Source organism: Ovis canadensis, chromosome 10, assembly GCF_042477335.2.
Source record: "Ovis canadensis isolate MfBH-ARS-UI-01 breed Bighorn chromosome 10, ARS-UI_OviCan_v2, whole genome shotgun sequence".
Taxonomy (NCBI): domain Eukaryota; kingdom Metazoa; phylum Chordata; class Mammalia; order Artiodactyla; family Bovidae; genus Ovis; species Ovis canadensis.
This window is the reverse complement of record NC_091254.1, coordinates 95,661,594-95,732,793: the sequence shown is the minus strand read 5'-3', so window position 1 is coordinate 95,732,793 and position 71,200 is coordinate 95,661,594. Positions and strand designations below refer to the sequence as shown.

Sequence of the window (71,200 nt, the reverse complement as noted above, 5' to 3'; positions counted from 1 at the left end):
GGGAATTCTACATGGAATATATTGAAAATCTTGTTAAAATGATAGATATAATGTATAAAGAATAATATGGAGATAAAAAGAGTCACGTCTCTTAAAGACTTTAATGTATTAATTGTGGAGACAAGGACAGTTACAAGGAAAGTCAACTAATAACATGGAACTGCTTGGTAAGGAGTATGAGTTATGTGAGACAACTGACATAATTGCCCTGAGAACCTTCTTGGAAGAGAGACCCCTGATCTGGACCCTGATGGACAATTAGAATGAGGACGAGAGTGTGAGGAAATGAAATGTAGTGCAAAGGCCTGGAGGGAAATAGAACTGGAGAAACAGCAGGAGTTGGGGGATCTCTTGGAATAACAGGAAGAGCAGTAGCAGTTGTAGTAGTAAAGCCACTTTGTGTGTAGCAAGCTGTGTGATAAGTAATGGGAGAGTAGCTGTAATAGATTCCTGAAAATAAAACCCCTCCTTAGGAAGGAAGGAAAGAAATGGCCCTCTCTTTGCTTTTTCTCTGATGCTGTATGCCACACTGGAAGACCTTTTCCTCCTGTCAGTGCCCAGTGCTGGCAGGGATGTGGTCACAGGGACCCTTTGTGCAGAGTGGTGTCCTGGGAGTGGAAATGGGCATGACCATTTTCAGTTCAGTTGCTCAGTCCTTTCCGACTCTTTATGACCCCATGGACTGGATCCCACCAGGCTCCTCTGTCCATGGGCTTCTCCAGGCAAGAACACTGGAGTAGGTTGCCATTCCCTTCTCCAGGGATCTTCCCGACCTAGGGATAGAACCTATGTAATACAGAGAAAGTAGCTAAATAAAAAACTTACATACATACTATGATTTTCCTAATTTGAAATGTACATTTGCACATTAAATAGAAAAATATGCCAAAGTACTGAGAATAGATATCTCTGATTGGTAGGCTTGTAAGTGATTTTATACTTTTCTCCAGTTTCTAGAGGTTATACATGTCACCATTGTGATCACTTAGGAGTAACTAGTAAAGAAAGTAAACTCACGCCACACTTAGACTAACTTTTAAGTAGGTCCTCCTGACGAAACTACAGAGATAGATCCCAGTAATGTCTGTAATAAGGAACACATGAGCTAAGCACTGGACTCTCATGTGATAGTCATGTTAAGTGGTCTAGACCAAGAGTAATTTTTGCTTATTTCAGTTCCAAGTTATCAAGATACTTGATTTTATCTGTTCATAAGGAGACAAGAAAATATTTTATATTTTTAAATTTAATTTATTTATTTTAATTGGAGGCTAATTACTTTACAGTATTGTATTGGTTTTGCCATACATCAACGTGAATCTGTCACGGGTGTACACGTGTTCCACATCCTGACCCCCCCCTCCCCGTATTAGCTGACATACACACTTGATTTATAAAGTCAAATGAAGTTTAATCAAAATGTGAATTGTGTTGGCTTGGCTTTTTGGCACATTGGATCAAGTTCTTGGGTTAGTATTGGCAGTGCACAAGTAGCATCAACTATTTGCAAGGCTGTTAGCATGATGAGATGGAGAATTTTAATTTCCTTCAGTGTTAATACTTAAAAACGGTGCGAAGACAGTTTTTTAGTGATGTGTCTGGGAAGAGCCAGATACTGTCCTGAAATGTATATGAATCTTACTTACTCAGTGTTGGCATGGAATAAAGTGTTCTAGGTGGTTATGTCAGTAGGAAAAATGACCCTCAGACAGTTCCCTGAAATTGTAGATATATAGTATATTTCCTTTCTTTAATGTTGAATAGTTTTCCCCTTTTTTGCTTATCGAATAGGGAGATTTCCCATATTCGTTGTGCTACATGACAGTTGGTATCTCACCAGTTTGAGAGATTTAAAAAAAAGTACCATTGTTTACTATATATGGAATGTATCCATATTCTTAGTTTAAAGTAAGCTAGATCTTACTTTGCAGTTAGGAGAGACTGTAAAAAAGAGTTTTCAGAAAGATGCAAGAAAGCACTTTTTTTTAAGTATGTATATATATGTTGTTGAAGTATAGTTGACTTTCAGTGTTTCAAATACACAGCAAGGTACTTCAGTTACACACATATATTATTTTTGAAATTATTTTCCATTGCAGGTTATTGTAAGATATTGACTATAGTTCCCTATGTTATACAGTAAATCTTTGTTGCTTGTTGCATATCTACTTTTTAATTAGAAATCTAGCTTTCTATTCATACTAAGACAAGTGGAATAACAGTGTCATAATATTTTAGGCAAAAAGTCAAAAAAGTTTTATAAAATATATATTATGCATACTATGTATGTATACAAAAGCTTTTTGACTATACTTGATAAAGGCTTGAAAAAGAACACAGAAGAAGAGACGGAGAAATTGGAGAACAAGCTAAATAAGAGTGCTAAATATGAAATAGAAAAAATGAAACAAACTAGATGAAAGTAAAAGATCATCACATAGTCCAGTTGTTTAAACATGGCTGATCATTAGAGACATATCTGGAGCTCTGGAGAAAAAGGCAATACCTGAGCATTTGTATTTTTCAAAAAAAATTTCAAGATAATTCTGTTATGCATGTGGATTTTAAAAGGTGTTTACAGGTTTTTCTATTAGATCCTAGTTTTGATGATACAAAGTTCTATTATTTTCCTGTTGACCAATCATGATAACAGTGATATTGAGTAATAGTTACATAATGACAATAGTAAAAATGCTTTCTCAATTTTCACAATTAATAGCCAGACAACCCCACCCCCAAATAATTACAAGCCATAATGGGAACATGCTTAACTTAACAGTATAAAATAATTACATACAATTTGGGGGTGTCAGGCCGAGTGACGTGGTGAGTGGAAGTGCATGCATGCACATGTCTTCATCCCCGCGGCGGGGGGGGGCCCCCCCCCGTGTCAGTCAGTGTCCTTTGGTTGGTGCTTTTAATCTGTTTACATTTAAGGTAATTATTGATATATGTGATCCTATTACCATTTTCTTAATTGTTTTGGGTATATTTTCTGTGGGTTTTCTCTTGTATTTCTTTCCTGGAGAAGTTCCTTTAGCATTTGTTGTAAATCTGGTTCGGTGGTGCTGAATTCTCTTTAACTTTTTTTTGCTTGTCTGGAAAGCTTTCAATTTCTGCATCAAATCTGAATGAGAGTCTTGCAGGGTTGAGTATTTTTGGTTGTAGGTTCTTCCCTTTCATCACTTTAAATATATCATGCCATTCCGTCTGGTTATAGAGTTTCTGTTTAGAAATCAGCTGATAGCCTGATGGGAGTTCCCTTGTATGTTTTTTGTTGTTTTTCCCTTGTTGCTTATAATATTTTATCTCTGTCTTTAATTTTTGTCAGTTTGATCACTATGTGTCTCAGTGTGAGACACCTCCTTGAGTTTATCTTTCCTGGGACTCTTTGTGCTTCCTGGACTTGGTTGACTATTTCCTTTCCCATGTTCAGGAAGTTTTTAGCTATTATCTCTTCAAATATTTTCTCAAGTCCTTTCTTTTCTGTCTCTTTCTGGGATGCAAATATTGGTGCATTTAATTGTCCTCAGGTTGTGCAGAGGTCTTGTAGTCTGTCTTCATTTGTTTTCATTCTTTTTTCTATATTCTGTTCGGCAGCAGGGATTTCCACCATTCTGTCCTCCCTTTATCTGTTCTTCAGCCTCAGTTATTCTGCTGTTAATTCTTTCTAGTGTATTATTTATCTCTGTTCTTTAGTTCTTGTAGGTCTTTGGTAAACATTTCTTGCATCTTCTCAGTCTTTGCCTCTGCTTTTTCTGAGATCCTGGATTATCTTCACTATCATCATTCTGAATTCTTTTTCTGAAAGGTTGCCTGTCACCACTTCATTAGTTGTTTTTCTGGGATTTTATCTTGTCCTTTCATCTGGGACATAACTTTCTGCTCTGTCATCATGATTAACTTTCTGTAATAACGGTTTTTGTTTAGCTGCTGTGAGACTGCTTCTTTTGGCTGCTGCTTGCTGCCTTCTGAAGGAAGAAGCTAAGGGGCTTGTGTAAGCTTCCTGATGGGAGGAACGGGTGGTGGGAAAAAATGGGTCTTGCTCTGGTGGGCAGGGCCTTGCTGAGGAAAGCTTTAATCTGATTATCTGCTGCTGGTGTGGGGGTTGTGGTCTTGTCTCACTCCATCCCTGGTGGTAGTTTAGTCTAAGGTTACTCAACCCTGGGGGCTCCAAGGCTCTATGGTAGGGTTAGTGGCAAACTCTCAGGGGGTTTACGCTACAGGGGACCCTCCAGTGCCTCTGTCCCTGCAGTGAGCCCCTGGTGACCCACGCCTCCACAGGAGGCCCTCCAACACTAGCAGGTAGTTTTGGTTCAGTCTCCTGTGGGGTCACTGCTCTTCTCTAGGTCTTCGTGTGTGCAAAATTTTGTTTGTGCTCTCTAAGACTGGAGTGTCTGTTTCCCTCAGTCTCCTGGGAGGCCTATGATCAGATCCTGTTGGCTCTCAAAGCCAGATTCCCTGGGGGTCCCCAGTCCCTTTGTTGGATCCCAGGCTGGGAAGCCTGACGTGGTGGTCAGAACCTTCACAACAGTGGGAGATCTTTTTTGGTATCATTGTTCTCCAGTCTGTGGATCACCCACCTGGCAAGTATGGTGTTTGATTTTATCATGATTGTGCCCCTCCTACCATCTCACTGTGGCGTCTTTGGATGTGGGGTGTCTTTTCTTGGTGGGTTCCAGTGGCGGTTCTGCAGCTAGTTAAACGTTCCATCGCTGTCACAGGAGATGAGTGCATGTCCTTCTACTCTGCCATCTTGAACCAAAAGCACTTTTTAATGTTAGTATAGTAGACTGAAAAATAACCTCCAGCCCCCTAAAAAAAGATACCATGTTCTAATCCCCAAAACTTGGGAATGTTACCTTATATGACAGATAAAGAGTTTTACAGATACAAGTTCAGGTCTTGGGGTAGAAATTCTATCCTGGATTATTACTATGCCCTGAATGCCTTCAGGCATTCACCAACTCATCACCAACTCTGTGGATGTGAGTTTGAGTAAACTCTTGAGAGTTGGTGATAGACAGGGAGGCCTGGCGTGCTGCAGTCCATGGTGTCACAGAGTCAGACACAACTGAGCAACTGAACTGAACTGAACGCCTTCACATGTATCCTTTCAAGAGGAAACTGGAAGAGGTGTTACCACAGAACACATAGGACATGGCAGGAAGAGTGAGGCTGAAAGATACTAGCCTTGAAGACAGGAGTCATGTGGTCAGAATGCAAGAAGTCCTCCTCGCAGCCCCCAGGAGTAGGAAGAAGCTCATAGTGGGCTCCCCTAGACCTTCCTGAGGGAGCCAGCCCTCAGATGAACTTTGTGTTGTTTTGAGCCTACCTACTTTGTGCTAACTTGTTACCTAACCACGTGGGCCTATTTTTGGAATTGGACAGTGGATAGAGGCTGGAAGAATTTAGAGGCACATGACAAAGTGCCTGGACTGCTTTTGAGAGACTGTAGGTAGGAATATGGACTTTCTAAAGTGCCTCTGGCCACTTCTGGTTAGGGGTGGGAAGAAAACAAGTAACATATTAATGGAAACTGGAGGCAGGGAATTCCTTATTATATAGTGGGAGAAACCTAGCTGGATTGTATCCTACAGCAAGAGGTACAGCTTACATCGTGATGACCTTCAATTCTAAGTGAAGTGTAGCCTTGTTTCTTCTCATAATTTATGAAAAATGCAAGAAGAGAGAAATTGAGCAAAGAACCAGGAAGTAAAATAGATGAGAACTTGATGTTTGTGCTAGAAAGAAGGCCATGGGTATGACTGGACATCTCCTTGCTAATGCTGAAAAGATTAGGCGTGTGACTCACAGGTTACCTCAGCCATTTTAGCAGAAGCCAGGAGTAGATGAGGTTATCCCAGAAGGACCTGTGGAAGAGCCTGTTGGCTCATGGCCAGATGTGCCTGGGAGATCAGCAGAAACACTGCCAACAGGGGCTGAGAGAGAAGACACCGTGGCAGAGGCTTTCAGACTCCATAACAGATGAGACGGCGGTATGGAGTCAGAACAGAGACGGGAAGATCCTGGAGGAAGGAATGTGGCCCTAGAATGTCAGCACCTTGATTCTGCTGCAGTGATAACTGCCTGCTGGATACACTTCTGTTGTTTTAAGCTATCCAGTTTGTGGTAATATGTTACAGTGGCTACTGGAAACTAACAGTTGGAAAGAGAACAGAACATTTGTAATAGAGCTGAGTGTATGTCAGTTGACTAGTAATGACATGTTTATACAATTTAAGAGATGGGAAAACATGGTATGCATCAAATTTATAGGTCAATTTAAATATCTTAATTTGGGATGGAATGGTGGGCAAGTTAGGGTTTTCAGGCATTAAGAGGCTTGTTGCCAGATGATAAGGTAGAAAACTGATTTAATTATGTTGATGTATTCTGGGCAACAATTTTTTAAAAACTGTGAACATTAAATGTATTGACATCGTGCAGTGTGGTGTGAAGGACAGAGGCTATAGAAACAAGAAAGCCACTGAGGTCAGTGAAAAGGTGGGCACTTGATAAGGTGGAAATAGAAATAGTAAAGAGAGGATAGCTGAACTTGGTGAGTGAGGAGGGTGTGCAGAGGGAGGAAGAAGAGGAAAGGGAAGAGAAGGAAGTCTGCTGTAGGAACCAGGACGGCCCGGTGTGGTCATGCCAAGAGCCAGCGGTCACCAGGCATTGGAGGAAAACTTCACAAAAGGAATGCTTACTGAACAAGATAAAAGAACCGAGTAAAAGAGGATTTAGGGCACAGAATTAAAAGAAGTGCATCTAGAAGAGTACAGTTTCTTTTCTGTGAAATTTTAAGGCATGAATGGTAGAATCCTGAAAGTGTCAGCTCTCTCTTGGCAGTAACGTCGAGCAGTCTCTCCAGAGATCTGGAAGACAGTGGTTTCTGTACCCAGTGTTTCATACCATGCTCAATTACCAGGCAGTTCTTGGAGCAGTTGTTTGTACTTAGGTAAAATGAGGAGAGAGGAGATGTTATCTAAAGTATGTTTGATAAAAAGGTAGCAAAAGGGAATTAAACTGAGGAGAAAGGGGACTAGAGGGAGGGTGGTTACGATTTCTCTTTAGATGAGTAGCTAATGATACAGTGATGGTATATATCCTCAGAAGGTGTCTGTCAGAATAACTAAATTGCCATGGGCTCCTGGGGGGAAAGAGGGTATTACTTTTTTCAAACCAACCCCCCTCCTTTTTTTTGGCCTTGTACATGAATAACATAAAATAGTTTGTTAAGGGTCAAAACTACATCAGATTTTCTTTTTAATATTTTTTACTCATTTTTTATCTAAAATGGGACTTGTATTATACTTGTTAGTAGAGGGAAGGGTGTGTTAAAATTGCAAAATGGCAGAGTGAAACATACGCTTTGGAACATACGCATTTTAAAATGTAGAAATTTCACATTTCCAAGTTAGGGGCATGATTCCTAATTGTAATTTTTTAATTTTTTCCCAGCATTCCTGTTATCAGTCCTGATACATATTTCATAAAAATTCATATGTATTCCAAGTAGAGTGATGGTTTTCAGTATCACTATTTGCTAAAGAAACTGCTGCTAAGAACCTTGATCCAAAATTGTAGACAGTGTAAGGAGAATGCTTAGAAAAGAGTTAATTTTTAATAAGGTAATAGAACCTCTGGGTAAAGAGGGAAAGGGAGACAAAAGATCCTGGGAGAGGGGCTAGGTAGACCCTTCTATTATGGCAGTATACACTGCTTTTGTGTACTTCACCTCAGCAATTCTTTTGAATGGGGTGAGAGTTGAAAACCTTTTTGAGACCATGTGGGTGCCGTGGCCGTGAAAGCTGGCCCGCATCATCGGTGTTGACCTTTCTCTTAGACCTCCATGGTGTAAGAGAACTTGGTGCTGTCCATTGGTATAAACACGCCTGTGCATGCCCACCCCTCATTTGGAAGAATGGTTTCTTGCGTGCACGTTGGAAACGAAGAGGGGAGAGGAGTAATGCATACTTGCCTGCAAACGGGGTCATGAGAGACAGAGCAGGTCAGTTAGCTGAGAGGGCTGCAAGGCCTTAGCGAAACACCTTTCCAGGCAGCTGTGGAGCCCCACCACACACGCTGACGCACAGGCAGGTTTCTGTCTCTTGAAAGCCACTGAGTTAAAATGAGAAAAGATTGGTTTTTCTCAGCTAGCCTTTTTTAATATAAAATTTACTTTACTGTCAAGGTTTATCAATTTACCAACATACTCATTAACTTGCAGTTGAAAAGGACTTTGTAATTTTATCAGTTCAACATAGTTTTCTTATTTTAGAGCTAAAATAATGGTTTTTCTTCTTTGGTCACTCTACTTAGGCCTCATTTTTCTGTTTGGCTGAAAGGGTATTTTCTAGCATTTTAAGTGTTGTACTTCACAGTGTGCTCTCATAATTATCTTATTTCATCTTGTAATTACCCTACGATATACTACTCTAGTCATTTCATAGTTATTATCATTGCTGTTAGAGTCATTCTTTATATATAAGGGTCAAAAATAATTAAGATTTCCCCAAGATTATTGAAGTACTGAATCTTAAAAACCAACTTTCATGAATGTCAAATTCTTCTGTGTTTTATAAAATCTTGGAATGTTTTACAAATAGGGAGCCTTCCCGAATATACTAAAATTGTTAAAAAACTTATTTCAGGCCACATTTTGGAATACATGTTCTTTACACAAAGACACTTATTTCTGCACCATTTTATTTGAAAATGTCTGTTTTGTTACTCTTATTTTTTTCTTACAGTTTTGTTGAGAGATAATTGACATACAGCACTGTATAGGTTAGTGTATAGCCTAAACATTTGACTTATGAAATGATTACCATGATAAGTTTAGTGAAAATGCATCTTTTTTTTTGTCCCAAAATATGCTCAGTTTAAAGCTGTAGTAGAACAAACTACGAGTGTGTGTGCACAGAGGCAGGAAAGGTGTGCTTCAGGTTTCGAGAATTGTTCCATTGTCGGGTGCCGGCAGCGGGCCCTGAGCTTCGCTGGCACTGGGCATAGCACTTCAGTGGTTAGCGTCATCCCAGCTTAATTATGCTCCCTGCTGCATAGACACTGTCATCTCCCGAATTTGTAGACTTAATGAAAATTAACCTTTTCTTTTTCTTCACTCAGATCTGAAGTTAATTTCAGTATGGTTGGAATAGTTTCTTCTGTCTGTGAAGGAAGTTGCTTTTTAAATCTTGTTTAATTTTTTTGATTAGGTAATATCACATAATTCTGGATTTAACAGTTACACAGTATTTTCCTTTACAGGGTTTTTCCAGTCTTTTACAAACCATGTTACAATAAATTTGTTCAATTTTGCATGTATGCAAGTATATTTATAGACTAAAACTAGTAGAAAATGAAATTGCTGGATATAAAAGTGCTATGAAAATGTAGTTTGGGGTAGATAGTGCCAAAGTGCTTTTCATAAATTTCTCAAGTGGGTTGTTGAGGTGTGTGATATAAAACCCTTCAATTCCCAGGGTTCTTTCTAATATGCTTTCCTTAAGGCTGAGTTAGAACTTTAGGGATGTCTGTATTGGTGAAAGTTTCCGAAGCACAGGCACGCACCCTGAGAGTCTTTACTACACCTTGACTCAGCTGCATGTGCCATGCCCTGACCATCTAGAAAGCAGTTTCAGGAGCATAATGGAGATGAAAGCAATGAATTTTTGACTTTGGAAATAGAAAGGCATTCAGATGATGCAGTGAATATTTTACGATCAAGGTCAAATAGGGAGAAAAGGCCAACTCAGTGATAACTGAGATTCAGAAGTCAAGGGTTGGCACAGGCAGCCTAAACCTTGGCACTGTTCAACTTTGGAATGAGTTGTTTGTTGCGGGGGCTGTCCTAGGCCTTGTTGGGTGTTTAGCAGTCTGTTCTCTCCCCATGAGATGCCAGCAGCCACACCCCAGTCATGATGACTCAAGTCACCACCACACACTGCTTGATGTCCCCTGGGGGGGAGAGGGGTGGAATTGGACCTAGTTGAGAGTTTAAGGAAGTGGATGTGGTATCTTTGGAGAGAAGAGCGACTTGAGGAGGAAGGAGCTGGTGAGAATGGCCTGAATTTTCTTAGTGCAGAGAGGAAATCTTCTGTAGAGAACACAGGAAGTTGGTTGCTTGAGACTGAAGGAGTTGAAGGCATTGCAGGAATTAATTTTATTGGTGTCTCTTGAAATTAGCCAGGGAAGCCCATCACCGCCTCAGTGGACATGAGTTTGAGCAAGCTTGGGAAGTTGTTGAAGGACAGGAAGCCTTGCATGCTGCAGTCCATGGGGCTGCAAAGAGTCAGACATGACTGAGTGACTGAACTGATTGAAATTAGCGTTTTAATAGTCAGCCAAGTCAGAAAGGTTTCGTTATTTTTCTCTCCAGAAAAAAGTTTATTATTTTTTGGTTGTCACATGACAGTATAATGTAGCACCATTGAGGATTTTTGTGTGCCTTTCTGATTACAAATTTAGTTTAACAAGTTGGTAGATAGAATACTCTTTAGAATTCATGCCTCCATTCATAATTGACAGTTTGTTAGTCTGGTTGCTAAAATGATAGATAAAAATAGGTAATAGGACAAAATGTATACTGAGCTCAAGGCATGATTATAGAAACTTCTTTTCATCTTCAGAATGTTCATGTGCTTTCCTAACAATTTGTTCATATATTTTTCATAAAAAACGATATTGGAAAATGTTAGAATAATTTACAAGGAGTTGTTTTCGACTTCCTCAATATTTTTCCCTAATACCTTCTATGTCATCTTAGGCAAGATTTTTTTAAACATAAACTTTTGTATACCCTTTTGATTAATTTGTCAGAAGTTACAAATAAAAAAATTTGTTACTAATTTTTTATTTTTAACTTACAGGCTGAAGAACAGTTGAGAATTGTTGAAGAACAAAGAAAGATTCATGAGGAAAGGATGAAACTAGAACAAGAGCGACAGCGTCAACAAAAAGAAGAACAAAAAATTATCCTGGGCAAGGGGAAGTCCAGGCCAAAACTGTCCTTCTCGTTAAAAACCCAAGATTAGACTGCAAACTCTGAACTTTTTACGAAGAAATATGGAAAAACTTTGTATGGTAGCTTCATGTTGAAGTGGTTTTTTTTGTTTTGTTTTATTTTTGTTTTTTTTTTTAATTTGGAAAATCTGGAAAGTTAGCTTGTTTTAATAGGGGCTATGCTCTACAGTTCCTTTTTTTCCCCCAGCCCACCCACCCCTCAACCCCCTTACCCCCCAACCCCCTCTTAACCTCCATTAAGTCAGATCCTTATCAGATCATTGTTACCTTCTTTAAAAAGCGATCTATTTTTCACCTGTTGGACTCTGTTAGTGGTCTGAGGAAGAACAGATCACTTTGTAAACTATGGATGGTCTGATAAGGTTTTTACTGACCCACTGACTTTAGAGTTACACTCTGTTTACTACATCATAATGCTGGTTTTGCTGACTTTTTGTTTTTTTATATATTTATAAAAAAAGAAAAAGTTGGTGGTTGCACTGGAAGCCCCAGGGTGTCACTGGGCCTTTGTGGTGTATTGTTAGCCAGTGTCTCGCGATACCGTTGCTCTTGGTGTTCCTGACACAGGTAAGGAAGCAGTTGGTCACCTCTGGCACAGGATACATACACAGTTCAGTATTGTCTCTGTTCACCTGGTTTCTATTTCATTGACAGAATCAAACCAGCATTCCCCACTGTGTAAATAAATGATTTTGCTGAATAAAGTAAAGTCTTAAATTCATATGTTGAAGCAATTTTTTTTAAAGTTCTGTTAAGTCTTAAAGAGGGTGGTTTACTTTTTGATGTCAACAATCTAGAAATCCTAGGACTATGCTATATATTTCTTCTAGCTTATACCTTTAACATAGGATTTATATGTACTTTAAATATACTTGAGAATTAGTATTTAATGGCTATTTTTACAAATACCTAATTTATGCCGACACAAATTATGGCAGCAGTATTACCTTTAAGAAAGATTAAGCACCCAGAAAAAGATTTAAATTCTCAATCCTACACCTCTATTTTAGGATAATAAGTATTATCACCACAAATTATACTTAATAAAGACTAGAAAAATGCCTCTAAAAGTTTACAGTATCTTAAATTATTTTCACAGTGGGCCATCAGAAAGAACTTAGCTCTGTTCTTTTACAAAAGGCTAAGGTGGTCAGATCACCCTCAGTGGAGGGTACATGCACATTTATTTTGGGGAAAACACATTTCAGCTTAAAAGTTTTCCTTTTGTTTTTGCATGTGGTATCTTATAAATGACTTCTATATACTAGAATCTGCCTCGTTTATCTTTACATATGTTTAAGTCAACTGGCATTAAAACATTTATTCAGGAAAAGGAGATGGATATAAAAAAGCTGCCTGAGATGCATAGATACGTCATCAAAGTAGAGAAACCTTCCAGTATTTCTGAGACAGTTTGACCAGTCTTTTAAAAGTGAAGACATAAGTTAATGAGATGACTAAATGCTAGATTATTTTGTGTGTGCATGCTTTAGTTTGAGCTCTTCCTGAGTCTAATTGTGATAAGGAACAATAAACTAGGTTTAAATATCTTTAAAGACAGAATTTTAAATAGGCATGAACCGTAGTGAGAACTGACTTTTAGTGAACATGGTACCTTCTACTCTAGTAAAACATTCACTTTATTTACCTAAAGAATTTAGGTTGCTTATGAATCCCTTTTTTAATCTCTAAATTAGGTTAGCTCTAATTATTTTATGATTCTTAACACTTTTTTTTAATGTAACTTTTTTTTGGGGGGGGGGTGCAGATCCATTGTTCCTAAGTTGTGTATTCAAGTTTTTGGAAATGTTTATTTAAAAATTGTTTTGCTATACAAGTGTTCTAAACATTGTATCTAAGAGAGTAGCCTGGACTTCAGAATATATGAAATCAGCTTATGCGTGCCTTTTTTAATTTTTAAAAAATTTCTTCCTGCCTCATATGGTGTGAAATCGCAGTGAGTTGCTTAGTAACGTATTGCAGTATCCCTTTGCTATTGGAGACTCCCGTCCAATAATGAAATTGTTCCTGCTCCAGGCTGCAGGAAAGAGGATGGAATTGTTAATAAAGTACACCCAGTCTTCTCTATGCAACAGCAATATGTAGTCATTTGTTTTCTTCATTTCTGCTGCTTTTGTATACATACTATAAAAGTTCAAATTCTTTCCCAAACTATTAGCAGTTCAGATGTTCTTTAATTTATTAAGTATGCTTTTCTTCACAATTTGCTTTTTAAAGTTATATGTTCTTATTGCATTACAGAATTAACTGATGACTTTGTTTATTTTTATTACAGTATTTAAAATATGTAGTTATTGCCATTTATATTGTGGAGTTTGCAGAATGAAATCAGTTGTATAAACTAAACCTTTAAATTAGCTATGTGTGAGGACTCTTCAATGCTTACAAAGAGGGGAAGGGGTTTGTAGTTAAAGATACACTGCTTCAGTTTCTCTTGTGAAGACAGCAAATTAGGCTCTCCCTATCCTCAGTTAATTTCTGAGTCAGTTTTACTAGTAATGTGCGTAGCTTTTCTGTGTAGCCACCAGTACTTTAAGAATTTGCAAATAATTTAGTTTACCAAAAAAAAAAAAAAATTGCAAAAGATAATTAGTACTACTTTTAAAATTTTCTGTCTGAGGTAAAATAAGCATAGAATCCTGGCCGGTTGAGGTGTATATATTGTTTCCAAGGCTTTGTTTTATATCAGAGTTCTCAACTAAAGTTTCTCTGAAGATGTTAATAAAGCCAGAGCTTCTGTCATCGGTTGTCCCTGCTTTCTGCTCCCTTATACCCAGAGCCATCCATCTGTTTTGTCTGTTGGCCTGAGAAATTCTACAACAGAGTATCAGTTTTTGAGACTCCATCCAGGAGGCTTGTGAACACTCAGGTAGCAAAGTATGACTTGTGAAAGGACCAGAACCAGTGAAGATAACAGGCTCTGGGAGGAGTGTGAAGGCCAAGCAGTAGGCCCACTCTGATTGGTTGAATTGCCACTTGTGGAGGCGTTGATTCTTCACCATCACCTTTGTCGTTCATAAATGTTCTTGTTTGCCCTTGTGTTTTGAGTGTTGCTATTTTCTTTTTAACAGTCTGTGGTCCAGTGGAGCGGTAATCTGTTTTATACTGTATGTTTCATGCTGTATGTTTTTTATCAGGTAGCCATAATTGGTTTTCAGATGGTTAAATCACATTGCCTGATCCATTTACTGTGTATAATTACTAGAATAATTACTAGAATGAGTGACTTGCAGCTAGGAAGCAATGGAAAGGGGGATACAGACAACCCAATAGGACTTAAAAGTTGGTGTGTGTGTGATTGAACTTCATGGGACGTTGTTTTACAAGATTGTCCCTTTCCTGAGCCTCCGGTGGTTGACCAGGGGATGCTGGAAAAGTTTCACTTTTTATTTATCTTTCCATGTCTGAAGCCAGTAAGTTTCAGAATAAAAGTAAAATCAGTGTTCAGTTAGTTTTCACTACCACTCAAGCAAAGGTTTGTGTGTGTGTGTGTGTGTTCAGCAGCGTCAATAACCTTGTAAGATTGCTGTTAACTGCTGATCACTAAGCCTGGTTTATTAGGGTTAGAATAAAGTGGGTTCTTTGTATACATATGGGTAATGATTGTTGCCTTCCTCATTTTCCAGTCTTTCACAATGGATTAAATTAATGACAGCATGAACAATTAAAGGAATATATAATCAAAGGAATATATAATTCCAGTTGGTTCTAGGTACTGTGAAATCTCTTCCTGCAGAGTGGGATAAAGGAGCAAAAATGGTTTGATGGAGACTGCTGGTCAGTAATACCCCTTACATGTTGAGAGCAGAATTTATTATATTACACAGGATGTCTGCATCTTATCAGTGCACAAAGTGGGAATCTCAGCATGTTCAGTCACTAAGTCGTGTCCAACTCTTCCCAGCCCCACGAACCATAACCTACCAGTCACGTCCTCCACTATCTCCCGGAGTTTGCTCAAATTCATGCCATTGAGTTGGTGATGCCATCTAACCATCTCATCCTCTACTGCCCCCTCTTGCCTTCAGTGTCTCAGCATCAGAGTCTACCAGCGAAGTCAGCTCTTTGGATCAGGTGGCCAAAGTATTGAAGCTTCAGCATCAGTCCTTCCAATGAATATTCAGGATTGATTTCCTTTAGGGTTGACTGGTTTGATCTAAAGTGGAGTCTTGGGCCAGGTTCCACAGGTGGTTGGAGCCATACCTGCATTCTTTCCACATATAGTGCTTTTGCATTAATATAAAAGCAGTGATAATTTGAGCTAGAGATTTATTAGATTACTACGTGTTTGCCCAGTTGTGTCCAACTCTTGGTGACCTCATGGACTGTAGCCCGCCAGGCTTGTCCATGGAATTTCCCAGGCAAGAATACTGGAGTGGGCTGCCATTTCCTTCTCCAGGGGATTTTCCTGACCCAGGGATCAAACTCATTTCTCTTGCATATCCTGCTTTGGCAGGTGGATTCTTTACCACTGGGAAGTCACCTTGGAAGCCATCTGTAGTAGAAAGGAATAGAATTGGTTCCTTAAATATGTTAGGGTCTGTAAGGTATGAGTTGTCATGAAACTTCCCAAAGGGAAAAATTACTCTCTTGACCGAGAACCCTATGTAATGACTAATAATTTTTTCCTACCAAATTAATAAGTAGACACTAACTTAGCATGCTGCAGTGTGTAATAATATGAATTTTATAAGCTGATGCGGCAGTAATGTGTGGCGAAAGTGATCTAAGAGTTTCGTTTTGAAAGGTCTTAACCTGGGAATAGACCAAGCAAAGTGTCACTCGGGGGAAGAGCTCTTACAACTTGAGTAACTTGTATGACATGAACTGCACGTAGTGCAGTAGGGGCTTCCAGCTGTGTTAGAAAATTCATGGCTTTTGACAACATTTCATCAACAAGAATCAAACAGCAATTTTTCTGTAATGTTAAACTTAGACATTTCTTTAGTTTTTTGAAAGTTAAAGATGTCTTTCAAAGTAAGTCTTGGATTACTGGTACAAGGAATATGTAAGAAAAGTAAGTTCCAAAGACCAAAGCTTGGACAAAATTCATTGCCCTCTTATTTTTAAAACTACAACTACTGAACTTTTATATTGACCACTTCATTCTATGTTTATTCCAATTTATATCCATCAACTTTTATACTTCGTTACGTCTCTGAAATCCCTCAAAGTTTGATTAGATTTTTAAAAATTTCTTTCTTAACACTGGAAGTAGTTGAAGTAATTTTTGCTGAAATAAAATCTCATTTTTAGATGTAGGGCTAAATATGTGCTAGTAGAATTACAGGTTTTCAAAAATAACCAAGTTTCTCTCACGACTGTAAAATGAAGTCCAAATACAAAGAGCTGTTAAACTGACCCATACAGGCAGATGGGACTGGTGGTTTTTCCTTGTAGATATATATACAATAGATAAAGTGACTTGGGGTAATGCTTTTAATTATTGTAATTAAAGAGCAGTGGTGTTGCTACTGCTGGTACTTTTCACATAGTTTCTACAGTTACCTGTACTGAAAGTAAGTTAATACATATTCACACGAAAGTTACGTAATAGGAATCTTTGTGTAATTTTTTTTGGTCAAGAACACACTTTATTTTTTTAATTTAAAAGGATGCCATTTAGGCATTGAAACGTATAATATCATGTAAGAAAAGAATCGCCAGTCTAGGTTTGATGCAGGATACAGGATACTTGGGGCTGGTGCACTGGGATGACCCAGAGAGATGGTATGGGGAGGGACGTGGGACGGGGGTTCAGGACTGGGAACTCATGTATACCTGTAGTGGATTCATGATGTATGGCAAAACCAATACAGTATTGTAAAATTAAAAAATGAAGAATATTTATTAAAATGTTAAAAGGAAGCCATTTAAACATGTACATTTACATTTTCCCCAAGGTAAAATGCTCTGGATGTGAGAATATCTGATTGACTAAAAATGGAAGCCAGGGTTATTTTCAGACAGTGCAAATTTCCTTTATTTCCTCTGGTTTACTTGGAGAGAGGATGTAGGTGCTAAGAGGTCACAACTTAAATTTCACAACCTAAGTTTGCTAAATGTGAAACAGCTACTGAGACACTCGATTTTAGTACTTTTAAAGGGTTATAAACTAGCTTTATATTGTTTCAAATGAATCCCTTAAATGTTTGTAAGCTTATTAAAAAAAAATGCTTTTGTGAAATATACTGCCTATTCGCTCCCAGTTTTTCAGTCCTCTGGGAGTCAGGATGACTTCCGATTGGTTTACTGTCTTTGAAACTTTAAAATACTTTTCGCAAGTTGGAGTCTTCATTGAAAACTAGCAAATGCAGAAAATACAGTTGTTTTTTTCTTGTAAAGAGTTGTTTGGAATAATATGAATGTATTGGGTACCTCGCCTGCCTTGGTATTTTCAGCCTTCACAAAAGTTTTAACATTCCCAGTTGAAATGTACATTCTTAATGTCCAAAAACCGAATACTGAATGCACCATAAAACCCTTCCAAAGTTATTACAAAGAAGAGGGAAAGGGCTCAAACTATCTAAACGAGATATATATATATATATTTTTACCACATAAGTAATTCTGTTTTAAATTTAGTGGATAAATCGTCTTTAAAATTTACAATTCGTAGCAATAGTAGTGACCGGTTATTTGCGTTTAAAACATTAAGGGAAACCTGGTGTAGAAAGGAATTTTTTTAAGCATGCTGTAGGTAGGTATACAACATAAATTTTTCAAACCGAATTGTTGGCAATCGTGCACAGTGCCTAGTCCCCGCCGCGCTCCCGCCGCTGTTCCTCACTCCGCCGATCTCGCCCGCGGCCCCTCTGTGCGGCGGGGCGCGCGCGCGGAGTACCGGCCCCTCGAGGATCCCGCTCTGGCCGCGGAGCGCACAGAGCGGCCGCTAGTGGGCACTGTGGGTCCGCGGAAGCGGCGGCGCCGCGCGTCCCGGCTGCTCCGGGGGCCCGCGCTCCGCCGGGACTCGGAGAGAATTCCCGCCGCCCCTCCGCTTCTCTGTCCCCGTCACCCTCGAAATTCGCGGTCACCTTGGGGAGGAGTGAGCGTGTCCCGATCAAGGAGACGGTCCGGCGGCGCGCGCGGGGAGAAGCGCTGCTTTCGTGGGGCCAGCGCCTTGGGGCTCGGCCACCCCGCCGGGTCCCCGGCAGACGCGCTCTGCCTTTCCCGGCCCCCGCGCACTGGGATCGGGCGCCCCGGCCAGCGTTTGGCGCAGAAATCAGGTGTGCGAAGCGTCACCGACAAGCCCTGGAGAGGGGGTGGCTAGGGGGTGTGCGAGGGGCCGTGAGCCCCTCTACGCAGATCTGGGGGGTGGGGAGAGGTCCTCCGCCTCATAAGGAGGAAGAAACCCACCACTCGGGAAACCCACCACTTTCCACTCCGCAGGGAAAAGGGGCGCCCTTGCCGTGGTGTCTCTGCCGAACTTTAGGGCGCTTGCTGGGCCCTGAGATCGCGGCTGCTGGGCGCCTCCGGGCGCAGCTGTGCGCTGCTGGGCGCGGGGACAGGTGGCCCGCGCTGCCCCCGCTCCCTCTCGCCCTCGGGGCCGAGAGTCTCTAGGCCGCCGCTCCGGGGGCGCCAGGGGCTCGCGCGCGGGTCGGTCCCCCTTGGCCCCGGCTCCCCGGCGCTGCTGCGCTCGCGCCGCCCGCCCGGGGGCGGGGGCGGGGCTCACCTGTCAAGTGGCACCGCCCACTCCCGGGTGGGGGGCGGGGTGGTGGCTGACGGACAGTCCAGTCGTCCAACCGGCAGACGAGGGCCGCGCGGCGGGCCAATGGGCGGCGCGGCGCGGGGCGGGGCTCCGCGTTTATAGCGCTCTGACAGCGCGCCGGCCGAGCGGACTCTGCTCGGCGGGGACGGCGGCGCCGGCCGGAGAGAGGAGCGGTGCGCGGAGCTGGTCCCGGCGCCCTCCCCGCGCACAAAGGGCCTCCCTCACCCCCCAGCCCCGCGCGCGCATTTTGGCGCTCGCGGCGAGGACCGAGCCCCCCGCTCCTGCCTGCCCCGCGGGCTGGGATCAGCGAGGACTGTGGAGGCTCCCCGTGCGCCCGGAGGCGCCCCTCGCCGCTCGCGCCCCGCGCGCGCTCCGGGACATGGAACAGCGCCGAAGCGGCGTCCGCGCGCTCGGGCCGCTGCCGGGCCCCCTGGATCTATAGTGCGAGGCGGCCCCGCTCGGGGCGCCGCGTCCGCCGCCGCGTCGTCTCTCCGCCTTTGTGTCCCGGCCGCGCGCCCTCCCCGCTTTCCGGCGCCCGGCACCCTGGAGCCGCACGGGAGCCGGCTGTCCAAGCTGCGTCCGGCGCGGCGCCCCGGAGCCCGGAGCCCGCCGCGCCGCCGCGCCCCGCGCGTGCTCTCCCGCCCTGCGCTCTGAGGGCCCCCGCGGAGAGCGCCCCCGGGCCTCGGCGACCGCTGGAGCTGCTGATCGGCGCGCCCAGGAGCTGCCTGCGGTCTCTCCCGTGTCTGCCCGGAGGATTGGGGTTCCCGGCCCGCACTTCGTTCCTCCGGCGCCAGGAGCGCGCGGAGCTGGGAGCGGCTTGGCCATGGCCGCGAGGAGGGACTCCTTGTGGAAGTACTGCTGGGGAGTTTTGATGGTTTTATGCAGAACTGCGATTTCCAGATCGATAGTTTTAGAACCCATCTATTGGAATTCCTCGAACTCCAAGTAAGTAACGTCCACGATGCCCCTCGTTCGCCGCCCCGGGGTCCGCCGCTCCGCGCAGCCCCGAAGGGAGGATGGGTCGGGCCGCCGAGCCTTGGAGTCTGTTTCTGGATCCTCGATCCCTCGCGCCCCCTCGACCCCCACCCCCGCCGCCTTTCGCTTTGTGGTGACTCCGCTCGGCCTTGCAGCCAGAGCGCCGGCCCTGAGGGGCGCCCTCCTCGTCCTCCGCCCTGTGAACAGGCTCCCGGGCGCTAAAAAAGCCCCTTGTTGACTTGGGTGTCACGTCTGGAGAGGTGTCCGATGGCGATCCCTGACCCTGACTTCTCCAGGGCGGAGAACGGGACCGCAAACAGGGTCGGCTGGCGCGCCGAGGCTGGTGGGCTCCGGAGACGCGAGGATGCCGCGCTCCCGAGGAGCGGCGGGGCGCGGGGCGCGGGGCGCGGGCTGGGCGGGCGGGGCAAGCAGGCCGGGGGTGCAGCGGAGCGCTCCCGGGAGAAGGGAGCCGGGGGTCCCTGGGCCGCCCGGAGCTCGCGCGCCTGGGCGCCGCGCGGCCTGCCCGAGGGTGCGCGGGGAGCTCGCCTGCCTGGGAAAACTCGGGCGGCGAGCCCTTCCCTCCCTGCCTGGGAGACCGGCCTTCGGCTGTTCCCGGGGAACTGTCTGCAGGTCGGCCTCTCCCTTCGTTTCTAAACCCATGGGCCGGACTCTGTGTCCCGAAAGCTAACTTGATTTTAACGATGCTTTGCGCAAAAGCTTCATTAAGGCCCTGCCCAGTCGCCACACAGCTCCTGAAGCCTTCGCGCCTGGGGAGCCTGGGCGGGAATGGGAGCCTTGGGTCCGATTTGCTTTATCGAAAGGTGCAGCCCGAAGAAGCCAGGCCTGGCGGAGATTAAGTTTCAGTGTGAACAGCCCGAGTACGTTTAGCATTTAGACAAGGAGATCCATCTCGAAATATACCTATATGATATATATACATATATGGTCGTGACTGGTAATTAGTCAGCTGTGCACTCAGTATTGCGTTATTACCTCACTCTCGGGACACGTCTCAAATCCTAGACAAAATTATTTAACAGAACCATGATTTTTTAACCTTGGGAAACTTGGGCGGGGGGTGGGGGAGGAGGGGGAGTCTGAAGACACTGGTTGTTCCCGGAGTCAGCATTTGAGATCAGAAGCGAAATCAATGACCTAATACGAAGTTGAGTTGGCCATGGATTTAGGAATAAAGGGATGGGGGTGGGGTGGGGTTGATTTGGAGATCACATCTCAATCAGAGAATTATATCCACGCTTTTAAAAGCGGTGAATTTCAGATTCACCAACATGCTAACCAAGAATTCCCTGGTGAAGAGTGGAAAACCGTCATGGCTATAAAGCGTATGAAACCGAGATTCTTGCACGAGGCTGGATGGCTTTATCCCGACACTGCTCCCGTGTATAATAAAAGTTACTCAGTGCAGTCGCTTTCCCTGTAGCCTGATCTCTATGGACTTGTGTTTCCTTTTCCTCGCTTTGGTGTAAGATACTATATTTGCTGAGAAAGCGCTGGCAGTGAGAGCTGGCCTCCGCTCCCGCAGCGTGAGGCGCCGGGCGGTGCGGGAGAACGCGGGCCTGGGAGCCTGGGCCCGAGCACCCGGGACCCGGGGAGCCGGGAGCCGGGCCAGGGCAGCGAGCCCCTTGGAGCCGGCCCAGGGCGGCCGACGCTCGCTTCCTGCCTACAGGGGTCACTCTTCCCTGCGCTGTCGCCAAGCTGGCCCTCGCCTCCTCCCCGGGGCTGCCTTGCACTTTCACTCACCGACTGGCTTTGGGGGGCTGGTTTTTGGGTTTGGGTTTCCACTCCTCTCCTCCTCCCAATAAGATTTAATTTTTACATTCCTGTCTTTAAAGAAATTTCCATTAACCCCTTCAGGTTTCAGCTCAGTAGAAGTCACCTTTATGCATTATTAACTACTGGTTTGTGGGATTTGCAAATAGCTACTTGGAAACAATAAAGGTAGCGCAGTAATTATTTCAGCCTACGGTTGTATCTTCTTCCTCTAAGATGCTGGGGGAACTGGTGACTGATACTCACTAGCCTGATACGAGGATCAGGCTGCTCTTCTGAGCTGGGCTTGGATTTAGAGCCCTCCTGGAGGCCTGGTTGTGGAGAAGCCTGCCTCCCTGCACCGACCGCGTTGCTGTTGGTGTGATGTCTCCGGCCCCCAAGAGGAGAATTTCTTTTCCAATCCTCAGGATAATGGCTGGCCTAGAGGAGGGGATCGTTTGTCCCCTGGCAAAAGTCTACTTAACTAAGTTATGCAGCTGAATGCTAGCTTGAGAGATCAGAAAGATTTCTTCCTGGGGGAATGCTATAAAAGGGCCTTTTCTAAGTTTGAGAATGAATTTTAAAAAAAAAAGGGGGGGTGCCAAGGAGTTGCTCTGTTTGTTGGGGGAAGTTGCATATTTATTTCCAGGGGGGAAGTCAGTAAATGTGACGACGTGGCAGGAGAGTAATCAACTGCATTGAAGTTGCCCATCAGTTTGTCCAAGTGTAGAACAATTCACTTGTAATGAAGCGGCCATCAGTAATTAGGTTTGTTTCACTCGGAGGTCAGCTTTTTTAGCAGGTGGTGGACAGAGAGAGCACACAGCAGCTGTTTGGAGACACAGTCCAGAAAATCCTTTGTAAATTCACCGTCTCCATAACTACTTCAATCACACTGTCCGCTTCTCCCACCCCACCCCACCCCCACCCCCTGCCCCGGAAGAGTTTTGAAGAAGTTTTACTGACTGAAAAGTTAGCCCCTGAATCCACAGGTTCAAGGAAGGGTTGCATCAACTGTGGCCATTTCGGTTGTGTAGCTTTTTTTTTTTTTTTTAAACTCTGGAGAGAAAAACAGAGCCTGGCTTTCATTGCTAATTAACATTTCAGTAGAATAATTTTTTCCAAGCATGATGTTTTAGCCAAAAAAAAAAAAAAGGTTTGCTCTTTAAAATACATATATATATTTATTATTAACTTCACTTTAGAGTGAGCAGGTCGGTATTGGTATGGAATTCTGGAGTGAATTACACTAGCTTTGTTGAATTTGGAGCATTTGTTTCTTCTGTCTAGGAGTGTGGTTCCCTAGTATATGCCCCATATACTAGTTAACCAAGCGTTTTGCTTTTCTCAGGTCATTTTTTCCCTACATAATGGTGAATTCCTGATATTGATTGACTTGATACAAAAGAATGGCTGGATAATGTCCAGATAACCTATAATACTTAGGCTCCACCACAGTCAGGCTCTGAATAAATACGGACCTGTCAGAGATTGATAAAATAAACTACAATGGATACTGCTGTTTAAACAGTCCATTCAATACCATATATAAGCCGGACGGCCTTCTATTGTGTCTGAAATTCTTATTTTTGTAGGTAAACAAATGCACATTCAGCAAGGATTCAATAGCCCCTTGAACTATGCTCCCCAGTTTGCGTTTGGGTTAATCTTGTCGGTTTTAATATAGAGAGGGGGGAAAAAAAAGCACAAAGCACCAGGGGTGGAATTGTTCGTGCTTTCACATCCACAGCCCTCACATTTTGTCAGGATGATAAACTGTAGGTAATGGACTGTCGCTGTTGCACAGGACGACCGAGCCAGGGCGAGCACAAAGCCGGGGCAGCCTCGAGATCTCACTGCAGGCTTGGGAGCCTTCTTTTCAGACCAGGAGAGAATTGATTTGGGAATCGTGTGTCCAGGGACTGCACTTTTTAACCTCAGCAATTAACAGCCTAGAGCTTCAGAAACGGGAGCTGGAGGTTAAGATGATTCCTTAAGCACTTGGTTCAAAATCTTTCAAAAAGGGTAGCTCTTGACACTTGTCCTAGGAGGCAAAGACATGCAAATGACTCCCGCGTCCCGAGATGTGCCAGGCTGAAGCCGGGGGACAGGTAAATGAGCCATCAAGCCCGTACCAGCTGAGAACTGCTGATGGGCTTGGTTCCTCCATACGGAGTCAGCTGAAGAGTCAGCGGTATATTCAGAATCATTATCGTAAAACCTCTTATCTGGAAATACACCGAGAGGAATCCTCTGGTTGGTGGGTCAGCATGATGATTACCTGCAGAGGGACTTTGCTACCTGGCCCCACAGTGAAATAATTCAGGTAGTACCGGGGGTGGCTGAGAGTGACCCCCCCCGCCCCCCCCCCCCCCCCCCCCCCCCCCCCCGCCACAACCAGCTACGTCTCCAGCCCCGGCACCTAATGGGAAGCTGGGAAGCGATTCGAGATCCCAGCGTGACTGCAGTGACGTGTCACAGGGATGGGAGTGGCAGGGGGAAGGAAATACAGACTTGAGACCCTTATCAGAAAAGAAAGAAAAAAGAACAAGCAGGCTATTTTTTGAGCATTCCATGAAAACTTTATTCTTGAACTCTCCCACTGCAAATGAGACGAAAAGGAGGGCTCTTCTAAGGAAAATAATCATCGAAACGGTACTGGGGGCCTGCCTAGTCTCCGGCTGCTGCCGTAAAAACCTGTTTTTCAGGTCACTTTTCATAGATTGACTTAGGAGCTCGCTCTTGGTGCAGAAGAGTAGAGCCTTAAATGGGGAGTGTTCGGTGGCTTAAAATATTTTCATTAACATATGCAGACTAGAAGCTGCTAGTTAGGAATTAGGTCTTTCGGGAATGAGCTCCCCCCACTTCTATCTTTTTTTTTTTAAGGGGAGGAATTAGAATGGGGCTGGGAGAGAGGAGGAGAAGAAAAGGCAAGAGGGAAGGGTAGGGTAGGGAAGGGACAGAGTTCCGAACAGCTTGGAAAAACTCCTGGGGCTTCATTGTCTCTCTAAAGCCAAAGCACACAAAGACACAGGCAATTCAGGCCTTCTCCCATGATGGAAAATGTAGACCGTGGACATCGCTCTCCTGTTTGACTTGTTTAATTCTCATTTTAAATTCAGTACTATACGAGCCGTGTGAACTCTGAAGATTTCTGTAGTAATCCATTTTGTAGTTCCGAATCAAAAACAAAGTGAAAGGGTCTGACACAATTTGCTTTTATTTTTAGGCAAATCAACCCTGGTCATAGTTAATAAGGGGATTACAACCCAGACTGGGTCTTTACAGATGTAATGTAAATCAAGGGCAGAGTAAAAAGACACGGATCCCTTTTGATTGAAGTATGGTAAAAAGGCATAGAGAAGCTAGCAGCGGTAATCTGATTGTATGGCAATAAAACCACCATTTTCTCTCTTTCAGATAAAGATAATGTGGTAAATCCATGCAGTTCATAAGATGTAAAGGCAGATAAAGGGTGAAGCCATGGCAACATATAGATTAGCTGGGTGTGGGGAATGACGCGTCTCTGAAAAGAGTGTAGAAAGGAAGGCCCTTGCTTCAGGCTGTTGGCTATTATGTGGGAGCCATACAGACTTGGAAACTCGGATTAGAAGGTATGAAAGCCCCCCTTGTGGCCCGAGATGGTTGAAGCCGGGAAGAAAAGATGGCTCAGTTCTTGCTCATTGGTGGCGGATAATATGGCCAAGGTAGGTTCCCATTGACCGCCTTTTCCAGAGGTTGAGGTTGCGGCTGATTAAAACCTCGGCTCACTGCAGTGAGTTCAGGCCTGCAAGCTTTTCCTTTTTAACTCCTGGCCTAACAGCGGCTGCCGTAATGTAGGATTAGCCGCCCTTGGCGGTACCTGCCTTCATCTCTTTGGTCTCCAGGCAGGGACCTGCTGGGGATGAACAGAGCCCAGAGGGGCTAGGAAGGGCTGCAGGGACCTGAAAAGAAAACACAGACCTTTTGATTTCAGCCATCTTTCAGCCCCAGCCCGGGGAAAAGCTGAGCTAACATTTATATATCACCCCCCTACCCCCTGCCTCTGCCAGGGAGCTAGCTCCTCTCTGAGTTTTGTGTTTCCCACTCCCAGGGGAAAAAAAATATATAATTAAGCAAAATCACAGGGGGAATTGCGTCTTCACTCAGATAGGTAGTAATCCGATATGCCCCCACCGGTGGAGATGACATTTCACTCCTAACCATGAGTTGAGTTGAATGGGACAGGCCCCCATTGGGGAAAGGGTAGGACTGTAAAAGTTGTGATTGCTGCCAGCTTGAAACTTAAAAACAGAAGAGGCTCTTGCTGCTCCGTGCCCTGAACAGCCCTGGCCATAGGCAGGGCTTTTGTCTTGGAGGTCTACACTTTGCATTTTAGTCATTAACCAAAGTCGGCCTTTGAAGCCGTGATTGGGTTCCAGGCAGAGTGGCATCGGCAAGTTAGGTCAGGCCAGAAAGGAGATTTTTGCTTTTTCTGCCTCCTGTTTGGCGTCTTAGAAAAGTCTCAGCATTTCTTTAGGAAAGTCTGAACTCTTAAGAGGCTGAGAAAACTGAAAGCTGCAACCCCCCAGGGTGATGACTTTCTGGAGCGGGGCATCTGGGGGCCGTCCTCAGAAAAACAGCGTGGTGACTTTCTAGACGAACGCATCCCGTGTCTGAAGATCTTCACTAAATCGAAATTATTCTGTTTTAGACCCGCCTCGTGGATTTGGCTCCTAATTCTCAGAGAGCCACCTCGACAGCGTGCAACGACGGCTTTCTGACGCGTGTTGCCTGTTTCTCTGGCCATTGCGGTGTAGCTTTCGCCACTTCAACACACGTGAGAGAGGCCCAGAGACCTGCCCTCCGCAGGGCCTACTACTCTACCTTCCTCTCCAGTGCAATTCAGAAATCATGTCAAAAGACCCAGTGCGTTTGCCCAGGTTCATCTAAGAGAAGGGGCACCCCCTCATTTACAAGCTGGTCACATCCCAGCACCTTGCATTCTGCATCTGACAATGAGCCCTAATGGTCCATTCAGCGAAAGTATTTGCTTGTTAGCGGGGAACAGAGCATGATAAATGTCCAGCAAGCTTGCGGCCTCCTTCAGCCTTTCAGACGCAGGCTGGTGCATATTTATGGCAGGCAAGTGACAAAAGGAGCCGCTGAATTGCCCTGGCCTCCAGCTTTCTATGAGGAACAGGGTTAAAGTGATTAAAGAAATGATGCAGGCAAGTCCTGCCACTTGTTTACGAACCAGCATCCAACCCACAGCTTCGAGTCCTACCTTTGAGAACCCCTTGCAGGAGCGTTAGGGATCAGGACGTTTGGATCCGGTGGCCCCATGGAAAGAGAAGGTGATCCCTTATGAACTGTTCTGCACATGCACTAAATGCCAGGTGCGCCAATTTCTGTGGCTTCCGTGGAGAAGCGGCAGAGGGTCTTTATTCCCCTTTTCGTGTATAAATATCAAATGTGTAATTCTAGTCCAGGGCGTTTTGTGGCTGGTGAGTGCAGCCTTGCTGGTTTCAAAGAAAACACCATAGTAGGAGAAAGTGCCATGAAAGGCAAACAGGTTGTTTCTGCCCTTAGTAATTCCCCCAACAAAATATGAAGACCAAATTGGCAGTAGTGAAGTGTTAATAGTTCGCTCTTTCCATTCTGGAGAGCACGGGTAGGTGAATGTTCTAACTGCTTGGTGCTGGGCAGGCATTCAGAAGACCGTGAATGAACCATGCTCTGAAAACTTCATCTTCTTGGTATTTTCTATATGAAACTCGAAAAGCATCCAGATTTTTCTTCTCAGTTTACGTTTGGTGGCACCCAGTTTTAATTACAGTCCTTGGGTCCTTCTACAAGTATTAATGTGCATGCGTGCTAAATCGCTTCATTCGTGTCTGACTCTTTGTGACCCCTTGGACTGTAGCCTGCCAGGCTCCTCTGTCCATGGGATTCTCCAGGCAGGAATCCTGGAGTGGGTTGCCATGACCTCCTCTGGGGGATCTTCCTGACCCAGGAATCAAACCCGTGTCTCCTGCATTGGTAGGTAGGTTCCTTACTACTGGTACCACCTGAGGAGCCCACAGGTATTCATAGGTGCTAGTTAAGTCTCTCTTGCTTCTGAGACAGAACTCTTTGCTTTTCACGTACTGAGTACTCCTGCATTCCACCAGAGTGGTGATGGGTGCTACCCACCCAACCCTGCACACCTCAGTAGCTCTGAGCTACAGAGCTAATGTCTGAGATGGCCCTTCTAGCATCTCTGCAGCATCTCCTGTACCAGCTGATGAACCTGAGGGCCAGCGTGGTGCTCTCACCTGAGGAAGCACTTCTGGATCTCAATCCTTGCTTTTTCTACCTGTTAAACTGGCTCACTGTGGCCTGAAAGTTTTGTCCCGAATAGGAACTGTCTGATGAGTGAGTGGGGCCAGGCTGCTCACATTCGAGGCCAGCTCAGAGTGCCTCTACCTGCAGAAGTTAGAAGAGGTCAGTTTTCACTTAGATCTGTTGCTATTGTTTTCTCAGTCGTGTCCAACTCTTTTTTGACCCCATGAACTGTAGACCCCCAGGCTCCTCTGTCCATGGGATTTCCCAGGCAAGAACACTGAAGTGGGTTGCCATTATCTTGCTCCAGGGGATCTTCCCAACCCAGGGATTGAACCTGTGTCTCCTGCATTGGCAGGCGAATTCTTTACCGATGAGCCACTATTCGCTTACTAGAACTATATTTGGGGTATGTTTTTTTTGCAATAAACAGTGTATTTTCATCTCTGTTCTTTTATATTCAGTACAAATATATGCATAGTCAGTGTTAGGAATATCATCTAATGTGTAATGCCCTTCTCTTATGTTAAATACATGACCTTTAAACAATAAGTATTTTAATCTTGCAAACTCCAATCAGCAGAAAATAAATGTCTAATTATATGGGGGAAATAATTAAAAATAAGGTTGACCTTCTCTATGATTGCATATTGTGTTTTTTTTTTAAATTAATTTTTATTGGAGTATTGTTCCCTGGGTTGGGAAGATCCCCTGGAGAAAGAAATGGCAATCCACTCCAGTATTCTTGCCTAGAGAATCCCATGGACAGAGGAGCCTGGCGTGCTACAGTCCACGGGGTCACAAAGGGTCGGACATGACCAACTGACGCTTTCACTCCGCATTCGTAGTTGGCTTTAGTGTTGGGTACAGCAAAGTGAACCAGCGGTCTGTGTGCATATACGCCCTTGTTACTGGATTTCCTTCCCACTTAGGTCACTGTGGAGCATCGAGTAGAATTCCCTGTACTGCACAGTAGGCTCTTGGGGTACGTCTTTGATAAAAACAGGCTCTCCTAAGCCCTGCACCCCACTTTGTCTATGGGAAAATGGATCTTCATGAGAAATGGACTGTCCTTAAGGGTCACCATTTCCCCTGAAATGACTGCTCTCTCTTGATGGCGTAGATCAAACACAGTTTCTTTAAATCTTGGCCCTGTAATCCCACAGCACTTGAGTTAAATACCCAGGGCATAGAAAGAACATGATACACAGCACTGTCATGATTCATATGCAAGTCTTAATCCCCCACCACCCAGCCTATCCCTAAAAGGCAGGGAGCAGAATTCTTTCATGTCATCCATCTCTACCAGCAAGCATTGACATCCAATAAGTATTAGTTGGAAGAGCAGTCACAACCCAGAGGTCTGTTTCTGGCTGCCCCTGTTAACAAATCACCTGATCCTGGGGCACTCCCTCCAGCCCAGTGGCTCTAGAACCATCACAATCACCTGGAGGGCTTGTTAAAACAGGCTGGCCGCCCGCCCCCAGAGTTCCGGATTCCTGAGGGCTGCGTGGGACTTGAAATTCACAATTCTAACAAGCTCTCAGCTGATGCCACACCTTAAGAATGGCTGCCCTCTTTCCAACTTTTTTTTTTTGGAAAATGGCTCAAGATTAGATCACCATCCTCTGAAAGGCTGATAAGGATCGCTGAAGAAAGCCCTGGATCGCTGAAGAAATCGGAGGCCCTTGTCTCCCAGCTCTTGGCCTCTGTTTTTGCCTGGTTGATCACTGATGGTAGATAATTCATTGACTTGTTGGATGAGCATTTGTGAACAGTGAGGTCTGTTAATGCTGGGCTCTGAGAATACAGAAAAGAGCAGTCTCTACCCTCAAGAGACTTAAACCCTAAGGGAGTAAGGCTATCCCACGGGGAAGGCAAACAAGGCCAGTGCTGCGTGGCTGGGGTGGCCACGGGCGCAGAGCAAGAAAGGGATTGGCATTCCTCCCACGGGAGGGGAAACTGAGTCAAGAGAGACAACAGTATCGCTAGGCAAAATCCTGGGAGATCTCCGAAACAGAACCACAGTCAACAAATCAAAGGAACACATTTCAGCTAAGGGTGGCCACTGTCTACACTGTATGTCTTTAATAATCTGCCTCATTTCCTATGTCTCAGTGGAGCTTGGAGACAGATTCCCACAAGTGAACAAACAGACCCTGCGGGACAGCTAACCCAGCGATTCTAGCCCCTTTACTCTCAGGAGAACTAGCAGTATGTATTGGTTTTCAGAAGGTCTGTGCTGATAATGGAAAGTTCAGGTGATTCAATTTAGCAAAATGAGCCAGTCCAGGGCTATTTTAGTTTGCTTAAGAGGACGGGCCTTGGAATCTGGCTGCAGGAGCCCACTGCCAGGTTAGTCATTTTTTTGCTGTGTAGCTTTGGGAGCAAGACCCCCTGCGTTTCTCACTTGTCCCATTTCTAAAGTGGGGGACAGTAATCTAACAGGACTGAAGAAGAAGTGTGCTGGAACTGTGGTCAGGATTGAAGACTCTAGCTCTGGGCTTGGCACAACGAACCGATACCTGTCGGCTCCTGCTGTTGAAAGTTAATTGAGCTTCTACTGTATGCCCGGCTGTCTGGTTCAGTTTGCCTTCTACATACAGATGTCAAGTAAATAAAAAGAAAATGTTGATTAGGACGTGGCGCCTGCACCGTTAAAGTCCCTGTTTAGCTGCCTGTCTTCCGCTCATCTCGCACGCTTTGCTGCTGCGTGAAGCACCTGTTTAGTTCCCTTCTGCTACCAAATTGGATGCTCTCTCCTCTGCTTCCTGCCCTGGTGCTGTGCTGTAACATTTATAACCCTGAATCGACTCAGCTTCTCCACCAGGGCTGAGGACGAGCTGGATCCTGGGTGAACCCCCTGTATGGGCAGGGCACGGGAAGCCACTGGGTTGTTGAATGAATCCTTGAAGACAGCCGGGTGGCCTTTTGGCATTAACGTGCCATGCTGTTGCTCATTTAGCAACCTCCTCACCTGGCGGGCACAGTCTGTTTCACTGAATGACAGTTGCCTGCAGCACATGCTAGGGGCCAGTGACTGTTCTAACTGCCCCGCAAATACTGACTCGTTCAGACTTAACAATGACCACCTGAGAGAGGAACTGTTATGACCCCCATGACAGCGATGGGGAAACCAAGGTGGAGACTGGTTCCTCATCTTGCCTCAAGTCATGCAGCTCATAGGTGCTACAGTCTGTGTCTGAACCTGAGTGTTCTGACTCCAGGATCCTTCTCTAAATTCTCCAGCTCTTTCTCAGGCTGTTGCATGGATTGGTTAGAAATCACATAACCCAATGAAGCTTACGCGTGCTCAAAGCAGTACCCACAAGGCGGGTTGAAAGAAGGTTTGGGGTATCAACTCTTTGCCTGTCCATCTTGATTTATAGACTTTCCTGTGATGGACATGCGATTCTAAATGGATCCTTTAAATCTTTGATAACAAGGTTTTACCCAATGGAAGCTAGACAGTTACAAAAGTCCATCATATTAATAATGCATTTATTGAGTATTACTCCTCTGACTATTAACATTTTCCTTTCAAAAATGGGAGCATTTGATTGTCTCTTTGCTGGGAGAAGACAAGGTCAGGTTTGCGTGGAGAGTTCCGTGGGGTTCGGTGCTGCACGCGTGTCAAGCTAAGGAGATAGGATGACATCTTTTTTAGAGTCTAGTCACAATTAAATGCCATTTTATTTTGGATTTTGGGATCTGAGCCAGCTTCCATCTTGTCAGAGCTGAGAAGACTCAAATCAAGTCCAGGCCTATTTCTACAGCAAACTGGGCTTCTGGCTTCCTGCCTGTGGATTCATTCAGTGTAGCCCATCTGGCTTTTGATGTTCGGCGAGTTTGGAGCAGTTTGTTTCAGGAAGCGAGGCGGGGAGGATCAGTGGGCCTGGGATGCTCTTGACTCCCGAGCAGATCCTCCCCAACCCTGTTGCATCCCCTCAGGGCTCAGGGTCTGCTCACCTGCAGCCCTGGCATGGGCTGGGGGGGCTTGGTGAGGGGCTCTCACACCTCCAGCCCTCACTCCTGCCTGAGTTCAGGGCCTCCTCTCATCTCATCATGGTCCAGTTCCTTCCCCTCCTGGAGTTCAGCAGCAGCCTGGGTGACTCAGGGTGGTGAACTCCCCTTGTGTGTGTTTTTCTGTCCGGCTCATCCCAGGCTGCTGGCGGCGACTGAGCAGGAAATATATGGTCCACAAAGTTATGGTGGCGCGCCATCCACATTTTTTTCCCTACTGTACACACCTTGGGGTGATCTGCAAGGGAATCCATCACCCAGTCTGGTTTTCCTCCTTTCTGATGATCATGGTGCAGGCGTGACTTCAGGAACTGCTTGCTTTCTCTTCCTGTCTTCTGCCCCTGCTCCCTGGGTTGTGGCCCATCCCAGGAGGTGCAGGGGAATGGTCAGCATCACCCGCCCACAGCAGACCCATCCCTGACCCTCTCTGGAGTGAGGAAGGAGGAAGTGTCCAGAAGGCAACCGTGTAGGTGGCTGCGAAGGGCTGACATGCAGCCTTCTAAATTGTGTTGGTAGCTGATGCTTGCCTGGCAAGAGGATTCTCTGCTTATGGCAAGAGAGACCGGGAATCTCGCCTCTTTCTTAAACCTTACTTCTGAAAATGCTCTTTCTACAATTACACAGACACTCACTGAGCCCTTATTCAGCGTGGGGCAAACTAGGGTTGGGGGCCCCGGGGTCCAGTGGTGAACAGTCCTGGGGTCACACTCCAGCCTGGAGAATGGGCATCCCACCCCCCATGGCGTGTGCTTTCTTTCAAGGCTGTTTTCCTCACCAAAGGGGAGAGGTTTCGTTCACCCATAAAACGTGGCTGGATGGTCTCTCTCAATAGGCACAATTGTTTGAAGTTAAAAAAAAAAGTGTGTTGATGGAAATGAAAGGGATGCTCAAGGGCCCTCGATGGTGGTGCTGCGCTGAGATCTCAGGTCCATCTCCTTAAAATGCCAGCCCGTTTCTGGACAGTGTCCTGCTCTTGCCCACTGTGGTGTTCCCACTCAGGTAGCTGAGCACAGGGGGTCTGTGCTTCTATCTGAAACAGCAGGGACCCGGCTGGAAATGCCCTTCAAATGGCTTTCTGCAGGAAAGCTGGTTTTCTGGGGTTTCCTCCTGGGCCCTCAGCTGTGAATAGAGAGAGTCCCACCTTCCTTTATAGACTCTTGCTAAAAGCATGCTTTGGAGCAAGACCGCACAGGTGCAGACAGATTATGCTTGGGAAAGGAGCTTGCTTGCACCGGCTCCCGCCTGCCCTGCTTACGAAATTCCTGTTTCGATAATGGGGCCTCGTGGTCGGGCCAGCCTGACAGAGGTTGGCCTGGGTGATTCACCCCCTCATCCGCTTTCCCAGGCACATCCCAGCATTTCCAGCCCTCCCGGTCTCACCCCCCAATCCCCAACCCTTTTGCCCCAGCTAGCTACAAAATTCAAGGCATGATTTTTTTGGGGAAAGTTTTGAGGGAGGAGATGTTTGGGGCACTTCCATAAATAAAGACCTTGATTTTTGTGTGTGTGTTTTGAGCCCAGTGGTTGATTTTTGTTTTAACTCCATGCTGGAGATTAGCCTCTGTGAGCCTAGAAAAAGGAGACCATGACCTCTGCCCCTCCCACTCTTAAATTCTAACTTAACCAACAAAGATATATCTAGTCCAACCTCGGCTCGTTAAAGGCGAGCCTTCTGTGAATTGGAGGGTTTTGTTATGGAGAAAATTACGGTAGGGATCAAAAAACTAAATACCTACTTGTGTTATTTTCCTGAAAGAAAATGTAAAGCTTGAGCATCATCTCTTTGAGCACTGGAGACTGAAATTCACTTTCAGCCACCAGTGTTTTGAGCGTTATATCACAAATAACAAACAAGATTAACATCAAAGGGAGTCAGTTTTCGCCCCATTGTGCAGCCTTGGAGGCTGTGAAATTTGATATTATTTTGGCTTATACGGTAATTGTAGAATGACAGAGGGAAATGGATTAAGTTGAAATGAAAGGATACACCGCCCTGCACACACACACTGCTGAATGCAGCTTGAGGTCGTTGGGCCAAGAATGGGGGCCCAGAGTTGTGTCCTTGCAGATCAGGATTTTTTTTTTTTTTTTTTTTTTTTTTTTTTTGCAGATCAGGATTTTATAAATAAAACTTTGCTTCAGTCACCGCCGTCTACAGTTCTTTCAAGTCCCTGCGTAGATGAGGAGTCCACCTCCCCTTGGAGCGTTGCAGAACACGATCGGGCACCTGTGCTCACCGCCATGTGAGTTTCAGTGCTTCTCATCTTTCCTTTCCTTGAAAAGATGCTGCCTGTCCTCGGTGTGAAGTTTGAGATGTACTCTCCACCCCCACCCCCTGCCCACCCCCCACCAGCTCTTGGATTAAGGCCGCTGTAATGGTCCAGATTGTAGAGCCAGTTTTTATACACCTTTTCTTTTCCTTGAATAAATCAGTTTCATGTTGCAGATGATATTTGTTTCTAGAAAAGTGTGAAAGAAGGGACACCTGTGAAAACAGGCAGTTGTCCCAGCACCCATACACACTGGAATCAAAAGCTGCAAATGCCAATTAAAGCCTCCAGTGATTACCTTATTTCTTAGAGCTTTCAAGCCACTGAGAAGACAGTGAGTGGTGCGTTTACATGAAGTTTTAAGGTAATTACTTGTTCCTCCAAGGTGGGGTCTGGTAACCTAATTCTGTATCAGCCTGACACCCTATAGTGACACCCCGTATCTCTCTGGTTTCAGAGTAAGTGTGAGACACTTGTTCTGATATTAGAGTGCAAAAGGGGGCAGTAAAGTGCTGTCCACAAAAACAGCACAATGGTTTCCCCGAGTATTTCTTATGGTCGACATTGCCTAAGTCTTTCTTGGGCCCTGCTTTTATTCATTTATGACAAGCTCTTCTGTTTGGGGCGTTTGGAGTTGATCGTATTAAGCCATAGCAGCAATCTAGCATTAAACGGAAGTAAGGCAAGCCTGAAAATCCTGCCTGTTTATGAAATGTGCCATCAAATTCACAAACTCATGAGTTTAAGTCATTCTGGGGGGAGGAGGGATCTATGTTCCCAAGTGCACTGAGCGTCTCTGGAAGGAGTCTCGGGCTGCTGCGTTAATGCTGGTTTAGCTCCTCCTCTGCAAAGCCCCAGGTGCATGGGGAGGCCGCAGCGTTAAGGGTTTGGGCTCATCGCTAGCACCGAGCACGTCTTTGCAGGAGGGAGTTAGGAAGGTGTGCCATGGTGAACAAGGCGGTAGCGGGCTTGTCCTGATTCAGAATTTCAGAGGCAGCGATTTATACACCAGCTGCTCTTCTTCCTGCAGCCTCTGACATTTAATTACAAATAAAAGCATTTTCTGGGAAAAATGCATGTTTTCCAAAGCATGGTAAACTCAGAGTGTACTTAGTACAGAACTCTGGCTTGTGAATGAGCCTATTCTGTGGTATGATTTGGGGTGTGCCAACTGCTAGGGTAATAAAAACTTGTTCCTAAACCTGGGACTCAAGCGTGCCTGAAATGTTAGCCAACTCCCAGATCTGTGCAGTTGAATGATTAAGCAGAAACTGTATCCCATAGTTTTCATCTGTTTGAATAAACTACTTGTATGTGACTACATACGGCTTTTGTAGACTCAAGAACTGCTTCGTTAAATAGACCGCAGTTCAGAGAAGATAAGTTTTAGTTGCGTTCTCAGGAAATGCATCCCCCAAAAGTGTAAAAGTCTACAGGCCTTGAAAATCTTGTTTTAAACTGGAGTCATGAAAGACTGCTCCAGAATGCAGTAGTTTGTTCTTGAAACTGGACCTTGACACATAATGTTCTAATCAGATTACAAAAGCATTTGATGTTTATCACAGAGAATTCTGAAAAAAAACGCAGAAAGCTGACAGTCACCCCAAGTCCACCATCCACTACCTCAAAGCAGCCTCAGATAAAGGCCCTGTGTTTGACCATCGGTGTCTGTGTTTTCTGTCTGGTCAGCAAAATGAGCAGAGCAACATGCTCTGTGTATGTGCGTGTATTTTCAACTGAACTTAGCCATTTACTTAAATAATCATAAACTCTAATGATGTAATGTTTTCCAAATCTTTTTATTTTGTGTTGAGGCATACCCCAATTAACAATTAACACCGTTGTGATAGTGTTAGGTGAACAGTGAAGGGACTGACCCATACATACGTTAAATACATGTATCCATTCTCCCCCAAACTCCCCTCCCACCCAGGCTGCCACATGACACGAGCAGAGTTCCCGGTGCTCCACAGTAGGGCCTTGTTGGCTGTCCGTTTTGAATATGGCCGTGTGCACATGAGCATCTAATGATGTAATTCTGAAGCGAAAGGAAAAATAAAATCAGTCATACACGTGGGCTTCCCAGGTGGCTCAGGCGGTGAAGGATCTACCCACGCTGCAGGAGACCTGGGTTGGAGCCCTGGGCTGGGAAAATTCCCTGGAGGAGGGCATGGCAACCTATCCAGTATTCTTGGCCTGGAGAGTTCCATGCACAGAGGAGCCTGATGGGCTACAGTCCACGGGGTCGTGAAGAGTCGGACACGACCGAGTGATTAACAGACACGCGTGGCAAAGTCAGGTCTCTTCACTCAGACGCGGAAACTGCTTTGGCTCGGCATTTTGTTCCAGAGGTAGAAGTGTCACCTGCCGGCCGCTGTCCCCCAGTTTGCACATTGGCGGGGTTTGCATGGGCCCTGCTATATGAGCGACGTGCTCCTGTTCTCAGTCGGATGATACCTGCCACAAGTATGCGGAAATATCAGATACTCAGAGAGATGCTGAAATTGTGTGTGTACAACGGTACCCAGAGAGGACCCTGGGTCGGAGCTGACACACTTTAAAACAAGAAGCTCGGTGGTCATGCCTGTCTGGAGGGCATTTGCCTGACCCGGTTATTTGTTTGGACCCAGAAGCTGGTCATTCTTGCCTACCTCCTTTCATTCCCCTCTCTTCTGCTCTGGGTCAGCGGGATGTTTTTGTGTTTGGCAGCAGCGTATCAATTTGCCCTTATTACTGTGGTAGTTCGATGTGTTCTCCAGTCCTCTGCCTCGACGTGCTCTTGCCTTCAGGAGAGCAAGGGCTCCTTATTTCAAGTGTTTTCAGACTCTTTGAGCATCAAGGGGGCCACAGTGATTTGGCTGTCCTTCTAGGTTCAACCTACGTATTTTTGGCAACCTCAAAGAAAAGTGTTGAGAAGTCCTTGCACGTTTGTCCTGAGGGGCATATGTTATGATGGGGGCATGAATGGAGGAGTGAAAAGGGGAGAAAAGAGAAGCAAGGAAAACGGGGTGTCCGTGAGGGGGTGGGGAGAATAACTGTGGGCCCGTAACCAGCCAGCCCCGGGCATCTCAGCTCCTGGCTCCTGGACCTCGCTGTTCCATCAGGCCTGGTTTGGATGTCAGGCAGGCAACCATTGCCCCATCTGATGTACCCTGTGAAACCTGGGAGTGTGGTGCCAGTTGACAGAAGGGTCCAGACTGGAGACAGTAACGTGTGATACTCCGATCTGTCGTGACCCCTAAACTCCTAAGTGGCAAGTTTAGGCTTTAAATGCATTATGCCAGGTTTTTAAACAAGGATGGGATCCTAGTGTGGATTAAAACATTAAGGAAATTTGTGTCACCAGGGAACTATATTCAATATCCTATGACAAACCTTATGGAAAAAATATGGAAAAGAATGTATTGTGTTTGTATCACTGAATTCCTGTGCTGCACAGCAGGAATTGTTGTTGTTTGGATGTCTGTCTGACTCTTCACAACCCCATGGATTGTAGCCTGTCATGGGATTCTCCAGGCAAGAACACTGCAGTCAGTTGCCATTCCCTTCTCCAGGGGAATCTTCCCAACACAGGGGTCAAACTTGTGTTTCCTGCACTGCGGGTGAATTCTTTACCCCTGAGCCACCTGGGAAGGAGGGCGCAGCAGAAATCAACACACGCTAATCAGCTCTACTCCCATAAAATAAATTTTTAAAAAAAGTAGTGTCACGTAGTGGTTGCATTATTTTAAAAGTTTCCACGGTGATGAATATGGAGTTGAAACATCTAATTGAGATTACTAGAGATCTAATTTAGATTATTAAACATTAAAGTCTAATTTAGGTTATTACATTGATTCAGAGTATTCCCCGTGGAAGTGTTAAGAGTCTAGTTTGGTGAATAACTTTTAAAAACTTGGATTCAGGTTGATAGGTAATCAGAAGATAAAAACAGATCCTACTAGTAAAGCATTTCATATCAGGGACTTTCCGGGCGGTCCAGTGGTTAAGATTGTGCTTCCGCAGCAGCGGGGTTCGATCCCTGGTTGGGGAGCTAGGACCCCACAAGTTGTGTGGCGCGACCAAAATAATCATCATCATAAATTTCAGGCAGGGAAACTTCAGAAACCCTACTCAGAGTTTCCATTTTATTCCACATTATACTGTCCCTGGGTTTGGCTCAGAGTCATCATACCTTATTGTCTTACTTGGGAATGATTCACTGGGAAAAACTGAAAAACCATAGGAGTTCCCTGTTTCTGCTCGGCTCACCCCACTCCTGTGCCTTCCCACGGAAGCCCTCCAGGGAGAGACCCAGAACCACAGCTCCAACACTCTGGGCAGCTGTCCTGACCGCGAGCTCCCCTGATGGGTAGGAAGACGGGCCTCCCCCTCCCAGGAGGGCAGCAGGGTGACTTGCTCTGACTCTGAGCCCCTGGCCCCGAAGGGGATCTGACCCACTGTATTTGCTCTCCTATGTAGGTTATGAGACAGTGTGAGCCTTCTTTGTTCTTTGTTTTCAATCAAAAGCCAGTAGATATTCTTGATGAAGACCTCTAACCACTTTTTTTTTTTTTCCCTTTTTGGATGTGGTTGAACAACAACAACCTCAGCCCTGTGGCATGGGTTACAAACGTGGGGATTTTCCCCTGGGCTTCTTTGGCTACGGAAATGGACATGATCTCATCACACAGAAGGAAATCCGCGCTTGATATTCACTAGGTAGGGTCACTAGGCTTCCCTGGCAGCTTGGTGGTAATGAATCCGCCGACCAGTGTAGGAGATGAGGGTTCGATCCCTGAGTAGGGAAGATTCCCAGGTCAGGAAGATCCCCAGAGAAGGAAAAGGCAGCTCAGTCCAGTATTCCTGTCTGGGAAGTCCCATGGACAGAGGAGCCTGGCAGGCTACAGTCCATGGGGTCGTGAAAGAGTCAGACACGACTTAGCGACTAAACAACAGGCAGAGTCGGTGTAGTAATTTAAAATTAGCCAGTTGTCCCCACCCTAATTATTCTTTAAAAAAAAAAAATTTCCCAAGTCAACAATAAGACAATTGTCTTACTGACTATTACCAAATGTTCAGGGCACAGATGTGCTGTGCAATCTGACTTGTTAACATTTCTGAGCAATCTTGAGGTGATAAAATGCAAATATAAGTGACCTGGCTTCAAAAATAGACCTCTGTGGTCACTGCCTTGGCCTTAACCTATGGGACACATTGTTTTCCATTCGGAAATGATACTATCAGGACATCCACCCCGTTTTCTTCCCACCTACATTCTGTGATTCTCACGAACTGCCCAGATCGCTCTATAACATTACATTGGAAACACAAGTTGCATGTCTGGTCCGTTTTTCCCTCACCCTTTGGTCCTTGGCTCCCTGGACACGGCTTGAGATGGACACGAAGATAGATCCATCAGTCTGCTATGGACCCTGGTCTCTGATGCCTGGGCAGAGGCATGCACGTGGATTGACTTTGTTTCTCTTGGTTTGCCTTTAACTACGTGGCTTTTCTATGAAAAGCTCAGTTGAGAGAAAGCTGCATTTCCCCAAACCTGATTTACGCTTTAAGGCAGTGCAGCCGGAGCTGAGAGGTGTGCAGGGCAGGTGGGGGTGGGGGGAGGTGCTTGTCCTCATCTGGTTTGCATGTCAGGTCCTTGTGCGGGGACCGAATGGAGACCGTGGTGGAGGGTGCTGTGATTGGTGCTCACTTACCGAAGAGTCAGTGCTCAAAAGCAGCCTTGCTTCTGGGGGTGGTGCACGGCTTTGCATTGTAACCCGGAAAGGGTTGCAGAAAACTGCCGATATCCATGACTCTGGGGAGAACGAATCCAGAACTCCACCTGCAGTGCCCCTGACTGTCCAGAGACACATCCTGCTGGGCTGGTTCCGCTCAGTTCTCAGCACGACCACCCTCCCACCCACCTCCCCCAGCCCCATCCCAACTGCAGCTCATCCTTTCTTCAGAAGCCCTTCCGTGCCTGCGATCTGCAGCTAGTTCGTGGCACTAGCTGTGACTCGAATTCACTGTGTGTGCCTTAGCTGCCTCCGGTCCTTTAAGCATCTGCCGGGTGTCAGCACTTGGATGTTCTGTGTTCAGTCAGCCATGCCTGGGAGCTGCCTGCCCTCAGGAAGCCAGACTGTAAAGTCCTGACATCCGGGTCCTCCTTCCCTGCCATCGTAGCATCTCTGATGGGGACACAGCTGCCTCAGTTGTTACCCTCACTTGACTCTGCTTGCTCCACGTTACCTTAGAGACAGTGAAGGTGCTTGGATAGACCTGAGGGGTATCCTGCCTGCTTAGTAAGGAAGCCAGAGACAGGTACAGTTTGTGATCCCTTATGTGTGGAATCGGAAAAACAAATTGGTGATTGTAACCAAAAAGAAAAGTTCACAGATATGGAGAACAAACCAGTGGTTATTAATTGAGGGCCGGGGGGTGGGGTGGGCAGAGGAGGGTGGTAAGGGCAGAGAATTAAGAGCGACAAGCCACTGTGTATAAAATAAGCTACAGGGATATATTGTGCAGCACAGGGACTGTGATCAATATTTCATAATAACTGTCGATGGAGTAGAACCATACACGTTTTGAGTCACAATGTAGTGCCCCTGGAAGCAATATAATATTATAAATCAACTATATCTCAATTAAAGAAAAAAACCAACAACCGTGAAGTCTCCTGGGAGGCAAAGGAATTTCTGGGCTCGATGCACTTAGTGGTAACGTGTGCAGGAAATTCAGCCCAAATCATTTGTCCACTGAGAAACCATTATCTCATCAATTAAAGAAATGAGTGTGCTAATTGCTGGTATATCTGTTACTATATACCTGTATGGGTTTAAAAAAATCAACCTCTAAAGTGCTCAAGTGTCGGGTCCTGTTGTATGGATTTAAAGAAGGCATAATTTTCTTTAGGAACCCTTGAAACCACTTTTCAGAGTGAAGGAGCAAATCCTTGCCTGACTTTTTGCCACAATGCCTTCTGAAAAGTGAACTGATGCTTTTGCAAGCATTAGGAATAGTGGGTTTCATCAGGATTTACTTTTTGTGAGTGCATCCCATACGCTTATTGCAATTGAGATTCCTTCCTCTCAAAAAGCATCCCCTGGGTTACCTCCTCCCCAGACATGGCGCCCCTGTCGTTGATCGTTTCAGCTTTTTGTGTGATCAGTACTTTTCTTCCCAGGTTTTGGTAGTGGTGAACAACCAGCTTGCCAGTGCAGGAGACGTAAGAGATGAGGGTTCGATCCCTGGGTCAGGAAGATCCCCTGGAGAAGGAAAAGGCAACCCACTCCAGTATTCTTGCCCAGAGAATCCCATGGACAGAGGAGCCTGGCGGGCTACATGGGATTGCAAAGAGTCGGACGCCACTGAAGCGACTCAGCCAATATAATCAGTGCCTTCTGGTCTGAAACATGCAGATGCTTGTAGCTAGGCCAGTTCATATGTCCTCTGTCCTTGACTTCACCCCATCGGCTCCAGCAGAAACTGGAACTTGGATTTGGTGAGTGAAGAGAGAGTCACGAGGAGGTGCTCACGGGGGCGGAGAGGGAACCACCAGCGAGTCTTCGGTTACGCAGGAAAAAATCGTCTTTGTGAGGGAAACAGGATCTGGGTAGCATCTTGAATGAAGGAAGAGCATGGTGAGCCAAACCCGAGACGTAGGCGTGATGTGGGAGAGCACAGAGATGTGCAGAGATGATACACGGCTTTCGGGTGGGGATGGGCCCGAAGTCTTAAAGAAACTGAGTGGATGGGCAAGAGCATGGGTCCGTCTGTCTCGGGGTCCTGAGGTCCGGAGCCTGGTGGTCCAGGGTGAAGGTCGCTCAGCGTGGAGGTCAGAGCTGAAAGGAGGCAGGTCCGGGCATCCAGGCTACAGATTTCACTCCAGCTAACACAGGTGCCCACGCTGTGCCGGCTGCTCTCCGAGCAGGTTTAGGGAAGAAGGTGTTTGGAGAGGGGTGGGAAACCCCAGGCAGGAGTCCCCCCTTGGTACTCAGATGCAGTGAAGGTTTCCTAAGAAGGTCCAGGGATAAGACATGAGAAAAATGATGTGTCGGGAAGGTGAGCAGCGTTAACACTCACTGTATCTCATCTATATGGACCGTCAGTCTCCTTGCCCCGCTTCCCAACCACGGCAGAATCACTTAGAAAAGACTAAAATAGCCTCAAACACTCAGATTCTGCCCTTCAGTCTGTCCACCAGAAGCCACAGCCGGGTTTTAGCCACAGAAAAGATGGAGACCACTGACCCTCAGGATGGAGAGAGAGCGTCAGAGGCCGGCGGTCCCCTGGAGTCCAGTTTTCCCAGCAGCTCTCCAGAAAACTGCAGAAATGGCCCAGAGGTTCCCCGAGAGGCTCCGCAGTGGTGATCTATATTTGTCAACAGTTCTAGAGAATTCTTCAAGGGTGCACAGCATGGTTGTCTGAGACTTGTCTTTCATTCTGAGTTCCGCTTCAAGGAAAGGTTTTAGTCAGGTGGTTCTCATCCACTGTTCTTTCTTTCCTAAGTTAAGAAAAGTGTCATATATCCCTGCTTTAGGAATCTCAGTTAAGACAATATAAGAAAGAAAGGGGGCCACCCTCTCTTTGGGATTGTAGAAAGGCACATTCCAGGGAAAAGTGACAAGCCATTGTGTGCAACTTTTTTTTTTTTCTGCCACAAAGAATATTGGTTTTTCACATAAGTCTGCTATCTAGTTTTTGTTATGTTCTGTGATGCTTTATAATCAACCTCATGCACGTTTCAGAAAAATTGATACCGCTCATTAGCACACGTCATCACCTGTTCTTTCAGTATCGATTTGAAATTGGGGACGCCCTGTCCCTCCTGGTTTCTCCCTCTCTTTCTTTCTCTGTCTTTCTCTCTCTGTGAACTACGACCCATTCATGATCATGGCTGATGGCCTTCCCTGGTTCAGTAAACGTTGGATCAGACATGACGCTTTGTTCTCAGACTTTAATACTTGCATGAGCCTGCAGGCTTGGTTTCCTCGGAAGGAACGAGATGGGTTTCTAAGTGTGTTTTTAATGTTAACACTTGTAGAATGATGTTCACTGAGAAGTTCTTGTTTCGGGTTCTCAGAGGAGCTCCCTGATAGGAAAGATCTTTCAGCAGCAGAGCTGGGAAGAAAGAACGGGGAGGAGGGAGGCTGTTAGCGGTGAGCATCGTGGGGATAGTGTATCAGGAGTTTGGGTTCTAAAGATCTGCACCTAAGAATTAATTGAAGCAAATATATCTCAAGGGAGGGGGAAAATGGTTTGTGGGGCCAGGACAGTAGATGCTGTCCTCCTGAGCTGGGGACTTTTCATCTTGCAGCTGAATCAATACTCTAACTAATTATTTCTGGTTGACTTTTTATGGGTTTGTAAGACGTTTCTTTTGTTCAGGGTAATAAAGGAGCCATTGTTGGATCAGTGACTGACTAATTATGATAAGTAATTTGAAACATTCTTGATGAAACTTGTCTGTTAATTAGCATCAACAGCAAATGGAAACTAACAGGACAACAAAGTCTTACTGCATCCACCATTCCCTGGAATTGATGCGGTCTTTCTGTGGCATGCCCAATAAATGGAGGCTGCCGATGGTTAAAAAATAACAAACAGGTGGGAAGGTCTGAGTCACCATCAAGGAAAAGGCATTGTGAAGTTACACAAAGGAGCACTGAAATACTACAAGTGAGGGGGTGGGAGAGGACTATCGGCAGGGTGACTTGATCCTGCTGGGTAAAGATAGGAGTGTGGTTTCTTTCTGTTTCTTTTTTTTTTTTTCTTTAAAGCTTAGTTCCTAAATACACGCATCCCGTGCTGATCTGAACTCAGGGAGTTGTCGTTCAGTCGCTCAGTGGTGTCCCACTCTCTGTGCATGCCAGGCCTCCCTGTGCATCACCATCTCCCGAGTTCACTCAAACTCACGTCCATTGAGCCAGTGATGCCATCCAACCATCTCATCCTCTGTTGGCCCCTTCTCCTTCTGCCCTCAATCTTTCCCAGCATCAGGGTCTTTTCCAATGAGTCTGCTCTCCACATCAGGTGGCCTAAGTATTGGAGCTTCCGCATCAGTCCTTTCAATGATATTCAGGGTTGATTTCCTTTAGGATGGACTGGTTGGATCTCCTTGCAGTCCAAAGGACTCTCAAGAGCCTTCTCCAGCACCACAGTTTGAAAGCATCAATTCTTCGGCACTCAGCCTTCTTTGCGGTCCAACTCTCACATCCATACATGACTGCTGGAAAAGCTATAGCCTTGACTATACAGACTTTTGTCAGCAAAGTGAACTCAGATACTGTTGATCAATAAAAGTGTGGAACTATGAAATTGCAGTTTGGAATTCTTGATGTTGTCTGACTATGTTGTCACTATCATTAACACGGTTAATTTTTTTTTAAATAAACTCAATGGTACCTTTTCTTTTATGCTTTTAGATTTCTACCTGGACAAGGACTGGTACTATACCCACAGATAGGAGACAAATTGGATATTATTTGCCCCAAGGTGGACTCTAAAACTGTTGGCCAGTATGAATATTATAAAGTTTATATGGTGGACAAAGACCAAGCAGACAGATGCACTATTAAGAAGGAAAATACCCCTCTTCTCAACTGTGCCAGACCAGATCAAGATGTAAAGTTCACTATCAAGTTCCAAGAATTCAGCCCTAACCTCTGGGGTCTAGAATTTCAGAAGAACAGAGATTATTACATTATATGTAAGTATAATTCTATTCACTTATTTTATAGAAATTAGGATAAGCTAAATAGGTTTGTATCCATTTTTGTTTCCTTAAAATTATTACTGTGGCAAATAATTTGGTGGGAATCTTTGCTGAAAATTGTCCATTTTTTTTTAAAGAAGCCTTAATTGAATGAAGGACCCTGTATTAGTAATACTCATTAATATAAATACCTAAAGAGAAAGAGCCTCCTAGAATTTTTGTAGCATTGAAATAACTGGATATATTTGAATATGCTCAGCATCTCTACTGACAAAACCATTTTTAAGAAACATTGGTGAGATTTTGATAGGTGAATCTTGTGCGATGACTTTATCTTCATCCATCCATCCATCCATCCATCCATCCATTCATTTAGTATTTACTCTGTGCCAGAAACTGTGCATCAGTGCTAGGGGGTTCAGCAGTGAGCAAGATGGTAAAATGGTACCCATTCCTCAGGGAGCGTGTAGGTCAAAGGATGGAGTTCTAGGCAACCACTGTCGTACACGGGCAGGCTGAAACCAAATTTGGGAAAATAAGAATAAAGTTAGGTTTGTTTGATGAATTTCTTTTTTTTCTCCCCATATAATTAATTTGACACATCCTGTGTTCCTTTTGGGTTCTATCTGAGCTACTGCTGTTCACTCCTGAGGCTGTGAAATCCAGTGAGGCAGGCTGCGTCTACTAGGTGCAGGAGTTAGGGTTGTTCCAGGCCCAGGGTATGTCAGAGCCCAGTCTGGGTGCCTAGGACAGCTGTTCACATCAGCGCAGCACAGTCCTCTTCCTTGGTTTCTTTGGGAGTCTCCACTCGTCATAGTGGGCTCCAGTTTGTCAGGGGCGCTGAGCTGCTGTCTACTGGGAGACCGTCTCTGGGGGATCAGACTGAAACTCTCTTGACTGCTGTTGAGAAACTGTAAAATCAACAATTCATTGACTACGTATTAAGTACTCAATATTGTTTTCTGTTTTTTTATTACAGTCATTAGTAATTAAAACAAAGGCGGTCATAACCATCTAATCCTTGTCCTTTGCTGTGAACCTGAAATGCCACAGCGACAGAAAGCCTATTTTTAAACCAGCATGATGCACAGAGAGTGGCTGAGGGAGAATAAGTAACAAAGAAAAAGGAAAAGTGGTGAATTACAGATTTAAAAGCAGAGTGCTCATACAATGAAAGGAAAAGTGTTTTTGAGGGATGGGACAAGCAGATGGGGTGGTAATATGTATGAAATAAGAGGGAAATCTTTGAAAATATAAAATAGTCATTAGGTAAAATAAATGGAAATCTTAAGCTTTTGGAAGTCCAACAGTGTCTTTTAAAAAAAAAGACTTTTTAAAATAATATTTCTTGTTGTTGTTTAGTCACTAAGTCATGTCTGGCTCTTTTGCAACCCCATGAACTATAGCTCTCCAGGCTCCTCTGTCCATGGAATTTCCCAGGCAGGACTGTTGGAGTGGGTTGCTGCTTCTTTCTCCGAGGGATCTACTGCAGGCGGATTCTTTACCTCTGAGCCACCAGGGAAGCCTGACAATGCTAGTAGGCACCTTCTAGCTGGATGCAAAGATTTGGAGTTAAACTCAGGTACTATACATTGTCGGGCTGCACCTTCCGGAGAAGGCAATGGCACCCCACTCCAGTACTCTTGCCTGGAAAATCCCATGGATGGAGGAGCCTGGAAGGCTGCAGTCCCTGGGGTCCCTGAGGGTCGGACACAACTGAGCAACTTCACTTTCACACATTGGAGAAGGCAGTGGCAACCCACTCCAGTGTTCTTGCCTGGAGAATCCCAGGGACGGCGGAGCCTGGTGGGCTGCCATCTATGGGGTCGCACAGAGTCGGACACGACTGAAGCGACTTAGCAGCAGCAGCTAGAGTATTAGTCCAGTCAGCATCATTACTGTATCCTGGTTTCCTTCCACGGGTAGGAAGAAGGGAAGTGACACTTGGGAGCAGTTGTTTATAACCCCCAGAGAACAGTCCGAGTTGCCAGTAGACTGAATTGGAATTGGTGTTGGGTCATTCCCTAGGCGAACTGATGCCAGGAGCCCTGAGACCTGGGTTCTAGTCCTGCTGCCTAAGCTTAATGAGAAACTTACTTTATTTCTTTGAAGTTTGATGTCTTCTGTAGGAAACGGCCTTCATTATTATTATTGTTCGTATTCTGGCTAATGGTGGAAGTCTCCAGTTCCAAACCATTTATGGTTGGATGTGTTCATCTGGTCCAGCGTCCCTTGTCAGGGTGGCTCTTCTCCAGCTGAATGGGCAGGATCCACTGTAAACTCTTTAAAGACACTGATTTGTAGGATTAACAGGTTTGTAATACAGGCATCACATTTTTTTTTTAAGTTTTAGAAGTCAATATTAACTTTTGATTGAGAATGTATTTTTAAACCTGCCAAGTATCTGCTGAGTTCCCCTAAGAAAGGACGTGACAGGTGTTCATCCTAATTTGTTTTCTCCTAGATGATTATTTGCTTTGGTGTGGGGCAAAATGATATATCCGGGTTTTCATCATGTTGGGAACTGACTTTTTCAGGTGACCTGGGTCAGTCATTAACCTTGGGTTTAATTTGCATAATAAAATCTCCTAATCTTAAATCTTCCAAAGGTGAGGATATATTGCAGCCGTTTGGTCTGGTTTTTATTACATTCTGATTCTTAATTGCCTCAAAGACAAACATTTTATATAAGCTACAGGTCTATTTTTTTAAATCATGTCTTTACATTTTTTTAAAAAAGTTTATAAAATAATTATCTGTTCTGAAGTGACCCCTTGTCAAAGGAAGCCCAGTCTCAGAAAAACACTCCAGTGAATACTAGGCAAGCATTCCTAACTGTGTCCTCAGCCTTATTTGTGTCAAATTTATGCTTGGTTTCCAATTTCGTTTTAGAAGTGATAACCCAGAAGGATTTGCTTGCTTCCAGATATCAAATTGGGAGTCATTGTCACTGATTTCTTTGGAATCGTTTAATAACTCACTTGCATTATCTCTGGGGCCTCCCTGGTGACTCAGATGGTAAAGAGTCTGCCTACAGTGCAGGAAACTGGGATTCCATCCCTGGGTCGGGAAGATCCCCCGAAAAAGGGAATGGCAACGCACTCCAGTACTCTTGCCTGGGAAATCCCATGGACAGAGGAGCCTGGTGGGCCACAGTCCATGGGGTCGGAAAGAGCCGGACTCAGCTGAACGACTTAACACTTTCACTTTGTATTCTCTCTGCCTTCCACAGCAATGATTCAGCTTTTGTTAACCGGGGTATTTCTAGACCTAAGCACAGTATGGGCTGCATAGTTGGTGCTTAAGAGTTATTTATTTATGTATTTGTTTTTATTTTTTATCAATAGTTATTCATGAAAAGAGAATAAATAAATGGCTGAAGGATTTGAAAAGTTAAAAAAAAAAGGGGGGGGATTAATAATTCAGAGCTGAATGAATCAGCAGTTTTGGTGTGGAGGCCTTTTGCCATATTAACCCTCACGAAGGTCCCTTGGGTTGGTCAGCCAGCCACAGCGTAAAATCTTGCAAAATACCTGCAAAGAGGTTTTCATCACACTACCAAAAACCTGTGAGTCAGAGACGGTGACAATGAATGCCCTTGTGTGGATAATTTCTAAGTGAACCATGCCCACAGCCCAGCTGTTAGGAAGAACGCCGCCCGCTCAGGGCACCTCCCAATTTACCCTTGTGTGGTTGGTACGTTCTTTTACCGCAGATCCATAGCCAAGATGTGGATTTGTGGAACAGTTTAAAAGACATCATTTCTAACGATCGTTTGATTGATTAAATGCTGTTCTGTAACTCCACCCCGCTGTGTTCACAGTGGTCCTTCGGAAAGCCACCCCTCGGGAAAGTCTTCCTTGAGAAACGCTGAATGAATTTGAATGAGTCACCATTTTATAGGCCCATCATGGGTTTCATTCTCCAAAGCAAATTTTTTTAAAATGTTATCAGAGCATATAAAATTGGAAAGCTCCTCAGTCAGCTTTGCTATTTTTTAGGCAGAAGCTCCACTTCTGAGCAAAATTGCAAAATAAATTAAAATGTTTGCACACAAATATAAGGAAACACCATTCTTAAAGAATCAAAACAGAACAGCAGATTCCATTTCCTGTAGTTTTGTGGACTGTTTTCTTTTTCCTGTTTGTTTTTCTTGTTGGTTTTTGGTTTTCTTGTTTCTGGGAGTTAAGTGTAGCAAGTGGCACTAATTATACTGAATAGAGACTTCCCTGGTGGTCCAGTGGTTAGATTTTGTGCTGCCAGTGGAGGGGGTGCAGGTTCCATCCCTGGTCGGGGAACTAAGATCCCACCTGCTTAGTGGTGTGGCCAAAAGATTAAAAATATATATACAGAAATGAAAAATAAAATATGCTGAATGTACTATAAGCCCTTTCCCTAGCGAAATCATTATGGGAGGTTTCAGATGTCCTACACATAGATTTATTTTAGAATATGTGCGTGGTCTCTGCAGTTGATTATAGGCTTTATTTGATAAGTTGTTTACATGATAAAGGTGGCAAAAGCTGTATTTCCCTCACGGAACATCATCAAGTTCAAGAGCATGGCAGTATGAGCCTGTCACTTATCCGACTTTGGGGCAGGGATTTAGGTCTGATACCTGGCATAGAATTGCCTTGCGTATAAACTCAAGAATTAAATGCATTTTTATTTTTAACTTAGAACTGCTGGCTTCATAGACTGGCGTGCGGCAGTCCATGGGGTCGCAAAGAGTTGGACACGACTGAGCGACTGAACTGAACTGATTGGCTGCATCGTGGAATGCTCATCGACTCTTTGCAGCCTCGTGGACTGTAGTCCTCCAGGCTCCTCTGTCTATGGGATTCTCCAGACAAGGATACTGGAGCGGGTTTCCATTTCCTTCTCCTGGGGGATCCTCCTGATCCAGGGATTGAACCTGCATCTCCTGCCTTGGCAGGCGGGTTTTTGACCACTGAGCCCCCTGGGAAAACCCAGTTGGGAGCTTGGAGTCAGGCATAGCTGGGTTCTCGAATGCCCTTCAACAAGGAACTGAACCAGTCCCTGCCTCAGGCCCCTGTCTGTCAGCTGAGGATGATGTGCCTTGAAGTGGGGCGCTGTATGTGAAGTGCTTACCATGGTGCCCTGAGTAAGCACAGCTGGGGGTCTCTTTGGAGAGAGGCAGAGGGTGGAGGGATGCAAGAGGCAGGAGGTTAAAGGCAAGCCTGTGCGCTCCTGCGAGCTGGCAGGCAGGGAGGATGCGCTCCAAAAGTGTCATTTGTTTGAAATACCATCCCCAAAATGAAACTCCGGAGAATTTACAAGTTTCAGTAATGCTGCATAACTTAATTATAAGACCTTCCCTTTTTTTTTTTTTTTTTTTGTCTTCTTGGAGTGTTATAAAAGTTCTTTTGTCCTTGGGCTTTCCTTACTGAGAAACATGCATTTATGGATCTTTTTGTTGGAGGAATTGCCCAAGCTTGTTAGCAGATCCTCTGTAAGACCCAAAAGAGACAGACTGGGCGGAGTCTTCTACACGTATAATCATCTCCCACTTAGCATCTCACCAGCCTTGCCAGGTCCGTTTCTCTATTCCCTGTTACACAAAGGAGATGCTGTGTTTTTATTGGTCATTTCCACAGCATCCCAACGTGGTATCCATGTTCTTCTAGAGAAAATGTAGGCGTCTCGGTTGCCTCGTCACTGAGATGAACTGAGACCATACTTCCTTTCACTGGTCTGACCATGAGAAGCATCATTTCTGTTATTTTTAGCGTAACATAAAATCCTTTTATGACCGTGTTGGAAGCGCTCTTGTGGAGTACATCAGTAAGACTCCTTGTTCAATTTAATATGAATAAAGCTTAAATTCTTTGTAATTTCAGGAATAAAATCTTAACTTCTGCTCCACTGGAGCTTGTGCTGGGAAATGCCTGGTTTGCAGGTCTGCTGGAATCATGGCCACTGGGGTATTTATCCCGTATCTCTTGGGGTTTAGGAGGATTAGGCTATTGTAGGTTGAGACTCTGTTCATGTTCAATGGCGTCACCTAGGCGGTAGTGACAGCTTATCTTATTTAAAGCTAGACAGAGATTGTCCTCTGAGCACCATTCCTTTTTCCCAGAATAACCTATGAACGGACAAGATGACTCTGGTCCTTAAAGCAATGGGGAGAGACTAAAAGCCTCTCATGTGAAATAAGAGTACATGAGGCGTGAAGGCAATTCCTTGGAAAAAAAAATTATTTAGGAATTGCTCAGAATAAAACTGCCATTACTGTTTCATAAATTAAACCTTAATTTCCCTAGCACCTGTATTTATAGCTTTTGCAAAGTTTACTTAGACTTGTAAATAATTGAACAGTCCTGGAGACTTTGTGGAAGCATGAGGACGCGTTTCTTTCTTAATAGCCTTTAAATATTTATCATGAAAATCAAAATTTAAAGCAAAATAAAGTACTTCAAGAAATAGCCAGGAAGCATTAGACAGACATGAAAAGATTACTTGGCAAGAACTTATTTATATCATTCTTAAGAGTCCTGGGTGTGTTCCTGACAGATTGAAACCTCAGGCTCTGGGTGTTTGATCACTTACAAGAAAGTGTTATGGCCTCACATCCTCTGTGTCACTGTGCAGTCTCAAAACACAGGTGACAGAGGAATTTTTATCACCGTGAGAAAACAGAAACTTAGGATGTGTGAGTAGGTTAGTACAGTTCACACGGGCATGGGGTGTCAGGGGCAAAACTGAGACCAAGGTTTTCAGACCCTTAGCCCAGCATCATTAGATGCTGCCGGTGCTCCTTGGGGTTGTCAGGCACATACCTGTGTACAGATGGAGAGGAAAGACAGTCTACAGCCAGAGCGCCCTACATACTGGGACACACATGTCACATACATGGTGGCAGCAGAGACAGCATATATTCATACAGAGTGCATGCATGGCAGTAGCAGGCATGGATACCCAGGCCCCCAAGCATGGGTGCTCACCACGGATACCCAGGAACCTCTGCTTGGATCAGACGTGTTGGACCAGAGGTGCTGGCCTGTGTTGTGTAAATGTATAAGTACCCTCAGGCTTCCCTGGTGGCTCCGATGGTAAAGAATCTGCCTGCAGTGCAGGAGACCCGGGTTCCATCCCTGCGTTGGGAAGATCCTTGGAGAAGGGAATGGCTACCCACTCCCTATTTTCGCCTGGAGAATCCCCATGGACAGAGGAGCCTGGCGGCTATAGTCCATGAAATCCTTAAGAGTCATACACAGCTGAGCGACTAAGCGTGATCACAGTGATGGCTAACTTCAGTCATATGCCCTGAAATTGCCCTGCGAAAATGCTATAGAGCAGTAGGAAAGTAGAAAGGGCCATTGGTTAACAGTGGTTGTAGTGGCAATTTATCAGATCTTCTGAATTTTCATTTCTCTCTTTAGAGCTACTGTCAGTCAATTCCACTTCTCCAGCAAGACGGAGCTTTGTGTTTTATCAAGTACAGTTGACCCTTAAACGGCACGGACTGAACTGGTTGGATCCACTTCCGTGCAGATTTTTTCTGTAGTAACTATTTCAGCGCCTTAGGAACTGCTGTTGGTTGAATTCGAGGATATGGAAGAAGCACGGGTGTGGAGAGCCCACCGTAAACTAGACTCAGATTCCCGACTGCTTGGGGGTTGGGGCCTCTAACCCTCATGTTCAAGGGTTCAGTGTGCTTTGCCTGTCAGTGAGAAGTGGCTAATAGTAAGATTAAAAATAATGAAAAATCTCTCAAGTGTACAAAAGAGGTAATAAGAGACTTCAGATTTTCTTAGCCAAGTACAAGCGTACAGTTTGTGTGGATGGAGGGATGGATGGAGAGAGGGATGGAGGAATGGATGGAAGGATGGGTAGATGGGTGGATGGAGCAAGGGATGGATGGATGGAGGAGGGACGGAGGGGTGGAGGAATGGATGGGTGGATGGAGGAATGGCTGGATGGATGGGTGGATGGGGGGAGGGGTGGATCGGTGGATGGAGGGAGGGAGGGCTGGATGGGTGGGTGGAGGGAGGGAGGGCTGGATGGGTGGGTGGGCAGGCAGAACCTCTGGCAGGAGCGCAGTTGATCTCTTCTCAGAGGAGCCAGGCTGTGTGTCGTTAAAGACCGTCCCACTTTGCAAACGGCTTTTTGCCTTGGTGGAGTAACCCAGTTTCATCATTCCTGATGTTAAACCAGGAGCTGCAGGTGTTCTTTTATTGACGCAAACATGTGGAAAATGTGGCTTCTTGGAGTCTAGGACGTGTCCCCTGAATGGAATTAGGTTCACGTGTAGGGCAGATTCAGACAGAGCACTTTATCAGGGTTCCTGCTGGTCTCTAGGCGGTCAAAGCAAATAACATCATGTCCGTCTGAGCTATCATGCATTTTCTCATCTGCAGTGTTATGTTCTAAACTGTCAGCAAGCATTAATTCAGTCTCTGGTGAAGCCCTACCACCCAGAGATGAACTCTGCCTCAGATGGAAGTTTTCCACTTCAGTGCCGCGGTCTCCCAATTACTGGGTCATTAATATCATTGCCTGTGATTAGGGACGAGCAGGAGGCTTGTGGGCTGTGCCCGCCCCACCATGAACTTTTTACTCTGACCCTTCACTATCTAGAGGTTTCCACATCTCCACAAAGATATTTTAATGATGAAGACCGTTAAACACTCAGGAGTGGGCTAGAAATTGTGTGCTGGAAATAATTTGCCCAAACACATGCTTCTTCGTGGCCAAAATGTTTTTATTAGATGTTATCACTCTCTCTTGACTTGGAAATCTCATTTTTATTAAAAAAAAAAAAATCAGAATGCCAAAGTAAAGCTAATATAGACAATAGGGCATTATGTTTTATCTTTAGAACTCTGACCTCATTCTTTTTTTAATGTGAGTTTGGTCATTCTATCGACGTGATCATCTGGCCCCCTAATTTTTTCTGAACCACAGCCGTCACAATGAAAATCTGCAATCCTAACTAGCCACTAGGCCACCAGGCAGTTGGCACCCTATTTTTAAAATGTCATTCCTCTTTTGAAGTAGATTTTGGCCCATATTAAGGTTGACAGTCGTGTGTGGAAGGTTCTTTTACTGTTAATGATCACATTCTCTCAATTCTAAATCATTGTGACACTCTCTTAAAGCACACTTGATGCAAAGCTTTTTCTACTTTTTAAAAAATCTTGTTGAAATTTTTGTTTTGCCTAGTGAGAGAGATCCTACCCGCATACATCATTATCACTTGTAGCAATAAAATTTTAGACTCTGAAAGGAATGTTTTCCCACAACAGAATTTATGAAAAATCAACAAATCAAGGTGTTGCAAGCCATATTTTGAGGAAAATAAAGTAAGCCACTCATAAAGGACCCCATGTGTTTAAGCCTGCCTCTTGTAAAAAGAGGGGACCGGTGATTTATTTCCAGGACTGTTTGATCTTTCTCAGCGAAATGTCAGAGCAGCTGTTGAGCCTGGGAGGTATTTCTGTCATCGACATCTACCTGCGATGTGTGCCCACACTTACACACACACATTCACTTCTTCTCCTTTTCCCATTTTTTCTGCTCTGGTTTTATGTGTAGTCAGCGACTGTTCAGGGCTGTCTCACCAAAGGTGACTTCGGCTTTTAGCATCTTCAGTGATTGTCCCCACCTTGGACTTTGTATATACTTCCTCATGGTGAAGGGGTTTTATGAGTAAGCTGTGATGAAATCGCTTATGCTCTGAGGGTCGTATTTATTATTTTTGATTATTACGGTTCTCTCGATTGGCTGAATTCTCTCAACATCCAAGTCTCCTATGAAGTAGGAGAAATAATAACATATGTTGGCGCCTGCAGACTCAGTTCTAAGTGGTATCTTTGCATTGTCCCTCTTTCCCAAAAGAGTAATATTGGAAAAGTAATACGTCATACAATCTTCTAGTGAACACACAAGCAGAAGCAGTTGACTAAACTGTTTCAAGGTTGTTAAACATTTTTCAAAACTCTCATTACTGAGTTGTCAGTAGAATATCCTATCACTGTTCATGGTGAACATTTAAAATTGGGAAAATAAAATTATATCATTTTATTAAAGAGCATTCATTTATACTGGATACCCATATCTCTGTTGCTACATGCATGCTAAGTTGCTTCAGTCGTGTCCGACTCTTTGAGACCCCATGGACTGTAGCCCGCTAGGTTCCTCTGTCCATGGGATTTCCCAGGCAAGAATACTGGAGTGGGTTGCCATTTCCTTCTCCAAGGGATCTTCCTGACCCAGGGATCAAACCCACGTCTCATGTCTCCTGCATTGCCAGGAGGTTCTTCACCACTAGTGCTACGTGAGAAGTAGGTATCTTTACTTGTATCTTTACTTGTAGTTTAATATGGGAGGAGGGGCTAAATTGTGACTTTGGTTTTTAATTCATTTTTCCAAATCATTCTGTCTAGTGGAGAAACTAACTAAATGTGTTGTATAGAAGTCACTGGGGCTAAGCCAGTTATTACCTCCAAATGCCTGATTTACTGCTTTAAAATGTCAAAACACAGCCAGAATGATGTGGGGTTAAGTTCAAGTGACTCTTCCCATCATAACTGAAACAATGTTTCCTTGGGTGAAAAATGCACACATCCTGTGTCTTCCTTTGTATTTTTCTTCCTTCAAATCCAGACTTTTAGAAGTATCTATAAATCTTTAGTTCTAAGATCAGGCATTCTGGGATTTGAATTAATGCTGAACTTTTTTTGATACTGCACCAAGCAAAAATAGTGAGGACCTTGGAAAACCATGGTGGTGTATTTGCCACTTCTTTAACTATAAAACCACAGAGGAAAGCATATAAAAAAGAAGAAGTTAGAAGTGATTTTTTTTCATCCTCCTTTTGACACATTATACAGATGTTTTTGTTTCAAAAGTTTTTATTAATTAAAGCAAAGGGCAAGTTCCTTTTGGCATTTAGTGATTGTTAGCATTTCCATGTTTAGAACTTTTCTTCGAAGTTGGCATATTAGAGGATAACTATAATACCCAGGGCATTAAACTACACTGAGTGCTAGAAACTGAATCCCTGTGTCTTTAATATATGTTTTGAATATGCATGGTATGTTTTGAATATGAATTCATGTCAGGGTGCGAAATAGGTAGATCTTAGCTCCCTGGGTTGTATGTTCGTATTAAGTAATTCCATTTTTCTCAGGCTTCTGGTTTTCAACTTATATAGCAACCCTCTGGAAGGAAACAGTAACCCCATCCACATGCCACATGCATTTTAGTGACATCGCTTTACTTTCCAAGTTTCTCACTTGGTTTTGCTTCTTTTAGTTCCTCAGTGTGCTGGGTAATAGGCTTCAAGTCCTTCCAGTTCTTGAGCTGAGTTTCAGGAGACCCGTGTGTATAAGGGCTGCTCGAAGAAACCACACTTAGCATGGCCAGCATCAGATGACACGGCGGACTCGGACAGTGCCAGGAAGCTGATGTTGATAGAGGATTTTCACAAAATGCTCTTTGTTTCATAACCAAATAAGAGCAAATTATGTCTTGTGCAGTTTTATATGGACACAGAGTTTTTATTCTTACTAGAAAACTGAACTCTGATTTCCTGACCCTGTATGCTTATTATCTGTCTCTCTTTGGTGCATCTCTCTGATGAGAAAAGGATTTGCTTTGGGGATGTCCATCAACCCCCTCCTCCCCCCGACTCCATCCCAGCCCCATCCCAGTAAGCTACATTTTAAAATGGTCTAGGGACTTCCCTGGCGGTTCAGTGGCTAAGACTTTGTGCCTCCAATGCAGGGGCGAAGGTTTGATCCCTGGTCAAGGAACTAAGATCCCACAAGCTGAGAGGTGTGGGCATGAAAATAAATAAATAAAATAGTATGAAATGCCCTGCATAGGATATCTCGATGTTTCACTCTTTCCATCATAACTTAAGAATGACAGATGTGCTTCGTCGGGAGGTGCCCACTCTATAGAATTTCTTGGTGCTGACCTCTCTGTGCATGGGATGGACCCAAGTGTACGTCGGCACTCAGCCAGCAGTTAATGCTCCATCCACTTACCGAGGTGGAAGACTGAAATAAAAACAGCCGAGACCCAGGACTCCAGCTCACCCTCCCCCGGGTGCAGAGCCATAACCACCAAGTGAAGACACATTAGAATGTGATAGGACTTCCTCTCCGTGGGCACAGTCCAAAAACACAGCCAGAAATGCAGTATGCCTTGCCCACTGGTTCTCCTCTCTTACTCAGATCACCAGCACATTGCCTGCCTGCAGCTAGGGAGAAACTGCAGTTAAGTCCACGTACAAATACACGGGCAGGTACAGATGTTTGCGGAGCAGTTTTCAAACGTGAAGAGAACTTTTAGGCAATATGAACTCAGGGTATTTCCCCCCCTCCTCCGCTGAGCCGTGATCTCCACCCACTTAAAATCAGGCCCTGGGGGAACAAGCTAGAGATTTCAATACACTTGCTCAGTGCAATTAGATCCCAGAAGCAAAAGCTTTTAAAAGCAGGCTATAAAATGCCCATGTATCTTTATGAACCTTCCTTTCTAACTAGATAGAGATACTCTTCTGATAATTTTTGATTTGATAAAATCTAGTTTTTCTCTGAGTCAAGGGGGGAAAAAGTCTGGGCACTAAAAGCTTAGATATAACAATGTTATTTTTTCTCTGTAAATGATTAAGTGCAATTTCATCCATTTAGTACAGTCATACTATGATTGTGGTGGCATTAGATGCTGCTGATTGAGAGATGCAAAGAAAAATTAAGTAGAATGAGGTTCGCAATTTATTTTTACCTTCTCCCAGTTAACAATTTCCAATACATTCAAATCAACAGTAAGAATAATTGCAAAACTGTCTCCGGAAGTAGAAGTAGATTTTACTCCCAAATATTAGCACTTTCTTGTTGTATTTCAAAGTCAGCCACTAAGCTTTTTAAAGCTTGTTGGTGACTAGCTGTTGCAGCAGAAATCAGAGTATTAATCTTGAGGCTTTATTTCAGAGTTCATGGCCAATAATAAGGTGTCATCAGGTCAGAAGACTTTCAGCTGTGCCGTTTCTCAAGGTGGGGGTGGAGGGAGGGCAGGGGACACCTCTAGATTAGGACCAGAAGCCCTACATTCCTCGATAAGAAGGTCGTGAGGAAGACAGACATTAGTTTTTACTGTGAGATTAAATATAAAATAAGTTGAAGTTACTCTTGAGTTATTTTATAACTGAACTTGCTGTGAAGTTTACCTTCTGAAGTTTCCACTGGTACTCACATCTTAAAACGGGGTTTTTTCCCAGACAGCTTACATCTTTCCTAACTCAGGGCAAAAATCCTTTCGTGGTGGAACATATAACTGTATTTTTTTTTTTTTTTTTTTTGACCGAGCTGCATGGTTTGTGGGATCTTAGTTCACTGACCAGGGATTGAACTCGGGGCCTCATCAAGGAGAATGCCAAGTCCTAACCACTGGACTGCCAGGCCCTCTTAACTGTATTTTAAAGTTTAGCCCCTTCTATTTATTTTTTTAAGTTTTTATTGGAGTACAGTTGCTTTACAATGTTGTGTTAGTTTCTACCGTACAGCAAAGTAAATCAGCGATACATACACATATGTCCCCTCTTGTTTGGATTTCCTTCCCATCTAGGTCACCACAGAGCTTTGAGTATAGAGTCCCCTGGGCTGTACAGTGGAGTGTCAGTAGCGTATATGTACAGCTCAGGGAGCGCTGCTCAGTGTTACGCGCGCGGCAGCCTGGATGGGAGGTGAATTTGGGGAGAATGGATACCTGTAAGGCTGAGTCCCTTCGCACTTCACCTGAAGCTACCACAACATTGTTAATCGGCTATACTCCGATACAAAATGAAAAGTTAAAAATAAGCAACAGGGTATATGTATCAATTCCGGTCTCCTAATTCATCCCACCCACCCCCCACTTCGCACCCTTTTGAACACCCAAGTATTGGGATGCTAAAACAAACATTAGGAATGAAATTTTCAGTATCTTCTAGTAACTTTGCGATTTCCGACTGAGCTATCCGGGCTCACTAGTAACTTTGCGATTTCCAAGTGGACTTAGAGGGAAGGGATGCAGAGCCTAGAGTGGAGAGAAGGCCCTTCCGCAGTCACAGCCTGCTGCTCCTGGGCCCCCTCCACCCTCATCCCAGCCCCCACCCCAGCAGTGGCCTCGGCCTCAAGAGCTCAGCCAGAGCTGCATCTTCAGGTTTCCTTCTGGGACTCTCCAGCGCTTGAGGGTTGCTTTTTTCCCTTCCCCAAGGAATGAAAAAACGTCCACAGTTGGAGATGCAAAGCGGTCTTCTCCCACGGCACAGGAAAGGCACTGACCTATAAATTAAAATCAAAAGGAAAGTCACTCGAATTACGGGCACCCCTCCTGCTTCCAAACTGACAAAGTGGAAGTCGGCTGTAGTTTCTGCCTCTGCAGATGCAGTTCTGAATGTCATTCACCAGTGACTGTTCTCTGCTGTGACTTGGCTATCCTTTCTTGTATTTCTTTATTTTTTACTTTTAGACCTGAATCTTTGATCTTTTTACATCAAGGTTAAAATAAATAAATCTATATTCCTTCCCCTTACCTGGTTGGTTTTTTATTCTTCTGTGTATCAACCTTCAAATCTTATTTGTATCATTCGTCAGCTCAATGTTAAAGTTTTAGCAAGAAACACTTAGTCATTGAACTTTGCATTGGGGTGCATTTATGTGTGTATAAATTAGAAAAGATGGGAATTCCACTTCAGTTAAGTAACTAAACCTTTGAGACTGTCAGCCAGATAAAGACATCAGCTTTTCACCATTTTTTCTGTATAAAAACATATCCTAAATTTTGAGAAAACTCAAGTGACAATTATAGTACTGCTCTGATATTGTTCAGAAAGAGTGCCTGCTCACACTTAACCATACTCTTCTAGGCCTGTGGGAGGAAAAGATACTTTGAAACTTAAGCCCAGGTTTGGAAAAAACAAAAGGGAAATAAGACAGAAAATGGAAAGAAAAAAATAAAATTTTTTTAGAGTCCCCAAAGCATGCAAGCTTCTTAGGTATTTATTCTAACTTATCTGCCAAACATTTTCTCAGACATCTATAAGAGGGTACTATCTACTTTTTACTCTTAAAAAAAAAAAATTATGATGGCAATTTTTGTCCAGTTTCCCAGGAGAAACTCAGTATCAGCAAGAACAGAAGACTAAGATATGATTGTAAGCTTGGACTTGAAGGAAGCACTCAGATAAGCAAAGAGATATTTATACACACAAGAGGCAGCCATTGTTGTTAAGGAAAACAGTGAAAGTAAAGTCAGTAACTTGAGAACACAAAAACGAGTCAACTCAGGCCTTGTTTTCCAGCTCAGGTAATTATCCACAGCATACATATTTCCATGCACACCTATCCAGATTTGTCTGCTGCCCTGCCGTTTGGGAAACAAACAGCCCATTAACAGAATGTCTTTGGATGTATTTTTATCAGAAAGTCTGTCCCCTTTTCAGTGCTTTTAAAAGTATAGAGTTAGTAGGCACGACTTTGGTAATTAGAGAAGGGAGACTACCATGAGGGTCCAGTGGTTAGGGATCCGGCTTGCCGTAGGGGCCACAGGTTCAATCCTTGGTCAGGGAACTAAGATCCAGAATGCCACACAGCATGACCAAAAAGGCGGGGGGGCGGGGTGGGGGAGAGAAAAAAAAATAATAGAGAAAGATTTATACGGCAGAATTGGATGTGAAACACTTATGTTCCCTGCCCCTTGAACTGTGGAGGAATAGAAATGTCTAAACGTCCACCTCCTTTTCTCATCTGGAACTTGACCTGTAATTTAAATCCTGTCCCTCAGCAAGTTAGCTAGCAGCCTGTCTTTTTGCGGCTTTAGTTACAATGCTCTTCAGAGAACTCACTGTCCTAAAGAGATAGACCTTTGTCTTCAAATAGAGTAGGGCATGGACTGCTGGGGAAAAAAAAAGACACTGAGAGTGGTTAAACATCCTGCCTTCCCCCTCCTCCTCAAGGTGGAAAGGTAACCGAGCTGGTGGACCTGGACCAAGTCCTTGCCTTACGTCCCAAGCTGCCCCGGGCGACTCACAGAGCAGTGGGCACGTGTCTGTGAGTGGGCATGTCGCTCTGTCCACCCAGAGTTCTGTGCCAGGGAGTCTGGTTGATGAGTCTGACCAAGGTCGATGGTGGTGGTAATAGCGCATCCATTCATTCGAGACGAGTACAAAATGATGGAGGAGGAAAACTCCAGAGCTGGAAGACGTGAATTCTAGTACAACCTCTTAAGCTCCAGAAAGGCTGGGGAAAGAAAAAGGGGCGTGGGAGTCTCCTCTCTGAGTGTTTATAGAACTTGGACGCTTGACAATCAGGGAGCATCAAGGTAATTGTTCTTGAGGCAGGAAATCAGTAGTAGAGGAAGCAGGTGCTGGGTGATGATTACCACATTTTGAAATTACCGTATTTACTGTACTGCTCTTTGGAGGCTGAACTCCAAAATAGTCAGCTTTTGGAAGATGCCGTTCCTTTTATCTACAGACTCAGACGAAATCCGTTGATTATAAAGGGAGGAGAAAGCGCTTAAGTCCATTGGAAACCAGAGGTCATACATGCGGCAGTGTGGACGACATCCATCGCTCTTTGTTTCCGTATTTTTTCGTTTTGCCTTTCAGCATCCCATACTTTCAGCAAACCTGTGACTAAGAGTGAATTCTTATTTTCCGAATTGTTTTCAGACATTTCATGTTCATGTAAACTTGGCTTATTGATTTCCTGATTTTTTCTTTATTTTTTTGTTTTGTCCATTTTATTTTTGATCAGCTACATCAAATGGGTCTTTGGAGGGCCTGGATAACCAGGAGGGAGGGGTGTGCCAGACAAGAGCCATGAAGATCCTCATGAAAGTTGGACAAGGTAAAAAACCGTCTGCTGATTCACGGAGCCTCTGATCTGGTTGGGCCCCCAGCTAGTATGGCTGCCCCCAGGGCTGCGCACACGCGCCTCCTCTCACTCTTCAGCTTAGTTTCCAAAGCAAACCTTTCTGTGCACCTCGAGCCACTGACCGACTTCCTTAAGTTGATGCAGCCCATTTCTTTTTACTGGAGACACTTCTAAAAGTTGAGGTCAGCCATGTTCAGTGTCTATGGCCATGTCTGTATCTGCAGATAGATTTTTCCTTCTTCAAGGCAAAACACCCCCTTTGGTTCACAATTAAAATACCCAGAATGCAAACTAAAGTTTCTGCCATTTTGCCCATTTCTGCCTCTTGACTACGGAAGACTTGTGTTCACTGAGCCTTTTCACACAGAGATGACCTCTTGTGCAGAGAGAATTATTCTTCTAATTAGAAATTGGGGTAGTAGTCAGTCAACTCGCACAGTTAAATTAAAATGTCATCTGCAATGTTCTGCCTGCCAAATGCAAGAATCCCTGTAGTTTCCACAGATGGCCTCACTAGCTAAACCTCTGAAATAACTAGTAGAACTGTTGTGCTTTCAAAGGAAAATTATATTCTTGCATCTTACTGTACTTTGCATAAAGAATCTTACGTTCATTGCTATTCGTGCCTCTTGAGATTTAGATCTAGCTCCTAAAGGTAGATCCCGTCAGATCTCTGTGCTGTAAGTAACTGCCTGTTTTCCATATAGATGCAAGTTCCGCTGGGTCAACCAGGCATAATGATCCAACGAGGAGGCCAGAATTCGAAGCTGGTACAAATGGAAGAAGTTCAACAACAAGTCCCTTTGTCAAACCAAATTCAGGTACAGCAGTGTGACTTGTGTGTGACTAGTCTGTGTGTAACCACTGTTACTGTGTACCACACTTACCGTGTTGCACACAGTGGGGACTATCAGAGTGCAGGTGCTTCTGCCCCAGAACGTGAACTTGTACTTCCTGAAGCCAGTAATCTTCCCGCTCGGTTCAGTTCAGTCGCTCAGTCGTGTCCGACTCTTTGCGACCCCATGAATCGCAGCGCACCAGGCCTCCCTGTCCATCACCATTACCCAATCAGAATAAAATAATTCACTCCCACAAAAGTCTTAGCTTCAAGAGAGCAGAATCCATCAAATCTAAGTGCCAATTATTAGCACTGCTCTTTCAGATCAAAGTTATTTTCATTGGCTGACACTTTATCATGCTGGTTGCAACACTAGCTTCAAGCCGGTGTTAATGTATATATAATTAAGGCTCTAATGCCTCATCTAATTATATCTAATCCACAGAGAGCCTGATGGATCCTCTTCTACATTTAAGGTGGTAACGCCTTAAAATATTGCACAATGCTACATTTTCCAGGTGGTTTCATAAATTTTTTTTTCCACGAATTCAGTGTAAAATGAGATATTAAAGGGAGTCCTGGCAAAAGTTTAGAATACTGGATAAAACTGTTGTGTAACTTCGCTTTTTTAGCAGTCTTTGAGCAAATAGCTATGTGTTTTGTTACCACTGGAATGAACTTGTTATGTGGTGGTCGCTGAGCAGACGTCAGATCTGAACGCCTGGTTGGTAGTCGCACGAATTTAGCATCTGTAGCAGTATTCCATCTCTTTCCAAGCGTCAAGGAGGGAAGTTGTTATTTCTAACTTTCAATGACAAGATGTGTCAAATTCTTATGACAAACTGATAAATGGATAATATAATGATGCCAGGCAGTTTTTTAGTGCTTAACATTTGGGTTGGCAGTCTGTTCCGTGTGAGAGTTTCTACTGCCTTCCAGATATATTTTAAGTGTAAATCAAGTAATACAAACGAGTTACGGGTTGAACGTTTTCCCAGGCCCCATCCCTCTTCGCAAGCGCTCCCGCCATTCTGCGGGTAGGCGGGGCTTGTCCTTAATGACAGGGGGTTTGGAGATTCCCAGGAAGCCTTCCGAGCCAGAAGGCGGTCCAAGAGCGGTGCCGCCTGAGCGGCAGACGCTGACCTGAAGGCCTGGCCACTTCCTTTCCTGCGCCCTTTGGTGGCTGCAGGCTGGCTGACCTGGGTTGAGACGTGGGGCAAGATCAAGGGCTGCCTGTCACAGCCCGTTCTCGCAGCTGATGGACGATGATGTATGGAGGGGAAATGAAGCAGTCGGGGAGCCGCTTCAAAGCCCCACCTGGAGTCCCGTCTCCCCCCAGGGCTGGCTTCTGCCATTTGCATTTAGCTGTTTTTTGTTTGTTTGTTTTAACTGAAGTACAGTAGTGGCTCCCTGGTTAAAAAAAAAAAAAAAATCTGCCTGCCAATGCAGGAGATGCAGGTTCAAGCCCTGGATCAGGAAAATCCCTTGGAGAAGGAAATGGCAACTCATTCCAGTATTCTTGCCTGGGAAATCCCGTGGACAGAGAAGCCTGGTGGGTTCCAGTCCATGGGGTCGGAAAAGACTCACGACTTAGTGACTAAACAAAATTTACCATGTCCTGTTAGTTTCAGGTGTATAGCACAGTGATCCAGGTAAGCATATATGCTCTTTTCCAGATCCTTTTCCCTTATAAGTTACTACAAAATACTGAGTATCGTTCCCTCGGCGATACAGTATTGTATTGTATTGTTAGTTGCTCAGTGGTGTCTGATGCTCTGCAGCCCCATGGACTGTAGCCCACCAGGCATTCTTCAGGAAGAACACTGGAGTGGGCTACCATTTCCTTCTCCAAGGGATCTTCTGGATCCAGGGATGGAACCTGGGTCTCCTGCATTCCAGGCAGATTCTTTACCTTCTGAGCCACCAGGGAAGCCCACAGTAGGTCCCTGTTGGTTTTCTAGTTTATATATAGTAGTGGTTGGTCAATTCCGATTTTCTGATTTACCCTTGCATTTGGCTAATAAATGAGGTGGTTGCTTTACCAGAGTCTAGCTGCCAGGGAAATGCTTGGTCCCCCGCTGAGTTTTACCGCCTGGACACACTTCCCCTCATCCCCAGCAGCGCTCCAGAGCCCCCTGGGACAGCGCTGACTCTTCTGACTGTTCTTCCCACCCCCACCCTCCCCACAGGTTCCAGCACAGACGGTAGCAGCGCCGGACATTCTGGGAGCAATATCCTCGGTTCCGAAGTGGCCTTATTCGCAGGGATAGCTTCAGGATGCATCATCTTCATCGTCATCATCATCACGCTGGTGGTGCTGCTGCTCAAGTACCGCCGGCGGCACCGCAAGCACTCGCCGCAGCACACGGCCACGCTGTCGCTGAGCACACTGGCCACGCCCAAGCGCGGCGGCAACAACAACGGCTCGGAGCCCAGCGACATCATCATCCCGCTAAGGACCGCGGACAGTGTCTTCTGCCCCCACTACGAGAAGGTCAGCGGGGACTACGGGCACCCGGTGTACATAGTCCAGGAGATGCCCCCGCAGAGCCCGGCGAACATTTACTACAAGGTCTGAGCCTCGGCGGTGCCTTCGCTTCCCGGAGGAAACTTACTGTCCCCGCTGCCGCCCGCCGAGGGTCCGAGACCCCCTGTGTCTGCGACGGACTGACGCGCAGCGGGGAGCGGGGACACCCCTTCTCGGAAGAGCCCCGTAGAGTCGGACAGCTTACTAGTCTGTAGCGTTTCGGCCGCGGTGACGGAGGATGTGCCCCGGCCGTCGGAAGACTCGCGTAGAAGATGCGCGCGCGCGCCCCGCCCCTCTCCTCCTCCGGGTACCACTGGGTACCACGAGCGCGCGCCCGCGGGCCTCCGCAGGAGCCGGGAGACCGAGCGGCTGGTGGGAAGGAGCGAGAGCTGGGAGCATCCCAGGCCCCTGGGTCGCCGGGCCTGGCGGGGCCGCCCTCCGCCTCGGGCGTGGCCCCCCGACCCCCTACTCCTGAGCTGCACCCCGGACTTGTCTTGTCGCACAGACTCTGGCTGCGTGAGGCCTCGGGAGACCGCTGGCTTCTAGTCCTCACTGTTGCACATGCCCTGTCATCCAGGGCTCTGCAGGCCTTCACACGAGATTCCCCCCCACCCCACGCCACACTCGCATCACTCACGGGACATTAACGTTGGGCGTCTCCTACCCCATCCTTTTGCAACAACAGCCGCAGCGAAAGGGGCCACACGTTGATAGGAATGGCGTCTGCGGGTAAAGAGGAGCCTTCCAGCCAGATGCTCGGCTGTCAGCCCAGGAAAACGAGGAGTTTCGTGAGAAGGGGGCGTGGGGGAGACTCATAGGCTGTCTGCGAAGGCGGTTCCGTGCTGCCACCTCTGAAACAAGATTTGGGAAGGGAAAGCCCCAATTAGAGAGCACAGCACTTTGGTTTTGCTAAGATTTTTAAGAGGCAAGCAGGAGACGCAACGACACACACCGTAGATTAGGGTGCATTTGAAGGAATTCACTCTTATCAAATAGCAATGCACAGGAAAAATAAAAGAAATCAACAGTCCCTCTCTAGCCGGGTGGAACAAAGAGGCATTGTTGGTAGAGGACCAGGCTTGGAGAGAAGGGTGATTCGGGCAGGAGTTTCTTGGTACTGGCAATAGACGTACAGCTGTGAAGCTGTAGGGAAGTCTTCGGTCTGCTTTGGATGTTGTTTAAAGCGGACCCAGCTGCTATACTAATCACATTTTATTCACACAGGGAGAGCCTTTAGGAGAATAGCAGAGAGCCAAATCTGACCTAGAAGTTTAAAAAGCCAAAGGTCACACGGGCTGTAATTCCATCATCATTGACATTAATTATTAAGGCATCTTCATATCCGTAAGGAAGGTCAGATCCCCCCGCCCCCTCATCGCCCCTCCCCTGCCACCGCCCCCGCCCCGCCCCGCCCCACCTCCTCATCGCGCCTCGTGACACTTTGGTTTATGGTGGTGCCGCCCTGGCCTCGGGGCGAGGGGTGGGTATTGATCGAGTCTGCAGTCCCCGGTACTGTGTCAGGGAGAGGCCCACGTGGCAACCCCCCTAGGAGTCCCGAGGGCCAAATGATGATGTCCGGCGGGGAGAAGGAAGGTAGGATGTGTTTATAATAGGTATATAGAACACAAGGGATATAAAATGAAAGAGTTTTACTAATATGTATTTTACGATTGCACACAATCCACACCAGAAGATGTGAAACTCATTTGTGGCGATTAAGTGGTCTCAAACGCTCCGTGTTTTGTTTTGTTTTTTAATTGGACTGCTACTTCTGGGAAAAACAACATTACTCCAAAAATAACAATAATGGGAGCAAACACAAAAATAACCAAGTCCTCTGAAGGCATGTCACGTCACCATAGATTAGGAAGTGCAAGCCCCAAATACCAGGAAATCAGTGTTCACTGCGACGTGTTTTCAACAATGAGAAGATGTGCCGGCCTTTAGCTTCTGCGCTGTGTTTTCCTTGCCTCATGGGCTGAAGTGTTCGCTAGAATCCACCGGGTCACGTCCGGGGGGCTTCGGCTGAAAGTTCAACCTGACCCCCTTCTTTCCTCTCTCCCCCCTCCCCTCGCCCCTTCCCTGCTGGGAAAAGAAGCGAGTAAACAGGAAACCTACTTTTTATGTGCTATGCAAAATAGACATCTTTAACATAGTCCCGTTACTATGGTAACACTTTGCTTTCTGAATTGGGAGGAAAAAAAAAAAAAAGCAACAGCATTTTAAGGTTCTCAAACCTCCAGTGAATACCTACAAAAATGAGTTGTCACAGAAATTCTTCTTTCTACTTCCTGAACCTGAAAATGATGTTGGTCCAAAGTGCGTGTGTGTGTTTGTGTGAGTGGGTGTGTGGTATACATGTGTACATATATGTATAATATATATCGCCAGTATATATTATATATATCGATATCATATTTCTGTGAAAGGTTGCTATGGTGACCAGCCACAGTACATATGTAATTCTTTCCATCACCCTGGCCTCTCCTGTACGTGCATTCATACAAGGTTTTCTTGTAAGCCATCAAAAATTGACCTTTAGGATGGGGGAGAGGGGCAGGAAGGGGAGAAATGGGAACCAGTCTGGTTTCAATGCAATTGAAGGTGTGCGTCATCAGTTGGCTACATTTTGAGTATGTGCTAAACTGTGAAAAAAATCAGATGAGTTGATGAAGAGTTGCCTGCAAGCAGTTGACAAGTAGTCTGTGCGTCTGTTTTGTGTGTGGTGCAGAATATGACAATCTACCAACTGTCCCTTTGTCTGAAGTTGGTTCAGCTTTGGAAAGTTACTGTAAATGCCTTCCTTGTATTCTCATCCCTAGTCACCTGACTTTGGAATTTGCACCATAATGTTTAAGTGAAGATGCTGTAAATAAGTTCAGATTTTACTGTATATGGATTTGGGGTGTTACAGTAGCCTTATTCACCTTTTTAATAAAAATACACATGAAAAACGAGACAGATATGGCTTTTCTTACCCAGATTGTGTACATAGAGCAATGTTGGTTTTTTATAAAGTCTAAGCAAGATGTTTTGTATAAAATCTGAATTTTGCAATGTATTTAGCTACAGCTTGTTAAACAGCAGTGTCATTCCCCTTTGCACTGTAATGAGGAAAAAAAAATGGTATAAAAGGTTGCCAAATTGCTGCATATTTGTGCCGTAATTATGTACCATGAATATTTATTTAAAATTTCGTTGTCCAATTTGTAAGTAACACAGTATTATGCTTGAGTTATAAATATTTTTTCTTTTCTTTGTTTTATTTTGATAGCCTGTCATAGGTTTTTTGATCTGCTTTAGTTCCACATTGCAGTTAGCCCCCAGCCAATGAAGTCACGTTCCAAACCTGTTTCAAACTGAATTTGTTCTTAAAAAAATAAAATATTTTTTTCCTATGGAAAAAGCGCCTTCAAAGTATTTTCCTTTTCTGCTTGTTTTCTTTTCCTTTGACTTTCTTTTTTGTTGGTTACTTTAATTTGCCTCCCATGTTTCTCTGTGATTGCAGTAACCCAAACCCTTCTGCCCATAGGCGTGCACGAGCCCATTTTTCAAACCAGGCCGTGCGCACAGCGTAAAGGTTCATCTTGCCCCACCCTGCTGCGTGAACCCCTTGGTTTCCCCGTAAAACTTCTGAACTCAAGTTTTGGTGTCAAGTTTTACATGGACTCCTCTTCATCCTGAGCAGTTTGACCTGCACAGTGTGAAAACAGACGTGAGAAGAAGAGAGATTTCTAAAAAATATTTTTGTTTATTGATTTGGCTGCACTGAGTGTTGGTTGTGGCTCACAGGACCTTTCCTTGCAGCGTGGGGGCTCTTAGTTGACACATGTGGAATCAAGTTCCCTGACCAGGGATCGAACTGGAAATGAAATGAGCGTCACTCAGTCGTGTCCGACTCTTTCGACCCCATGGACTGTAGCCTGCCAGATTCCTCTGTCCATGGGATTCTCCAGGCAAGAATACTGGAGAGGGTTGCCATTCCCTTCTCCAGGGGATCTTCCCCACCAAGGAATTAAACTCGAGTCACTGCAGGCAGATTCTTTACTGACTGAGCTATGAGGGAAGCCCATAGCTTCCCTGGAACCGGAGCCCCCTGCATTAGGAGAACAGAGTCTTAGCCGCTGGACCACCAGGAAAGTCCCAGAATAAGGACTTTTATTCCAACTTTAGTTCCAGATTGATCTGGTTTCCATTCAAACAGAGCAGTTTGCTTCCCTTTCCTTCACAAAATAATCCCAGGCGGAGGGAAAAAGTCAAAGGTTCTTTGCGAAAACGTGCCATGGATGAAAGCGAGTGTTGTGACGCCGGACTGAGGCAAGCAGTGAATTTAGCTTTAGCCATCCTTGCCACACACCTTCTGGGGAAGGTGACTGCTGCCCGAAGTGTTTTACCCTATCTTGTGGTCTTTGAGGCCTTGGGATCGATCATCAGACCCCCACTGTGGTCATCCTTTGATTTCCGAGGGCAGAGCTGTGGTCAAGCCAAAAAGTGACTGACTGGTAACCATGAAGGGTTCAGTTCTCCTACGCAGGTGCAATGCAGCACGTGAGTGTTCCGATTCTCAGTCGTGTCTGACTCTGAGTGACCCCCTGGTCTGCAGCCCACCAGGCCCCTCTGTTCATGATATTTCCCAGGCAAGAGTACTGGAGTGAGTGACCAGGACTTCAGAACCTCACTGGAGTGAGACCCTCCAGGGGATCTTCCTTGCCCAGGAATCGAACCTGCATCTCCCACACTGGCAGGCGGGTTCTTTAGCACAGAGCCACCTCGGAAGCCCTCACTGGCTACATGAGCTCTGGTTAATCCTTACCTTAAGGAGTAAAGCCTTTTAGGTTGAGAGAGTGAGAAAGGGCCCCTGAAGTAAGGAGCCAGAAATCGTTCCAGCCCGGGGTGATTTGCCCCAGACCACGGCTGTAGCAAACAAAGAATCTGAGTGCTTCAGAAGCCCCTCAGGAGATTATCATGAAAGTCTGCGTCTGTAGCCTTGGCCCAGCAGACTTGGGCTAAAGGCATGTTTGTCGAATAAATGCTCTCTTTCCTAAAACCAGAAACAAAATTCTCCAGAGGCCTACAGTTTCACTTGGTGCTTGAATAGTAATTTCGTCTTCCCCATAAGGTTATTTCACTGCCCCTCCGGTGCAAATCCAAGGTTCAGGTACAGTTTACAGCCACATCCGCCAGCTGAATGTTCAACCCTGATCACGAATGATTAGTCTGAGTAAAAGAAATCAATGACAAAAATACTGTGTTTTCAATTTTCACAAAAGCATTGTGACCTCTGACACAGTTTCAGTGGTCACTTTGTTTTTGAAACCATCCTTTCCAAACTAAGTCAGCCTCAACTGAGAAAAATAAAATGTGCCCAACAGGTGTTATTCTTCTCTATCGGAGAGGAGGAATGTCACATACAGAAACTCCTTGCAGAGGTGGCAGAAGCAGGGGCCCTGTGTCCTCTTTGAAAGGTAAGCCCGCGGTTGCGACTTCCCTGCCTCGTATCCCCAGGTGTTGTCCGGCCAGCTGACGACTCTTCAGAACGACTCTCCCTGTTGTTAGTCTCCTTCTTGGTAAAGCAGTTGTCCACTCAAACACTGTGATAAAGGTTCACAATGGAAATGAGAAAAAAAAAAAATATCAGTGTCTGGCCGTGCAGCTTGGTATCAGTCTGTGGCTCCAACCCAGAGAAGAATCAGGGGAAGGAGAAAAAATAAACAAAATTCAGAGGAATAAAACTGACTCCTAATGTACATAGAAAAGACTGATTACCTGCTTTTGGTTGGGCAGAAAAGAGGTCTTCAGGTGGTTCAACAGGAGGCAAAATTGCGACTGCACCCAAAGGCCCAGGATGGTCTTCTGTTTCTGTTTTCAGGGAATTTGGCATAACGTTTGTGATATTTACACAACTGATGCCCTTGATGGCACAATTTCTGTATTTCCTAAATATTTTCTTCTTTTTGTATTTCCTACCTCATATTTCCAGGTAACAAAGCATTTATCAGTGATCAAGGGGATGTTAAAATATTATCTTTTTTTCCAGCAAAGTACAGATAGATGAATCCACTTTTTAGTGATGAAAGTGTGCCCCCAAAGCTGAAAAATGTATTCACTTCAAAGTTTTTATATCGTGGTAAATGAACTAACAGAAT

At 45.0% G+C, this 71,200-nt stretch overlaps 2 protein-coding genes across 2 annotated transcripts in view; both read left to right on the top strand.

Moving 5' to 3' along the window:
• Positions 1-11,749, top strand: part of ARGLU1 (arginine and glutamate rich 1) — a 25,912-nt gene extending 14,163 nt beyond the window's left edge. The window contains exon 4 of the mRNA XM_069602445.1: positions 10,875-11,749. Within this exon, the coding sequence (XP_069458546.1) occupies positions 10,875-11,039 (165 nt within the window). The 3' untranslated portion in view covers positions 11,040-11,749. The remainder of the gene's footprint in view (positions 1-10,874) is intronic.
• Positions 11,750-18,796: 7,047 nt separating this feature from the next.
• On the top strand, positions 18,797-68,460 carry EFNB2 (ephrin B2). Its single transcript, XM_069602444.1, has 5 exons — positions 18,797-19,702; positions 44,508-44,791; positions 61,570-61,662; positions 62,397-62,510; positions 64,717-68,460. Exons 1-5 carry the CDS (start codon positions 19,581-19,583, stop codon positions 65,103-65,105), a joined length of 1,002 nt encoding a protein of 333 aa, XP_069458545.1. The 5' UTR covers positions 18,797-19,580; the 3' UTR covers positions 65,106-68,460.
• Positions 68,461-71,200: the final 2,740 nt, after the last annotated feature.

What these genes read in the sequence shown, in the direction of transcription:
- EFNB2 (XM_069602444.1), top strand. Translation starts at nt 19,581, where the DNA reads ATGGCCGCGAGGAGGGACTCCTTGTGGAAGTACTGCTGGGGAGTTTTG. An exon ending in CAGAGATTATTACATTATAT is followed by an intron (nt 44,792 to 61,569) that starts GTAAGTATAATT and finishes ATTTTTGATCAG; the next exon opens with CTACATCAAATGGGTCTTTG. An exon ending in CTTTGTCAAACCAAATTCAG is followed by an intron (nt 62,511 to 64,716) that starts GTACAGCAGTGT and finishes CCCTCCCCACAG; the next exon opens with GTTCCAGCACAGACGGTAGC.